Source organism: Strongylocentrotus purpuratus, unplaced genomic scaffold (genome assembly GCF_000002235.5).
Source record: "Strongylocentrotus purpuratus isolate Spur 01 unplaced genomic scaffold, Spur_5.0 spur5_scaffold_5, whole genome shotgun sequence".
NCBI classification, from domain to species: Eukaryota; Metazoa; Echinodermata; class Echinoidea; order Camarodonta; family Strongylocentrotidae; genus Strongylocentrotus; species Strongylocentrotus purpuratus.
The window spans coordinates 17,449,635-17,521,723 of record NW_022145611.1 but is presented as its reverse complement, the minus strand read 5'-3'; the positions used below and the strand labels follow the sequence as shown (position 1 = coordinate 17,521,723).

At 37.3% G+C, this 72,089-nt stretch overlaps 2 protein-coding genes across 3 annotated transcripts in view; both read right to left on the bottom strand.

The window, feature by feature from the left end:
- Positions 1-10,806, bottom strand: part of LOC105439052 — a 66,217-nt gene extending 55,411 nt beyond the window's left edge. Inside the window, exon 1 of the mRNA XM_030998676.1 lies at positions 10,793-10,806. Coding sequence (XP_030854536.1) covers positions 10,793-10,806 — 14 coding nt within the window. The remainder of the gene's footprint in view (positions 1-10,792) is intronic.
- A 7,082-nt stretch (positions 10,807-17,888) lies between these two features.
- On the bottom strand, positions 17,889-71,358 carry LOC588883 (poly [ADP-ribose] polymerase tankyrase). 2 transcript variants are annotated; one of them, XM_011673181.2, is made up of 50 exons: positions 71,077-71,358; positions 69,089-69,148; positions 67,091-67,286; positions 66,005-66,271; positions 65,517-65,720; positions 64,661-64,811; positions 64,254-64,434; positions 63,539-63,642; positions 62,861-62,945; positions 61,656-61,766; positions 60,614-60,733; positions 59,859-59,939; positions 57,810-57,973; positions 57,068-57,177; positions 56,095-56,171; positions 55,320-55,476; positions 54,495-54,703; positions 53,236-53,457; positions 52,416-52,448; positions 51,862-51,993; positions 51,121-51,276; positions 50,324-50,491; positions 49,781-49,819; positions 49,265-49,337; positions 48,623-48,801; positions 47,593-47,675; positions 46,381-46,490; positions 45,103-45,337; positions 44,133-44,292; positions 43,561-43,637; positions 42,402-42,702; positions 41,491-41,634; positions 40,452-40,566; positions 40,145-40,259; positions 38,652-38,922; positions 37,887-38,028; positions 34,556-34,819; positions 34,022-34,287; positions 33,396-33,583; positions 29,953-30,058; positions 29,375-29,544; positions 28,539-28,683; positions 27,704-27,825; positions 27,142-27,205; positions 26,272-26,449; positions 25,388-25,495; positions 24,636-24,835; positions 22,758-22,865; positions 21,440-21,557; positions 17,889-20,854 (listed from the first exon to the last, which is right to left on the bottom strand). In XM_011673181.2, the coding sequence occupies exons 1-50, from the start codon at positions 71,125-71,127 to the stop codon at positions 20,730-20,732; spliced, it is 7,245 nt and encodes a 2,414-aa protein (XP_011671483.2). In that variant the 5' UTR covers positions 71,128-71,358; the 3' UTR covers positions 17,889-20,729. The 2 variants fall into 2 exon arrangements, with proteins under 2 accessions (XP_011671483.2, XP_793640.4); XM_788547.5 differs by having other exon boundaries at positions 64,661-64,808.
- Positions 71,359-72,089: the final 731 nt, after the last annotated feature.

Genomic DNA, 72,089 nt, shown 5'->3' with positions numbered 1-72,089 from the left:
CCCTTACAATTTCGGCCCGAAAGTTGTGATAACTCAAATTTTTCAATATTTGCCACTACGCCCCTTTCAAAGGGATATGGGGGTCAGGAACCATCTAATGGCATGTATATACATTCATTATGGGGAAACTAGCCAATTAAAAAAAAAATTTTCCTCCAAAATGGTGAACCACCCCGGCCCTTACAATTTCGGCCCGAAAGTTGTGATAATTCAAATTTTTACAATATTTGCCACTACGCCCCTTTCAAAGGGATATGGGGGTCAGGATCCATCTAATGCATGTATATACATTCATTATTGGGAAACTAGCCAATTTAAAAAAAAATAATATTTTCCTCCAAAATGCTGAACCACCCCGGCCCTTACAACTTCGGCCCGAAAAGTTGTGATAATTCAAATTTTTACAATATTTGCCACTACGCCCCTTTCAAAGGGATATGGGGGTCAGGATCCATCTAATGGCATGTATATACATTCATTATGGGGAAACTAGCCAATTTAAAAAAAATAATATTTTCCTCCAAAATGCTGAACCACCCCGGCCCTTACCATTTCGGCCCGAAAGTTGTGATAACTCAAATTTTTCAATATTTGCCACTACGCCCCTTTCAAAGGGATATGGGGGTCAGGAACCATCTAATGGCATGTATATACATTCATTATGGGGAAACTAGCCAATTTAAAAAAAATAATATTTTCCTCCAAAATGCTGAACCACCCCGGCCCTTACAACTTCGGCCCGAAAGTTGTGATAATTCAAATTTTTCAATATTTGCCACTACGCTCCTTTCAAAGGGATATGGGGGTCAGGACCATCTAATGGCATGTATATACATTCATTATGGGGAAACTAGCCAATTTAAAAAAATAATATTTTCCTCCAAAATGCTGAACCACCCCGGCCCTTACAACTTCGGCCCGAAAAGTTGTGATAATTCAAATTTTTCAATATTTGCCACTACGCCCCTTTCAAAGGGATATTGGGGTCAGGATCCATCTAATGGCATGTATAACATTCATTATGGGAAACTAGCCAATTTAAAAAAAATAATATTTTCCTCCAAAATGCTGAACCACCCCGGCCCTTACCATTTCGGCCCGAAAGTTGTGATAACTCAAATTTTTCAATATTTGCCACTACGCCCCTTTCAAAGGGATATGGGGGTCAGGATCCATCTAATGGCATGTATATACATTCATTATGGGGAAACTAGCCAATTTAAAAAAAAATATTTTCCTCCAAAATGGTGAACCACCCCGGCCCTTACATTTCGGCCCGAAAGTTGTGATAACTCAAATTTTTCAATATTTGCCACTACGCCCCTTTCAAAGGGATATGGGGGTCAGGACCATCTAATGGCATGTATATACATTCATTATGGGGAAACTAGCCAATTTAAAAAAAAAATATTTTCCTCCAAAATGCTGAACCACCCCGGCCCTTACAACTTCGGCCCAAAAAGTTGTGATAATTCAAATTTTTTCAATATTTGCCACTACGCCCCTTTCAAAGGGATATGGGGGTCAGGATCCATCTAATGGCATGTATGTACATTCATTATGGGGAAACTAGCCAATTAAAAAAAATATATATTTTCCTCCAAAATGCTGAACCACCCCGGCCCTTACAACTTTCGGCCCGAAAGTTGTGATAACTCAAATTTTTCAATATTTGCCACTACGCCCCTTTCAAAGGGATATGGGGGTCAGGATCCATCTAATGGCATGTATATACATTCATTATGGGAAACTAGCCAATTTAAAAAAAATAATATTTTCCTCCAAAATGCTGAACCACCCCGGCCCTTACAACTTCGGCCCGAAAAGTTGTGATAATTCAAATTTTTACAATATTTGCCACTACGCCCCTTTCAAAGGGATATGGGGGTCAGGATCCATCTAATGGCATGTATATACATTCATTATTGGGAAACTAGCCAATTTAAAAAAAAATATTTTCCTCCAAAATGCTGAACCACCCCGGCCCTTACAACTTCGGCCCGAAAAGTTGTGATAATTCAAATTTTTACAATATTTGCCACTACGCCCCTTTCAAAGGGATATGGGGGTCAGGATCCATCTAATGGCATGTATGTACATTCATTATGGGAAACTAGCTAATTTAAAAAAAAAATATTTTCCTCCAAAATGCTGAACCACCCCGGCCCTTACCATTTCGGCCCGAAAGTTGTGATAACTCAAATTTTTACAATATTTGCCACTACGCCCCTTTCAAAGGGATATTGGGTCAGGAACCATCTAATGGCATGTATATACATTCATTATGGGAAATTAGCCAATTAAAAAAATAATATTTTCCTCCAAAATGGTGAACCACCCCGGCCCTTACCATTTCGGCCCGAAAGTTGTGATAACTCAAATTTTTCAATATTTGCCACTACGCCCCTTTCAAAGGGATATGGGGGTCAGGAACCATCTAATGGCATGTATATACATTCATTATGGGGAAACTAGCCAATTTAAAAAAAATAATATTTTCCTCCAAAATGGTGAACCACCCCGGCCCTTACCATTTCGACCCGAAAGTTGTGATAACTCAAATTTTTCAATATTTGCCACTACGCTCCTTTCAAAGGGATATGGGGGTCAGGATCCATCTAATGGCATGTATATACATTCATTATGGGGAAACTAGCCAATTTAAAAAAAAAATATTTTCCTCCAAAATGCTGAACCACCCCGGCCCTTACCATTTCGGCCCGAAAGTTGTGATAATTCAAATTTTTACAATATTTGCCACTACGCCCCTTTCAAAGGGATATGGGGGTCAGGATCCATCTAATGGCATGTATATACATTCATTATGGGGAAACTAGCCAATTTAAAAAAAAAAATATTTTCCTCCAAAATGCTGAACCACCCCGGCCCTTACAATTTCGCCCGAAAGTTGTGATAACTCAAATTTTTCAATATTTGCCACTACGCCCCTTTCAAAGGGATATGGGGGTCAGGATCCATCTAATGGCATGTATATACATTCATTATGGGAAACTAGCCAATTTAAAAAAAATAATATTTTCCTCCAAAATGCTGAACCACCCCGGCCCTTACCATTTCGGCCCGAAAGTTGTGATAATTCAAATTTTTACAATATTTGCCACTACGCCCCTTTCAAAGGGATATGGGGGTCAGGATCCATCTAATGGCATGTATATACATTCATTATTGGGAAACTAGCCAATTTAAAAAAAATAATATTTTCCTCCAAAATGCTGAACCACCCCGGCCCTTACAACTTCGGCCCGAAAAGTTGTGATAATTCAAATTTTTACAATATTTGCCACTACGCCCCTTTCAAAGGGATATGGGGGTCAGGATTCATCTAATGGCATGTATGTACATTCATTATGGGGAAACTAGCCAATTTAAAAAAAATAATATTTTCCTCCAAAATGCTGAACCACCCTGGCCCTTACAATTTCGGCCCGAAAGTTGTGATAACTCAAATTTTTCAATATTTGCCACTACGCCCCTTTCAAAGGGATATGGGGGTCAGGATCCATCTAATGGCATGTATATACATTCATTATGGGGAAACTAGCCAATTTAAAAAAAATAATATTTTCCTCCAAAATGCTGAACCACCCCGGCCCTTACAATTTCGGCCCGAAAGTTGTGATAACTCAAATTTTTCAATATTTGCCACTACGCCCCTTTCAAAGGGATATGGGGTCAGGAACCATCTAATGGCATGTATATACATTCATTATGGGGAAACTAGCCAATTTAAAAAAAAAAAATTTTCCTCCAAAATGGTGAACCACCCCGGCCCTTACCATTTCGGCCCGAAAGTTGTGATAATTCAAATTTTTCAATATTTGCCACTACGCCCCTTTCAAAGGGATATGGGGGTCAGGATCCATCTAATGGCATGTATATACATTCATTATTGGGAAACTAGCCAATTTAAAAAAATAATATTTTCCTCCAAAATGCTGAACCACCCCGGCCCTTACAACTTCGGCCCGAAAAGTTGTGATAATTCAAATTTTTACAATATTTGCCACTACGCCCCTTTCAAAGGGATATGGGGGTCAGGATCCATCTAATGGCATGTATATACATTCATTATGGGGAAACTAGCCAATTTAAAAAAAATATTTTTCCTCCAAAATGCTGAACCACCCCGGCCCTTACCATTTCGGCCCGAAAGTTGTGATAACTCAAATTTTTCAATATTTGCCACTACGCCCCTTTCAAAGGGATATGGGGGTCAGGAACCATCTAATGGCATGTATATACATTCATTATGGGGAAACTAGCCAATTTAAAAAAAATAATATTTTCCTCCAAAATGCTGAACCACCCCGGCCCTTACAACTTCGGCCCGAAGTTGTGATAACTCAAATTTTTCAATATTTGCCACTACGCTCCTTTCAAAGGGATATGGGGGTCAGGAACCATCTAATGGCATGTATATACATTCATTATGGGGAAACTAGCCAATTTAAAAAAAATAATATTTTCCTCCAAAATGCTGAACCACCCCGGCCCTTACAACTTCGGCCCGAAAAGTTGTGATAATTCAAATTTTTCAATATTTGCCACTACGCCCCTTTCAAAGGGATATTGGGGTCAGGATCCATCTAATGGCATGTATGACATTCATTATGGAGAAACTAGCCAATTTAAAAAAAAAATATTTTCCTCCAAAATGCTGAACCACCCCGGCCCTTACCATTTCGGCCCGAAAGTTGTGATAACTCAAATTTTTCAATATTTGCCACTACGCCCCTTTCAAAGGGATATGGGGGTCAGGATCCATCTAATGGCATGTATATACATTCATTATGGGGAAACTAGCCAATTTAAAAAAAAATATTTTTCTCCAAAATGCTGAACCACCCCGGCCTTACCATTTCGGCCCGAAAGTTGTGATAACTCAAATTTTTCAATATTTGCCACTACGCCCTTTCAAAGGGATATGGGGGTCAGGAACATCTAATGGCATGTATATACATTCATTATGGGGAAACTAGCCAATTTAAAAAAAAATAATATTTTCCTCCAAAATGCTGAACCACCCCGGCCCTTACAATTTCGGCCCGAAAGTTGTGATAATTCAAATTTTTACAATATTTGCCACTACGCCCCTTTCAAAGGGATATGGGGGTCAGGATCCATCTAATGGCATGTATATACATTCATTATTGGGAAACTAGCCAATTTAAAAAAAATAATATTTTCCTCCAAAATGCTGAACCACTCCGGCCCTTACAACTTCGGCCCGAAAGTTGTGATAATTCAAATTTTTACAATATTTGCCACTACGCCCCTTTCAAAGGGATATGGGGGTCAGGATCCATCTAATGGCATGTATATACATTCATTATGGGGAAACTAGCCAATTTAAAAAAAATAATATTTTCCTCCAAAATGCTGAACCACCCCGGCCCTTACATTTCGCCCGAAAGTTGTGATAACTCAAATTTTTCAATATTTGCCACTACGCCCCTTTCAAAGGGATATGGGGGTCAGGAACCATCTAATGGCATGTATATACATTCATTATGGGGAAACTAGCCAATTTAAAAAAATAATATTTTCCTCCAAAATGCTGAACCACCCCGGCCCTTACAACTTCGGCCCGAAGTTGTGATAACTCAAATTTTTCAATATTTGCCACTACGCCCCTTTCAAAGGGATATGGGGGTCAGGAACCATCTAATGGCATGTATATACATTCATTATGGGGAAACTAGCCAATTTAAAAAAAATAATATTTTCCTCCAAAATGCTGAACCACCCCGGCCCTTACACTTCGGCCCGAAAAGTTGTGATAATTCAAATTTTTCAATATTTGCCACTACGCCCCTTTCAAAGGGATATGGGGTCAGGATCCATCTAATGGCATGTATGAACATTCATTATGGGAAACTAGCCAATTAAAAAAAATAATATTTCCTCCAAAATGCTGAACCACCCCGGCCCTTACCATTTCGGCCCGAAAGTTGTGATAACTCAAATTTTTCAATATTTGCCACTACGCCCCTTTCAAAGGGATATGGGGGTCAGGATCCATCTAATGGCATGTATATACATTCATTATGGGAAACTAGCCAATTTAAAATAAAAATATTTTCCTCCAAAATGGTGAACCACCCCGGCCCTTACCATTTCGGCCCGAAAGTTGTGATAACTCAAATTTTTCAATATTTGCCACTACGCTCCTTTCAAAGGGATATGGGGGTCAGGAACCATCTAATGGCATGTATATACATTCATTATGGGGAAACTAGCCAATTTAAAAAAAATAATATTTTCCTCCAAAATGCTGAACCACCCCGGCCCTTACAACTTCGGCCCAAAAGTTGTGATAATTCAAATTTTTACAATATTTGCCACTACGCCCCTTTCAAAGGGATATGGGGGTCAGGATCCATCTAATGGCATGTATGTACATTCATTATGGGGAAACTAGCCAATTTAAAAAAAATAATATTTTCCTCCAAAATGCTGAACCACCCCGGCCCTTACAACTTCGGCCTGAAAAGTTGTGATAATTCAAATTTTTACAATATTTGCCACTAAGCCCCTTTCAAAGGGATATGGGGGTCAGGATCCATCTAATGGCATGTATGTACATTCATTATGGGGAAACTAGCCAATTTAAAAAAAATAATATTTTCCTCCAAAATGCTGAACCACCCCGGCCCTTACAACTTCGGCCCGAAAAGTTGTGATAATTCAAATTTTTACAATATTTGCCACTACGCCCCTTTCAAAGGGATATGGGGTCAGGATCCATCTAATGGCATGTATATACATTCATTATTGGGAAACTAGCCAATTTAAAAAAAAAATATTTTCCTCCAAAATGCTGAACCACCCCGGCCCTTACAACTTCGGCCCGAAAAGTTGTGATAATTCAAATTTTTACAATATTTGCCACTACGCCCCTTTCAAAGGGATATGGGGGTCAGGATCCATCTAATGGCATGTATGTACATTCATTATGGGAAACTAGCCAATTAAAAAAAAAATATATTTTCCTCCAAAATGCTGAACCACCCCGGCCCTTACCATTTCGGCCCGAAAGTTGTGATAACTCAAATTTTTACAATATTTGCCACTACGCCCCTTTCAAAGGGATATTGGGGTCAGGAACCATCTAATGGCATGTATATACATTCATTATGGGGAAACTAGCCAATTTAAAAAAATAATATTTTCCTCCAAAATGGTGAACCACCCCGGCCCTTACCATTTCGGCCCGAAAGTTGTGATAACTCAAATTTTTCAATATTTGCCACTACGCCCCTTTCAAAGGGATATGGGGGTCAGGAACCATCTAATGGCATGTATATACATTCATTATGGGGAAACTAGCCAATTTAAAAAAAATAATATTTTCCTCCAAAATGGTGAACCACCCCGGCCCTTACCATTTCGACCCGAAAGTTGTGATAACTCAAATTTTTCAATATTTGCCACTACGCTCCTTTCAAAGGGATATGGGGGTCAGGAACCATCTAATGGCATGTATATACATTCATTATGGGGAAACTAGCCAATTTAAAAAAAAAATATTTTCCTCCAAAATGCTGAACCACCCCGGCCCTTACCATTTCGGCCCGAAAGTTGTGATAATTCAAATTTTTACAATATTTGCCACTACGCCCCTTTCAAAGGGATATGGGGGTCAGGATCCATCTAATGGCATGTATATACATTCATTATTGGGAAACTAGCCAATTTAAAAAAAATAATATTTTCCTCCAAAATGCTGAACCACCCCGGCCCTTACAACTTCGGCCCGAAAGTTGTGATAATTCAAATTTTTACAATATTTGCCACTACGCCCCTTTCAAAGGGATATGGGGGTCAGGATCCATCTAATGGCATGTATATACATTCATTATGGGGAAACTAGCTAATTTAAAAAAAATAATATTTTCCTCCAAAATGCTGAACCACCCCGGCCCTTACAATTTCGGCCCGAAAGTTGTGATAACTCAAATTTTTCAATATTTGCCACTACGCCCCTTTCAAAGGGATATGGGGGTCAGGAACCATCTAATGGCATGTATATACATTCATTATGGGGAAACTAGCCAATTTAAAAAAAATAATTTTTCCTCCAAAATGGTGAACCACCCCGGCCCTTACCATTTCGGCCCGAAAAGTTGTGATAATTCAAATTTTTACAATATTTGCCACTACGCCCCTTTCAAAGGGATATGGGGGTCAGGATCCATCTAATGGCATGTATACATTCATTATTGGGAAACTAGCCAATTTAAAAAAAATAATATTTTCCTCCAAAATGCTGAACCACCCCGGCCCTTACAACTTCGGCCCGAAAAGTTGTGATAATTCAAATTTTTACAATATTTGCCACTACGCCCCTTTCAAAGGGATATGGGGGTCAGGATTCATCTAATGGCATGTATGTACATTCAATATGGGGAACTAGCCAATTTAAAAAAAAATATTTTCCTCCAAAATGCTAAACCACCCCTGGCCCTTACAATTTCGGCCCGAAAGTTGTGATAACTCAAATTTTTACAATATTTGCCACTACGCCCCTTTCAAAGGGATATTGGGGTCAGGAACCATCTAATGGCATGTATATACATTCATTATGGGGAAACTAGCCAATTTAAAAAAAATAATATTTTCCTCCAAAATGGTGAACCACCCCGGCCCTTACCATTTCGGACCCGAAAGTTGTGATAACTCAAATTTTTCAATATTTGCCACTACGCTCCTTTCAAAGGGATATGGGGGTCAGGAACCATCTAATGGCATGTATATACATTCATTATGGGGAAACTAGCCAATTTAAAAAAAAAATATTTTCCTCCAAAATGCTGAACCACCCCGGCCCTTACAACTTCGGCCCGAAAAGTTGTGATAATTCAAATTTTTACAATATTTGCCACTACGCCCCTTTCAAAGGGATATGGGTGTCAGGATCCATCTAATGGCATGTATGTACATTCATTATGGGGAAACTAGCCAATTTAAAAAAAATAATATTTTCCTCCAAAATGCTGAACCACCCCGGCCCTTACAATTTCGGCCCGAAAGTTGTGATAACTCAAATTTTTCAATATTTGCCACTACGCCCCTTTCAAAGGGATATGGGGGTCAGGAACCATCTAATGGCATGTATATATATTCATTATGGGGAAACTAGCCAATTTAAAAAAAATAATATTTTCCTCCAAAATGCTGAACCACCCCGGCCCTTACAATTTCGGCCCGAAAGTTGTGATAACTCAAATTTTTCAATATTTGCCACTACGCCCCTTTCAAAGGGATATGGGGTCAGGAACCATCTAATGGCATGTATATACATTCATTATGGGGAAACTAGCCAATTTAAAAAAAATAATATTTTCCTCCAAAATGCTGAACCACCCCGGCCCTTACAACTTCGGCCCGAAAGTTGTGATAACTCAAATTTTCAATATTTGCCACTATGCCCCTTTCAAAGGGATATGGGGGTCAGGAACCATCTAATGGCATGTATATACATTATTATTGGGAAACTAGCCAATTAAAAAAAAAAAATATTTTCCTCCAAAATGCTGAACCACCCCGGCCCTTACCATTTCGGCCCGAAAAGTTGTGATAATTCAAATTTTTCAATATTTGCCACTACGCCCCTTTCCAAGGGATATAGGGTTCAGGATCCATCTAATCGCATGTATGTACATTCATTATGGGGAAACTAGCCAATTTAAAAAAAATAATATTTTCCTCCAAAATGCTCTTACCATTTCGGCCCGAAAGTTGTGATAACTCAATTTTTCAATATTTGCCCCTACGCCCCTTTCAAAGGGATATGGGGGTCAGGATCCATCTAATGGCATGTATATAAATTCATTATGGGGAAACTAGCCAATTAAAAAAAAATATATTTTCCTCCAAAATGCTGAACCACCCCGGCCCTTACAATTTTAGACCCGAGAGTTGTGATAATTCAAATTTTTACAATATTTGCCCCTACCCCCCTGTCAAAGGGATATGGGGTCAGGATCCATCTAATGGCATGTATATACATTCATTGTGGGGAAACTAGCCTATTCAAAAAATACAAAATTTTCCTTTAAAATGCTGAACCAGCCCGGCCCTTACAACTTTTGCCCGAAAAGTAGTGATAATTCAAATTTTTACAATATTTGCCACTACGCCCCTTTAAAAGAGATATAGGCGTTAGAATCCATCTAATGGCATGTATGTACATTCATTATGGGGAAACTAGCCCATTCAAAAAATTAAATATTTTCCTCCAAAATGCTGAACCACCCCGGCCCTTACCATTTTGGCCCGAAAGTTGTGAAAATTCAAGTTTTTACAATATTTGCCACTACCCCCCTGTCAAAGGGATATGGGGGTCAGGATCCATCTAATGGCACGTTTATACATAGAAAGCCCCACATAGGGAAAAATGGGGGTAATGATCAACCTCACTACACACAGGGACATTCGTTTTGAGCAAATATTCAAAGATTTAAATATCCATTTTTTTCTCTCAAAAATAATGAACTACCTGTAACCCCTTGACATTTGAGAAACAAAGTGATGATTGTCAAAATGTTAAAATTTTTACCCTAACACCCCTCTCAGTTACAAATGGGGGTCTAAGTGACATATGGGGTTCATGATTAACATCACGACATAAAGGGACATTCATTGTGAGCAGATAAACAAAGATTAAATATTCAATTTTTTATTTTTTTTCTCTCAAAAAAGACCATCTTGGTCAAAAAGTGATAATTTTCAAACGCCCCTGAGGGGCTAAAAGGGGGTCATGACATACCTTATGACATTCATTGTGAGCGAATAAAACAAAATTAAATTTTCATTTAATTCGCAAGTAAGTAAGTAAATCACGTGTAAGATCTTTATCATCAGGTACACATGGAAGGTAAGCAAATCGCTATCCCTCAGGTATCAAATTTTCACATTTTTGTGAAATTCTTGACCAATTTCAAAGTGCCTGCATGTGAAGAAGAAAAAAAAGAGTCCACTAGCAAACTATAAAACCAGTGTGCAAGGTTTGTCGGGTTCGGGAAGGGGCGATTACGAACGCATTTGAAGTTTTGTTTACATCACTCTTCATGCAGGGGTGTGGGTGCCAAGTAAGGCCAGGTGATATCAATATCACATTTCATATTATCACCTAGTTCATGACCATGGAGTAAAAGGTATTAACGTGCAATTTCAGAATTTCTTCTTAATGTTCCGCTAATTGGAATAATAAGAATTCATGAACTTTTGCCATTTCTCTTGGTGTGTCTTATGTATAAAATTGCTATTATTTTTCAAAACAAATTTCTGCTACAAATGAGTTAAGACAGCAAATTGAAATATAACTCACAAGTCAGATGTCGAAACAGTAAGTGCAAGTTCGGGGCTGATGAAGGTTTCCCAATCTCGGTATGCAGTGCCTAAAACTTACTGCTGCATATAAATCACTATAGATGCCTGTGTATAACTTGTATTAACTTTCACCTTCTAATAGTGCATACCTATAATCCCCCTACCACTCTGCACACATGTGACTCTCTCAAGATATCTAAGAATAATTTGCCCCATTCTTAACTAAAACTCTGACTACACCCAATCTTTCTCTCCACAGCACGAAAGAAAACACCTGTCCAAAGAACTTGAGTTATTTGCCTTGATAGATTGGCAACAAAGTCATTCACTTTGTGGGCCTACCAAATTCCTTGTCTATTCAGCTAAAGGTTTAGAATGAAAAGCATGCAGTTACATGGTGACATGCATGCATATCCTAATGACATACCTTTGATGTCTACCCAAGAAGGCGAATAAACTTGTTAATGGCAGAAAAAAGCAGCTTCAAAATGTTAACATCTTTCTGTTGATAACTAGTAAATACCTATAAAATGTATCTTACCTTTTCTTTCCTTGTATATCAGGCAGTTTCTTTCTTGCTGCATTTATGATTCTCTGCCTTCCTTCAATCTCTCCATCGTGCTCCCTTCTCACGAGCAGCAGCGCCTCTTTCTGGGCCTGGAGATGGTGTTCTGTTTGTTTAACCTATGAATGATGAAACACAAAACCTGTACCAGTACATCATTTATTTCTCGCTTAAAACCCCACTGTCCTACTTGTAGCTACTTACGGTACTCCCTCTATACAGAAAACTTCCCCAATCGGTGCCTGTTGGTCCCCCATGATCCTCTATTTCTTATGTTATTTGAGAGCTGAGTTGATGAGATAGCCACCTGTCAGCGACCTCACTGTGTGGTCTAATCCCTCCTAGCCACACTAGTGTTGATAAGCTTTAAAGCATCTACCTAATTATCCAAACCAAATCACTAACCATTAAAGTCTGTCTGCACTAGTTTGGCCAGGAGGAATTAGACCTCCCTGCATGATCACTGACAGGTGGTTATCTCATCAAATCAGCTCTCACTTAACATAAGTAAAAGGAAATCATGGAGAACCAACGGGTACCACTTAAGCATCACAATGATTGTGATCATAATCTTACATCATTATCATCATCACCATCAATTCAATCATTATCCCTATAATCCCCCTCATCATCAACATCATCATCTTTAGACATTGTCTTCATAATCATTTCATAATTCAAGATCACCAGCATTATCGTTATTACCACCAGAATATTCATAATGCTCACCATCACCACCACCAACACCACCACTACCACTTTCATCATCATTATCATCACCACCATACCATCACCACCACCACCACCACCACCACCACCACCACCACCACCACCATCATCATCATCATCATCATCATCATCATCATCATCATCACCACCACCACCACCACCACCACCACCACCAACGTGTGTTATAGAATTAACACGGGTTTCAATGGGATAGTCAAGAAGTTTTATGACGGTTTCTAGGAACCCGCCCCAGGATACTAGTTAAACATCATCTCAGCTCAGCTCCCAAATGTGATTGACTATTGTCCCACATATTTCAATTCATGTGTTCCAAATTTGACGCTAGACAGCTATAGATCTAGTCATTAAAAATCTTTATTTTGCGTGAAATCATGAAATTGAAAGAAATTCCGTATTCTCACCATGTGTAATTCCTCTGCCGCTAATTCTTTACGTCGCTGAATTTCCTTTATATATTTAGAAACGTCAGGAACGTTGGTTAAATCTTTGGCATCCGATTGCATGATTAGTGATTACTGACACGCGCTTGTGCGGATACTCCACTCCAGCACCTGCATAGGCCCTGGGTAGCTTACTTGCAGCGCATGGCCTGGCTAGAGAGCGGCTGCTAGCGTGCGGAGCTGCGGATCTGCTTGCTGCATATATGTACTGTCCGTCGTCTGCTAGTTCACGCGATCGCGAGTGCGAGCAACTGCAACTGTACTGTACGTACCATGGAATATGCTGGGTGAATGTTAAGCATTCGACGCTATTTTCTCTAAGAAGTAATCTATTGATAATGCTAAGATGAATAAATTAGCATTTGTGAATCATTTTAGAAATGGTTTAATTCGTTCGTTTGGTCGAAAAAGTGTCCACATCTTAGAATACCAGTGCCATGGCCATGTCCGTGAACCTTTTCTGCAACGTTTTACTATCTACGCTTCAGGAGGCGACTCGAGCATCGCAGCAGTGTGGTGTCGGCGGTACTCAACTTCATGGATTGCACCCATTTCAGTGCACAGCAGCTATAGCTACACTTTTAGAACTGTCTCGTCTAGATTCACTACGTGTGATTTTGTATCTCATATTCAACAAAACAGGCCTATTTATGAGTCCTCACCAAAACATTTCTCGACTATTTGCTTTCCATGTCACACCCATCAACACCTCAAACTCGATGAACGGAAATTCTTTCCAGTAATATCAGCAAACTTTTGCGTTCATCGTTGGAATTCCAGTTCCAGACCCCCCTCGAATCCTGCCACAAGTTCATCATCAAGTCAACCAGCGGATGAGGACCAAAACCACAGTTCTGTTCTTCAAAACTTGGAGAAGTTGGAAAACTCATTTAGGTTTCATGGGTACTCTACCATTCGCATCGGAGTTGGAGTTTTTATTGCCACAGGTAACTACACAAAATAGCAACTGCATGCTCTCAAGAAAGAAAGCTATCAGTCATCTCTGTACACTTCATTAGAAAAAAATGCATATGACCAATGCAAAACCAAAAAACTCTATTTTGATATTAATAATAGGATTAGGAAGAATGAATTATAAGATTGATTAATGATCAGAAATATATGTATTTTTAGAATTTGTTTTTAATCCGATGGCAATGTATTCAAATTATAATTTTTCTTCCTCGTGCATGCAGCTTTGATGGTTTACCTATTACGGGACCCAATCAGAGAAAATGTTGCTGTAGAAGTCTCACAGGTAGCCTCACGATCTCTGGAACATGAACAAGTGGCCGTCAAGGCTGAGGAGTTTGCAAAGTCTCTCCTTCAGACGCTCCTTCACGATGAAAACATGCATCGACTTGCTGCACAATTCATCAAGCAGGTTTGTTTATTGTAGATTTTCAAGATCACTTTATCTAATGAGTTTTAATTGCCTGAAAGAGAGATATTGGTGTAACATTCAGTGTTTAGATCTAATTGGGAATGATATGGTGTGCTGTAAAGTATCATCCACAAATAAGAATTAAAATAGTGATTGTGCAAAAAGGACAGCTATGTTTTGATGATGACTATTTTGAACATGTACATGTACAGCACACTCTTTTATCTCTTTACAGGGAACAAAATCATTGTAAACCCAAATCTTGAAATGTGCAAATAGAATTACCTCCTTACCACTCCTCATTTCATCTTTACATGCATGCACAATGCCAGGTATTGAACAGTCCAGAGACCAGAAAAGCTGCCACAGACTACTTCTCCAGCATCCTGGAAGACCCCCAGAACAGGCAGCTCCTGGCCTCCACCATCAAACAGGTCCTGCTCCTGGCCATCCATGACCCGGACACCACGGCGGCGCTCAAGGCAGCGGTGGTGCTCATCCTGTCTGATCCAGAGTCTCAGGAGGCAGCGAGAGGTCTCATCACCGCTGTCTTCAAGCACGAGGATCTCAAGGCAGCAGCGGCTCTCTTCTTTGCCGATGTGCTTATGTCACAGGTTGTCATCACACAGGCAACCAAACTTGGTAAAACATTTTCAGATATTTCGTGAGCATTTTGGGAAAAGCTGTCTCCCACTCCCCCCCCCCCCCCCTTTTCAATTAGATTAGGAACAAATCACTGTATGATGGGCTATGTTTACATCTTATGAAGATGGATATCCCATAAGAACAATAAAGGCATTTAGCTAAGGACTTTTTGTGAGCATTTTTCATCTCAATGAGATGAAGTCATCAGTCTTGGTATAATATGGACTAAGGTCAAATGTCAAAGGTCTCAGAGGTGTATGTCCAACATGAAATTGATTACCTATTTTTGGTATCGTGAACAAGTCTTTGTTCACAGGCTGTCTTTGCACCTTGGAAACCAGACTTCATAGGAAATGTAGAGATTCCACATGGTGTTATATGCAGGAGATAAATTTGTCATATTCCTTTTTTTAATGAAATTAGGATTCACTTGATGATGAACCATGTTTACATCTAATGAAGATGATAATATGAGTTCTTAATTAGGAACAGACAGGAGAGTAATGAAATAGTGAAGACTTGGGTTCAGATCAGTATGCGATTTCTCTATAATTGTGTTTAGTAATCTGGATGTCTACATGAATGTTAAATCTATTGTTCTAAATTGTAACAAGATATTGGATTACGTTAAGTTATATATATTGAAGAGATAGAGATTAATAGGTTTCTCTCTAATATTCATATGTTAGGATATATCTCTTCACTATTCATGAATCTGTTTCAAAAATGTGAAATGAATAAGAGACTGTTAATACATATGTACAATTTAATTCTTCCATCTGTAGTTCTATTAAAAAAAATATGAGGGAAATATATGACAGGGCTTTGCTAAAAGGTATAAATCAGTTTTGGAACCCCCCCCCCCCCTCAAAAATTGAAATGGAAGCTCTTATTACCAATCATGTGAAAGATTATGTTTTGACTAATACGTGATGATACCAATTTTGCCGGAAAACCACCTACTAATTGATATATTTGGTAAATTATCATATCTATCCGGCCTGGATAGATATCACAGTCTCATATACATCTTTCTGTGTACAGTGCTTGTAACTTTACCAAGACTGGGTCAAATTTCTTATCATTTTGATGATTCCAGAACCTTGCAGTACACACCAATACTTATATGCTAGATGATCAACCTTTTCTGATCGATTCCACAACGTTTCATTCACAATGCAATCGCATGACCAGAACTGGTCTATACCTTTAAATTCATTTCAGCTTATGATTTTATTCTTGTTTTTCAAATTCAATTATTATCAGTATTTTTTTTTTTTTTTTAACTTCAGGGAAAGATGTGACCCTCAATATTATCACAGACCCTGATCTGAAAGAGGAGACAGGAAAGTCCTTTTGGGAGGCTGTCAAGTACTCAATAACCCCACGTTGGTTCTCAGGAGCCCCTTCAGAATCTTCATCTTCTCCATCTCCGTCCGAAGCACCCTCTGATTCCTCCAAGATGCCTCCATCACCTCCACCGTCGCTCTCAACATCACAGGAGCCTTCACCTCCATCATCTTTATCACAGTCCTCACCACAACCACCATCGTCTTCTTCTTCATCACCACCACCATCATCACCACCGTCATCATCATCACCATCACCACCACCATCATCTTCTTCATCACCATCATCGTCACTACCATCACCAATATCATCACTACCCTCGCCATCACCACCACCACCACCAACAACATCGCCACCATCATCATCATCACTACCATCGCCATCACTACCACCACCACCACCATCACTATCATCACTATCATCATCACCACCACAACCACCACCACCACCATCATCGCCAACCTCATCTGTGCTACCAGAGGTGATGACAGCTCCATCTGCCCTGACTGAAGAGGAAGTATTTGCAGAAGAAGAATTACTTGATGCTGACTCAAATATCCTTATCTAGAAATAGCTTTGCAGAATTCAATTCTTGCAAATGGGCCCTTTTTACGCATTGCAGCATGTGCTTTCAGCATTTTCGCTGACACGGTGACTTCTGGTTTTATATGTCTCAGTACAGTTGCAAGTGATGTTCATTTCAGATTTTGGCATAAAGATTCAGTTTTGCACAATGTTTGATGAAAGATGGTATTTCAAATATAAAAGCTCCAAAATTGATTTGACATTGACAATTTATGAGTTCAATTTATAATGTACCAAAGATTGTGTGCTGGTGGCCATCAAATTTTGGATAATCATGAATTACTGCATTGTGAAGACTTTTAGGCAGTTTTAATATTGAAACTTCTTCTTGTTCACTGGAAAAGGGAAGTCCTAAGCTCTCATTACTGTGTATAACAATATATGATTGTACAACTATAATAGCCCCAAGTTATTGTAAATTAGAAAAGCAGCCGTAGTTACGCATTAATGTGAATATCTTTCTGTAGGGATATGCAAAATTGAAAAGTGAAAGTGTTTTAGATGGCCAGGTTCCCTTAAAACTGTCAATATTGTTTCATGTTATTTTTTTGGCAATTATTGTGCTGAATATTTATGTTATTTTAAACCAATATTTCAAGCAATGCAAGAGTAGTGCGTGCAATTTATCAAGTTAATGAGTTGTTGAATTAAATGAAGAAAATCTAATTAAAAGTTGAAACATGTGTTCCTTTTTCTATCAAGTTTCGAAGTGTTACGGCGTTGCAAAATTAAGGTTATTGGATACAGAGACAGGTCGGTATGTACAAATAATATGCACACAATGCAAAATAAAGACATCTCAGAACATATGGAGTATTAATTCAAGCAATATAGTATATTGTTTGAGATTACAACAAAGACAACATTTGTATAAAAAAAGGTTCAGTGAAGGAACTGTGAAAACGTTGACTTCATACTATTGGCTATACAAGACATAACGTGAGAGGACTAAGAATACAGACAAGTGTTATTGAAGACAAAACAAAAATGGGTTTAAAAAAAATCATATTCACAGAATAATTACTATCTTACATGGATGATTGAGCACTGTTGATGCGGTAGACTTCAAAAAAAATTGTGGCCTCATGCTAGTATTTAGAGCCAGAACTTTTTGATGCTAGGCAAATCTTCCATAACTCAACATAATGGTAGGAACATCCTTTGTTCAGGTTTCAGACAAATTAAAACTTAATGGCAGACGAAAATCCATGTATGGATTGCAGAAACATTAAAACAACATTCAACTAATCATTTACAAAAGAATCTCTACATACAAACCCAAAGGGGGAAAGTATAAACTTATGAAGAAAGTCTTGGTTGTGTAACAATATCAATGCAACAGTGTTCTATAAGCCTAAGGCATACCTGTGATAATTAAATCGCCTCGTAATCCTTACTTTTCCCTCAATAAAGGCAATTATTTAACTTAATTGGCCAAGAGATCCTCATAATGTGCCTCGACAGCAAGCAAGATCTACAACTAAATGTGTTCAATATACAGAGGCATGATCTGTTGCGACCAAATGCACCCAGCAAGGTATTCCCCAAAACTGTTTACTACGTCACTGTTCCATTCAGAGTGTCACTTAGTTAATTTGTTAAGAAATCTCAAAATTGAAAAGTTAAACATGCAAAATTACAAACTGTTGTTCATATTGCATTCGTTTCATTTTCATTGAACCTACTAAAGAGACGCATTTAGAATGCATTGTTGAAATTACATTGGAAATTCAAATTTAAACAAGCATAATCACAATATGGGAGATGTTCCAATACATAAGCATTCTGACTAAATTATACACCTCATGATCATTTACATTGGCAGAGTTACTTTAAATTCACACAATCATGATTTACAACCTTAAATTTTGTTTAAATGGCAGGACATTTGAATAAAAAAACAAATCAATTAAAAAACATTTACCTAAGTATATACAAACATTTTTTTTAAAGATCAAATCAAATGCATGATTTTAAAATGTGAAAGTTTTATGTTCACATATCTGACCTAATCATGTACCAGAGAGTCTGAAATGCACTTGAAGGACTTATTACTGAAATTATGAAACATGATTTATCTACACATAAAAAGGGTTGCCAGCTAATAGGCATGTTCATCGCAGAATTCACAATGGTTTTGTTCTGTAGAGCGATAAGAGTTGTGTCAATGACTAATTGTGCTTGGGTAGAAGAGTTGCATTTCATTTTCAATACTTATAAAGTAACCATCTAGCTGACTATTTCACATGTGGTTCATATTCCAGGTTTTTTTTTCTTCAAAATGGGAGGTAAAATAGTACAGTTTAGTACAACACCAGTAGAGTTGAACATCAAAATGAAAATTTTCTCTTCACGCCGACTCGTTGCAATGATATGGAATAATGTTAAGCCTGAAACATGTACATAGTCCACTCAGAAAATTGTTCCAAGAAAAATATAACTATGTACAACCTTTTCTTCTTTCTTTAAAAAAAAAATTGACCTCCCAAAATCTGCAGTCTTCATTCTGATTTTAATGCAATTCTTCTTCCTCTAAACATGTACAAAAAGTGGATGATTCATTGGCAAAACTCAATAATCTACAACAAAACTCACTGCCTGGCTAAAAACAATACAAATTACTAAAAATTCATGCAAAGCTTATTTACATACATTATAAATCCAAATGCGAGACTCCTAAAGGCATTGAAAAATTGACCATTACATTAATTATGCCGCCTAATTTTAAAATTTCAATAAAATCCTATTGCAAAAACACTACTGCAAAAGTACTACAGCACCATACACTAAAACGCAAGCTATAAATAAGGTCACAACAAGTGAACAATGGCAATTGACTTGGGTAGTTACTTGCCCATGTCCTTGCCCACAGTAAATCTACAAGTTGAAAGCTGAAACAGATTTTTCTTCTTTTTCTTTTCTGTACCTAATACTGGAATCTACAAATTTACTCTAATAAACTTTCACATTACTGGCAAAATGTTGAAAGTTGATATATTGAACAAACCATAATTACACTGTACACGCAGTAAAAGTTACCACTGTTCCATACCTTCTACAGATCTACACGTGTCTTATTGTTTCAGATTGAGTCCTACATTTTCATTTCTTTAGAACTCTTGTCTATTTTGTTCATACTTTTGTAAAAGAAACAGAATGCGATCATTTATTTGATTCCTGTGCTGCTTCCATGTTTATTCTTTCATGTGCCTACTGATCTCCCAGCCTGGTGATTGATCAACAAAATACAATGAGATTTTTTTTTTTTTAACTCGAGGTTCCAAAAGTCCTAGCTCTGGTTTATTTCATATTTGTTCTCACCAAATAGCAGCTTGGTGTCGTCTTACAAATCTAAATATTTCAATTAATGCACATGATTCCATGTATGTTACCAAAAATATTTGTTAATACTTGTATTTCTTGAACAACCTACATTCCCTTCGTGTATGAACATGTTCCCAATTTCTACTGCAGACACAAATCAAGTCAGCTGTTTAAGGATCCTTCATTGCTACTCATCAGAAAAAACTACATTCAAAAGTATTATTTCACAAGTTTGAATACAGGCCCAGTTCAACTATGGGATCAGTTCCCCAAATCGACCTGAAGTAAAACATCCTTCGGTTGAGTAGATACAGTTCCATTGTAGCTTGGTCTAAGCCTTTATCTGGACCAGATATCGAAGACAGACCTGGTTCTCCTTGTAGACCACAAACTCGTTTAGACCCCACCCAGGGGACTTAGGGACGCGTTTTGGGGTCCCCAGAGGAAAAACGGCACCTAGGAATCAAGGTAACAATGAAATACACAAATTAAATTTATAAAAAAATATAAAATTCTACTCTCATGTGGTTTTTTGCTACTGGGATTTTTTTTCTTCATGTCAAGCGTTGGTGGTGTTGGGGGGGGGGGGGGGGGGGGGGGGGTACAGGACAATATTACTAGATTACTGGCATTTTTACCTATATTATTCTTGACAACTATGTATACTATCATGACATTTTTCGGTAAAAACATTGAACACAATAAAGCTACTCATGCAAACTCAATCACTCTCTTACATGCATACAACACTTCTTTTGAATCTTTTTCATTGTGGAAGTAGCAAACAAGAACTACCACATGTAAAATATCATGAAACTATATTAAATATCATGAAACCTTTCAGTAAAAAGATCATACACCAAAAAGCTACTTGTGCAAACACTCACTGTATTATGTGCATACAAAACTTTTTTTAAATATTTTTCATTGTGGTAGTAGCAAACAAGAACTCTGATTCAAAAGAATGTTAAAATCTTATTGGAAACATGCTTTGTGGCAATGTTGAGTGACACAAAATTGATATTCCTTCTCTTCTCCTACCTGTAGGAAGAAGAAGGTCTTGAGTCGCGTCTGGTTCTTCATTCCCAGCACTCTTGTAACTGTTAAATCCCTTCTTCAACGCAACCGTCTCCTCCTTCTGCATGTTACCCAGTGCAACCTGTAAACCACAGAGAGAGAGAGAGAGTGGGATAGAGAGAGAAGGAGTGAGAGAGAGAGAAAGAGAGAGTGTGGGATAGAGAGAGTGAGAGAGTGAGAGAAAAAAAAGGAGAGAGAGGGATAGAAAGAGAGAGAGAGGTTAAGTTTTCTCACATGTGATTTTGACTGTACTTTATATATACATATTTATGAGATTTGAATTAGAGTGGATTGATGGCCCATCAAAACAGAAATTCTCAGAAGAACTGTTCTAAGGACCATTTAACTTTCATTTTTAGAAACAACTGTAGGAGATACAAAATATATACACATTTTCAGCTTTCAGCCTTTGTCAAGTAATGACAATTTGAAAATTGACAGCACAGCAGTTGCTAAAACAGTGCAAAAAAAAACAAAGAGGAAGAGTCTGTTAGAAAAGATAACAAAAACTTTCTTTACCATACGTAAAATTTTAAATTGAATTCATTTGGCAATGTCAGTTATATTGCTATATGAAAGAGTGAGTGAACATTTGGTTCGAATCTGCAAGTATATGTTCCATTACTACCTGACATAAAGATGAACGTTCTACTAGAAACTAGATGGACCTTCTACCGCGCGCAGTAGAAAATGATGCCTCCGACATGGAGCAATTTTACAAACCAAAACAGAAGTGAGCTATTTTTGCATACTTAATGAGCCCTGTGACCTTTGACCTTGGATCTCGTGACCCCAAAATCTAATCAGTTCATTGGCTTTGCAAGATACATACATGACTCAAGTTTGGCGGGAATCCATCCATGGGTTCTTGAGATAACACGATTACGATCTATGTTTGCATACATTATGAGTCCTGTGACCTTTGACCTTGGGTCTTGCGACTCCAAAATCTACTCAGTTAATTGGCTCTGCAAGATACATACATGACCCAAGTTTGGGGGGAACCCATCCATGGGTTCTTGAGATAACGCAATCATGAGCTATTTTTGCATACATAATGAGCCCTGTGACCGTTGACCTTGGATCTCGTGACCCCAAAATCAAATCAGTTCATTGGCTCTGCAAGATACATACATGACCCAATTTTGGCGGGAATCCATCAATGGGTTCTTGAGATAACGCGAACACGAGAACGGGACATATGTACATACGGACGGACGGACAATCCGAAAACATAATGCCTCCGGCTACTTGTAGCAGAGGCATAAAAAGACAAACTTACCTCATCGACAAAGAGGAAATGACTTTTGAAGTCTTCACCATAGCCGTCACCATAATCATAATCAGCATAATCATAACTCTTGGTAAACATGTCAGCATGGTATATACCCTGAGAAGATAAGAAGAGAATGGATTCATACTCCACAGTCCAGATTAATACACACACGCACACACACATTCCACAGTCAGTACGCCGCTGCACGAAAACCGCCTGTGTTTATCGTAGTCGTATGCAAGCCCAGTGTTCAATATGAATACATAATGAGCACACAAGCTTGGGAACACAGACTTGTTTTTACCTAAGTATACAAAATGATGTCTTGTTAATCATTTTGCATTAATGACATGTCAAACTGAAGAGGAAAAAAAATGCTCTTTCATTAATCTGAATTAAAAATAAACTGGATTCATTACCTTATGAAATATTTTTCATCAAGTACAAGCTTACCTTTTCCCTATTTTCATCTAGTTTATGATGAAAGTGAATGCATACAAAAACGTATAAAACAATAAGGAAACTCATCACTCTTTATATTTTTGGAGAATTTAGACATCATTCTTTGTATGGTGTGAAGATCAGGTTATTTGGTGATTTGAACGATTTCCGATCACCTACGTAACAACCAATTGAAGGTGAACGAACTTATGACTTCAAGGTCCTGTTTTCTAGGCAAGAATAATGGCGTTATTTCAACATTTTAACCCCATTTCATGTAATTGTATTGGTATTTATCAATTAAAAAGATTGACCATGGACAGTGATATGTTTGAATTTGGAAATTTAGTGTTCGTTTCAAGAAATTACAAGTTGAAGAATAGTATGCGCCCACCAAAATCTATATGTGGGACAACACTATATGATCAGGTATGCACTACGCTGAAGCCCGCCCAAAGCTCTATCAAGGAGGAACCTTCACGTATTTTAGACCAGTGAAAACATGATTTTTATGTGAAGTTTGGAAACAGAGTTCACTAATTTCCTTTCGGGGAACCTCAAATTAGACAACTGATTCGGCAATTTCAGACATTGCTGAACACATATTGATATCAAAATATATTTTTCTTTTTTCGGGTCAGGATCACAGAAACAAAATTTAGGTGCAAAACTAGGAATGAAAACTTTTCAAAATGAGACTTCATTGCATTGTGCTGTAAAAACAAAAAAAATTGGAAATATATTGACATTTCAAATCGTTTGAAAGGGAATTTTCTAGTGATCAAATTACCCAAACATGGCTGCTCAAAAAAAGCGCGAGAAAATGAAATACATCATCCCTTGCAATATTCTCGCACGATATCCTAACTTCTCATCTGTGGATATTATTCCTCGAGCTGTTTGAGACGCACGATAACGCACTCTGGATATGCTTATTAGCGAGCATGCAGCCGTCCGACTGTTCATTCTACATTGCAAGTAGTGCAAGCACTTTGCACATTTCCAAATGGATTTAACCCAAAGTACAGTGTATAAAAAATGCTCTTTAAAAGGTTAAAGGAGAGGATAGATGAGGTTTAAAAGAGGTTACATGAGAGGGGAGTGTGAGAGAAAGAGAGTGAAATACAAGAGAGAAAGTGAGATACAGGGAGAGGATAAAGAGCTGGAAGAATCATGGAAGAGATAGCCATGGAAAGAAAGAGAGATGGATTCAAAAGGATGGGTAAAATTCACATAAAGTGATTTATTTAAAAAGAGCAATAAGGAAGAGGAGAGACGAGCAATAAGGGGAGAAGTAAGAGTGAGTGAGAGAGAAAGAGAGAGACAAACAGATAAACACAGAGAGGGGAGAGGATCAAATACATATAGTGAGATGGAAAAAGAGGCGGAGACAAGGAGAGACTCAAGTACAGATACAAGACACTGCAAATCTAAGTTGCTTACATTTCCATATCGCTGGCCTGTTATAGGTACTCCGATAGGTGTCACCAGCAAGCCTCGCCTGAGAATACTGAGGATGTTGAAGGGCTTAGTCCCATGCCATAGCAATTTATGGTTGTCAAGCTTACATGATGCTAGGGCATCTTCGTCCCCTTTCCTCCTCACTCTGTAGATCCTCTGCACATTCACATCATGATATTCCTCTGAAATAGCACAACACATTTTAAGTAAGCAAGTAAACTTCTCGTCCTTTTAAACACCCATTTTTTATATCAGAATTCTTCCTATTCTTTCTCCAGTCTTTCCTATCTTTTGACAACATGTGAACGAAAATCAGACACACCAGTACAGAATCGCTTGACCTTTCGTGACCTTGAGTCTGAAAATTGAAATTTTGCGATGTTTTGTTTTGTGTGTATGTGTGTGTGTGTGTGTGTGTATAATATGGAAACAAACAATAACATACACATAAAATATAGTAGAAATGAAGCTGATTTCAAAGATAGTTCTCTATTATATCATACTAATAATGGAACAAGTTGTACTGATCAGGAAATATTAATATTATACATACAGGCTAATGTTACTACCCAACCCTCCGATATTAAGTCTTGATGAAAATTTAATTTCAGAAGTTTTGCATAACTGGACTGGATCTCTTCAGTGATTTTTAACGTCATATTCCGAAAGGAGCTTTAATCGAATAGACTTTTATGAACAAGTAAAACAAGATCTTCAAGATGAGAACCACTCACTTGTCTTGTGAATCTGCTGTAGAATAAGCTGGGCCATGACATCATCCTCGGCCAGAGGCTCGATCTCACAGTCCAAGCAGCGATAGATGTAGTCCAATGGGTTCACATCTGTAACAATTAAGGCAACATGATTTCACTTAAATGGATAAGAAAAATATGCAGACAATGACAATTACTTGAGCTGAATCTTGGCCTTGAATTTTTACTTTCTATACATTGGATAACACAATACCCTGGAAAGAAAGACAGACAGACACAAGTAAGAGATATAACCAGTCAACCTCAATATATATGTCTCCTTAACACCCACATGGCACAGACGTATATCAATTCAGCTGATAAAAACTAGTTTTATCATGGGGTCATGAATTTGGTTCAAATGAACATATTGGAAGCATATGCAATCCTACAATATTCAGTGATCGTTGTCGAGGTTAAAATCAAGTCTAAAGTTATGAAATTGTAAATAATAAACTCTTTATGTTGTATATAGCTCCCTCTCAAGGTCAAGATATTAATTAAGCTATAAAACAACATTTCTTGATTAAAATTGACAGATTAGCTATTTCTGTTTAGAAATTATATATTAAAACTACATAATATTCTGAGATTTTCATGGTCGCAGCTACCATTGTCCAGTCGTAGGCGCTATTTAAATTTATCAAAATTAATCTCAAATACATATATATATATATATATATATATATATATAATATAAACATACACAATGCACATCAATAGTCAAACAGATTATATCAAATGAAGAAACATTAACGAGAAATATGAATCTTTAAAATGGAGTACATTTTTTACAAGAATACATCCAATGCATCCTGTATCAATTCTTTTAGTCTTCAAATGACCTTTGGCAGCAATAAACTGACCTGAGACCCTATGCTGTGCACCGAGCATGAAGTTGCCGGTCAGCTCCAAGTCTGCCATATCAGCTAGATTCTGCATCAAGGTTTGTACAGTGTCTGCATCATTGATAGGCTCCATGCCCTGGTGGGTGAAGGAGTCGTTGGGTACCAGCATGTAGAAGTCGGAACTCAATGAAGCCATCTGAAAATTAGACGAAACAAAAAGATGTAGATGATAGTAGAACCCATGGCCATCGATACAAGATCGCTAAGAAGCAAGTCTACTCAAAGCTTAGACATGGCTCCTTTTTTCAGAGATGTACCAATGAATGGAACAATATCTCCTCTGTAGTTGTGAAGAGCACATCAATTAATAGCTTTAAATCCAATTTTTCAACATTTTGGTCCTCAGGAAAAGATCAAATTGACCCAGAAGAGTCATTTGTTTGTCAATGTTCCTCAACTGCTGTACAGCACCACTAAACACATGTCCCAATATGGATTCTTCATCTTAATGTCAAACAGAGGCAAATAATTTTTTAACATTAAATATCCAAGGTAAATATATATATATATATATAGAGAGAGAGAGAGAGAGAGAGAGAGAGAGAGAGAGAGAGAGAGAGAGATAGAAAGGAGCTGACAATAATTTGAGAGGCAGATAGAAGAAGTGACATTTCCTTCCTCTCTCGAACCATCAATCTTTACAGGTAAATAGGCCAACAATCAAATTTTCAATTCATCAAATCAAGATTTGCATAGATTTATTTATTACTACTTGACCGATTCCACTCAAACATTCACAAAACAAATCCTCAAATTGTTCTGCTTGCAAACAACTCGACTTGTTTCACAAATTGAATTGCCCTTCAATGATAACTTGATCATATTTACCTTGTCATATATTTCAATCTTTTGATTAACAGCTGCAGTCTTCTCTAACTTCTTGATGAGTTCCCTAGAGATATGAACAAGAACAGACAAGAGCAAAAATTAAAGAGATAACATATAGGACAAGATTTCATCATGATTGCCAAAACATTTAATCTCCCTCCCCTTTCTCAAAAAAAAATATCTGAAAGCTCAGCTTTTACATTCATTAAATTGAATTTCCTTATCAATCTTAATTTTATGGCAATTTTTCCTTTTGCTATTTCAAGTACAAGTATATGGAATACCATGTAATTCTAATTACAGATTAAAATGTTGTAATTCTAATTACAGATTAAAATGTTGTAATTCTAATTACAGATTAAAATGTTGTAATTCTAATTACAGATTAAAATGTTGTAATTCTAATTACAGATTAAAATGTTGTGCATTTGATTTTCATGTTTTCAGTCATGGAGTTTAGAAAAGGGAGAGATTTCATATCATACATTTTCATATATTTTGTATTAATCTATTATGTATGCATTAATAAGATTTAAATTAAAATACAACTAGTCCCACTCACTGAATTGCTTGTAGTTTTTTAGATGCTTGGTCTAAGACATCCCTTTGTAAGTGGCCAAAGGGAAGGAATTTCTCTGATGCTCCGCAGTCCTTCATTGCATGTTTCAACATGCCTGGTGAAGTCTACAACACAAGAATGAAAGTACAAGGCATTAATGTTCATATCTGGTATCTGAGCTTTGCATTTCAGTATACATATTTTGCCTACTCTCTCAATGACAGCAGGGGGGCGTTTCACAAAGCCTTTTTTCAATGACAAATGACAAAAATCAGTGACAAATCTGCTGATAACCAATCAGAAGCAAGGATTTCAGTAGCTTATAACAAAACCTGTCATCTGTCACTGATGACAAGTTTTGTGAAATGCCCACCATGTGGTAGTCTGCCACGTACTCCTCCTTCAAGACAAAACCTTGGATTTTTCTAAGGATGCTGTGTAAAATGGCCTGACAAATATTCATGATATATTGTCCTATCTCACACACATGCAGTGCAAATTGGGAACACATACAAATACACAAACGTGTAAACAGAAAATGGTAATGTGCAAAACAAGCATTAATAGTAATAATAATAATTTAAGATTTGTATAGGGCACATATCTGCCTATAATGGCACTCAAGGTGCACAAAAAGATTCACTACTAACATTTCAAATACAAACAATAAACAAATTAAAGTTAACAAACTAATAATAAACCGTATAACAGATTATAATTGCTCAGATCAGATACTTGGGGGTGAATTGATATTACATCTCCTAAAGATATTCAAATTAGATTTTGGGTGATTGGTTCCTGTAAAAACCCCTCCACATAGAAAGCAGACTGTACTCACGAGTGTTTGAAGTAACTGCTGTGTCCCTGGGTGCAGTTTGGATGGTTTCTCTGACTTGAGGTTAAACTCTACATTCTTCACGGTTCTCCTATCAAAGTAGGGGTCTGTTCTGACCAGGTTGTACTTCCCAGGATGCTTGGAGAACCTGCGCACAAAGACAAAGATCTCTTGAATTATTACCACTTAGAATCATATGAAATGTAAAACAAGATACAGATTCACCATCTGTAGCACCCATGCTTATATCGAGTCTTAATTACTACCACTTTGTTACTGTAAATGGGAGTATTTCTTGTAGTGATTTTAATGCATTGCATCATTCTGACTCCAGAAATCTTTTTTTCTTCTCAGTTTACCAGAACTCTTTTCAAATTTCAAGAGCTCAATCACTCTCTGCTCCTACAAGTGTCCTATCTATGTATTTTTTGACTGCATACTACCAAACAGTCTTCAAAAGTATAGTAGTTCAGGTAATTACTGTGTCAAGTACTGTCAAAAGAATGTTGGAAATGGGAATTGTTTGAGGATCTGTGAGAGATTTGAAAAGGAATCTATGGGTAACCTCAAGATAAATTATTGAAGCCTTTTTTCCCAGTTCCAGTGCACCTATTCCAATCATTCCAGGTTCTTATCAATTGCTATCCATGACATCCGCCATCTCAATTACAAGTACCTGTGATTCTGAAACAAAATCCTGGATTTAGCTCATACTGCAATCATATTTTTTTTAGGGCTTCAATATTACACCATGTCACAGACACTGATAACACATAGGGCCATGCATCTCAGATTTAACATTTTTAAACGATGCCTTTAAAGACCAAACAGATACTCACTCTTTGACCTGGGACCATGCATTGCCACTCTTCGCCTTGAAGATCTTGCAGAACTCTGTCACGGCATCCTCTTTGGTGCCGAAGGGGGTTCGTTGGAACTGGCCCGAGTCCCCGATACGCCCCCATCTCGTCAGCAATATGTACATGTCTTTCCCTTTGGCAAAGATAACCTAGAAAAAGAAATATGGTTGATTCAGCAGTTTGTTTAATTAAATCATACAATACAGGCAATCACAGCAAATTACTTAAAGCTGCAACAATTTTGGTAAATACTGCTAGCACCACAATCCCAAATCTATCTTTCAAAGGTGCATGAAAAGGGATGCATACATTTAGAAAACTGTTACAGTGGATACACATCATGATAATCCACTCCAACTACACTACCCGTCTTTATGACCATCATAAGAACACCAACACAAGTCAAATGCACCTCTGATATCTTTGAGAAATACGGCCTTGATCATCATACACGAATATCATCAACCCTATCGGTACCAAAGATAGATACAGGAAGTAGGAAGTTAACTTTACTTTGAATTGGCATTTACAAGAGGGCGAGTAGGAGACAAACGAACCTGCATCTTGTAGAAGTTATTCATGCCGTACTGGCCGTATCGAATATCAGTTTTGGTCATCAATAGATCATATGGAATGTCTTGTTCTGTATCCATCAACACCTCACTGTAAAGAAGGAGAAAAAGCATGATTGTTATGATCATTAAATTATTATTTTATTCACCATTAAGTTAGATACTGCTTGTAAGTGTCGGCTTGCATTGTGATGTAGATATACAGTAGGCTTGCGGGTGCACCATGTGTGAGAGAGAGAGAGAGGATTGAGGAGTCCTGAAAAGGACTCTGACTCTGTAATCTTTCTTGGGGTGTGTAGTCCTGAAAAAAATAACAAACAGTCCTTTTCAGGACTACACACCCCCAAGAAAGATTACCGAGTCAGAGTCCTTTTCAGGACTCCTCAATCCTCTCTCTCTCTCTCTCTCTCTCTCTCTCTCTCACATGGTGCACCCGCAAGCCTACTGTATAAGTTAGATACATTTTAGCTTTTTCAGAAGGGATAAATATACAAAGTTTTTCATTTACTAAGTCACCAGAATATTCCAACCACACTGATTACCCAAGTTGTGCACATTAACATTACTATAATAAAGGCATCAAAAACATTCACTAGGAGGTCAAAGACATCACTGAACGAGAGAGGTATAATGTGCTAGTATAATGTATACTGGATTCTTGTACGTGCTCCATCATGTACCTGCAAACAGCAAGGGATTCCAGTACTACTGACATCGGCTACACTACCATTTCAGTGCTTATACTATTTCCAGGGGACCCCGTCCTACCAGGTACCATTTTACAATGTTCTGAATCAAGAGAGACAATGCACTTTGTCAGTATACAAATAGTGAATGGTCATGAGGGCAATGGTACAAGATTTTGCACGAGGTGAAAGATAAGAGACGCTATATTCAATGAGGCGCAGCCGAGTTGAATGGAGTGTCTCATCTTTCACCGAATGCAAAATATTGTTCCATTGCACGAATAAAGACCATTCACTATTTGTTTTATACAACACCTCGGACGTTAACGGGCTTAAAACAGTTTTCCTAGGCCTAAATCTCAGCGATTTTTGTTTGTTTTCAATTTATGAAGCAAACCATGCGCGTACCATGCGCCGCGCGTACAAACCTTTATGTTTATTGTTACGCGGAGTGCAATTTCGTTTGATCCTTTCGCACCATTGCACTCTGACGTCACTTAGCTCACCATATACTTTGTACATCGTTAGTGACGTCAGAGTGCAATGGTGCGAAAGCATCAAACGAAATTGCACTCCGCGTCAATGATGCCGTTCAATGGTACTTTTAGCGCATGTCATGTGATCAAGAATTGACGATCAAGAATTGACCAATGAGGTTGCAAGAATCTTAGTAGGCATTGTATAAAAAGGGAATATTGTATCCAAGGATTCAAGCGTTATACATGTATGTCTTGGATTGGAAAGCAGTTGCTCTGGTGATGATGCTCCAAGGTCAATCTCCTGCACTAACCACATTGCTGGCTTTAACCCTGGACCCGACACTTCACCTGACCCTAACTATAAGTCTAAATCCAACATAAAACACATTTCCAATCTTAACTCTAACCCTGTATTACTAACAAAATAAAGCCTGGAGCAATCGTCGGTAAAACAAATGTTGGATCCGTAGAAATCATCACGAGAATATATTCTTACCTCTCTACCACTTCACCTCGCATAAAATAAATCTTTTCATAAAGTTATCATGATGATCTTTTACCACAGTAAATACTAAATACAACTTACCAAGACATCTAACCATTCTACCATTCTTATGTCCTTAAGCAAGCATCTTATCTACATTGCTTCTCTCCACCCGGGTGTTAAATGGATACCCATTAGGATTCAAAATAATGCAGTAGAAAGTTCCTCAGGGAGTGGTGAATGTGCATAGAATGTATGCGGGCAAGCCTGAATCTGATGACCAGGGTAATAATATACATGCCAAGCGCTTAGAGATATCATTAATGTATTAAATGCTATATAAACCCAGAATATAATTAGGTGGTCTGTTATCAACAGACCACCTATTGTTTTCGTCAGAATTTTCTTTCTTTATTTATTATTATTATTATTATTTATTTTTATTTATTTCTCCCCCCTTTTTTGTTCAGAGGATAACTCAAGATCAGTTTAGTCAAAGTCGTTCAATTTCGGCACAGTCATAGGTCATTGTCATAAGACGTGACAGGAACATTTTCAAGGTCATCAAATCATCGTGACGTCATCCAGGCGCCATTTTGTGAAATCCCATTATCCATCATATCTTCATGATGCATAAGCAAAGGTCATTCATATTCATATCACATATACTTCAGGTCAAGGGTCAACAAGTCATTTCATCAAAGGTCACATAAAGGTCATGACGCGCACGTACGCGCGCGTCAAAATTTTAAAATGCTCAAAATCACTTAACTATTAAAGAAGAGTACGAATCAAGTCATTTTAAGCATTTCAAAATATTCCGTCCGTACGTGTCTCCGCGCGCGTTGCGCGGAAAAGGTCAAATTCAAATTTTTTACATGATTTAGATTCCTCTTACTGTAAATGACAATTTACATTAATTTCAGTCACCCTTGACCTTTCATAAGGCCGTGAGCGCGCGTCAAAGTTCAAAATCCGCGCGTACTGCTATGGGCAATATAATGCAAATTTGATCAAAAACATGCCATTTTAAAAATCGAAATAGCTCTTCAGATAGTCCATCGACCTCCAATTTTTATATCGTGGTTGGAGAAAGCATGAGTTGGAGATATGATTTCATACCACCCTGACTCGTACAAAGTGAAACAAAGTCATCATATTGGCATCTAAACTCAAACAAATGTATTTTGTTGATGACGTCATTTTTGTCTTTGTTTAATTGATATTATCTCACTTATCGATGATCGATTTTCTCCCAGATTTGGATATGTTGTAGCTGAGATAATTCTCTATTAAAATTATGCCATTTATTTTTCATTTGGATGACGTCATCATAGTTTAATATTCGATTAAAGGCGACAATGCATAATTTGTCATATGTGCGTGTTATGTCTATGGGAGGTCACTTTTTTCAAAACATGAATCTGCATGACAATGTGTTTTGACCAGTATCTCGGTTGTTATTCAACAGTTTTCTCCCAAATTTGAGTATGTTGTCGCTGACACTATATGTTATCTAAATCACCCCTCATTTTTCCGATAAGATGTCAGAATCACGCTCATGTTCATTATCATAATGATGATAATCATCCTCATCATAATCACTACTATCAAGATCATCATCATAATCATCATTGTTTACATGTCTATATAACTTCTCCCTTTTTCAATATAGTAAATATTATAATCTATTATAAGACTTGAAGACAGACCACCTTATTCGTCTTCGTGACGAATTAAATTTCTAGTTATTATTATTATTATTATCAAATTACATACCCGGCTTCCTTGACCTGACTATCTTCGTCAACCTTTGGTTTGGGGTACTTTGGCAGGTCCTCTAGGTTCTTCTCATTCTCCTCTTTGACTTTGGTGAGCAGTGCCTTGGCATCGTCCCTGAAGTAGACGGGCTCCCGTGCCCAGTTATAGCCGTCTGTCCAAGTACTCTTCTTCAAGGTAGGAGTTTGCTGTATAGAAAATGCAGTATTATTTTTTAATATCGGTATTAAAACTTTGAGAAACAATGATTGAAACTATTGCCCCAAGGTAATGTTGGAAGTATGGCATGATGAGATGAAGTCAAGGAGCTAATACAGCATCAAGATCAATTAGAGCTATAATTTCAACCATGACCTGAAGCAAGCAATCAGGATTTATTCTACATACCACATACAGTCTGTGAATCTTGAACAGGGCAATGTTGGTAAAAGTATGCCAGTCAAAATGCATTTTGTTGTACAAATATTCCTTTTCCAATCAAAGAGTTTGCACAGTGCATGTGTCTTAGCCGTGTATTTAATGCTATCTTCGCACACATTTCAACTGAAAAAGAGTGAAACAGAGAGGTGTACGGGCCTGTGAATTGGCATCCCTTGCAATACACTGAGTACATAACATGAGCATACCATCTGAGGTTTCTTGATGCCCTGCAAACTCTGTAACAGCTCTGCCATGATGTATGAGCCCGCTTCCAAAGCATAGTCCAGTGGGGACTTCCCTTCGCTGTCCTTGGTATCAAGGGGAACCCCCAACTCATGGAACAGCTTCAGCATGGCCTCGTTCTGGTAAGTGCCATAGTCACAAGTACGCATCATGTGATGGATGACAGTGCGCCCTCTAGAGTCCTTTGCTGACAGGTCGACATTACTGGTCTTGTTGAATGGCTCCACCTCTGATATGGAAAAGACGAGAATGGATGATTGTTTAAAAACATGATTTAAAACACATTTGAAACATATTGTTAAAGGTTGTTTTAAATACTGAGTATTGAGGGCTCACTTCACAACATATATTCAGCATTAAATTGAAAATTTAAGTTTGGTTTGTGTTTATTTTGAGTGTGATCGCCAGATTAACTCTGTATGGAGAAACAGTGTGCTCCTGTGTTACATTAATTAAGCAGCTGTCTCCAACCATGCAAATGGCTCAATCATCCTTACTTGCTGGTTCATCTTTCTTTGCTTTGTCATCTTTTGTGACTTCTCCATTCTCCTGGCTTCCATCATGATCCATGTCCTCCTCCTCCTCATCATCATCCTCTCCATCACCGTTCTCATCCATGTCTGCATCTTCATCCATGTCTGCATCTTCATCCTCATCTTCGTTCTCCTCATCATCTTCGTTCTCCTCATCATCCTCATCCTCGTCCCCATCCTCGTCCTCCATATCGCTGTCATCTCCATTGGTGAGAGCATTACCTCCAGCTGGGGTTAAAGGTCAAAGATGAGGTTAAGTACTGGTCACGCAATTGCATCAAGAAAGACACCATCTAAAAGCTATTCTGATCGATTGATCTTATATCAAATAGGCATCATTGGTTGCTGTGAGGTATAGGCCCCATCTTAGAAAGAGTTGATAATAATTGCAACTTATTTGCGAACGATATCAGTCACAAATATTTAAATAAGAGATGCCAGACTGCAAACTTGCGATTGTTGGGAGGACTTGCAATTAATTTGGATCAATCGCAACTCTTCAAAAGAAATGTTAAACTAGATGGAATTTTGACTGCGTGCAGTCGAAAATGATGCCTCCGCCATAGAGCAATTTAAACAAGTTTGGAGTTTAAATCTCCAGTGGTTCTTGAGATATCATGATAACAATCTCAATGTATGGAATTTCATAAGTTGACCTCTGTGACCCTTGACCTTTGACCTACGTGCTCCAAAATCTAATCAGATTGTCTTCCTATGGTGATACACACTATCATTAAGTTTGAAGTTTAAATCTCCAGTGGTTCTTGAGATATTATGATATGGTGATACATACTATCATTAAGTTTGAAGTGAAAATTCTCCAGTGGTTCTTGAGATATCGCGATAACGATCTCAATGTATGGAATTTCATAAGTTGACCTCTGTGACCCTTGACCTTTGACCTACGTGCTCCAAAATCTAATCAGATTGTCTTCCTATGGTGATGCACACTATCATTAAGTTTGAAGTTTAAATCTCCAGTGGTTCTTGAGATATTATGATAACAATCTCAATGTATGGAATTTCATAAGTTGACCTCTGTGACCCTTGACCTTTGACCTACGTGCTCCAAAATCTAATCAGATCGTCTTCCTATGGTGATACATACTATCCTTAAGTTTGAAGTTTTTACATCTCCAGTGGTTCTTGAGATATCATGATAACAATCTCAATGTATGGAATTTCATAAGTTGACCTCTATGACCCTTGACCTTTGACCTACGTGCTCCAAAATGTAATAAGATTGTTTTCCTATAGTGATACACACTATCACTAAGTTTGAAGTTTAAATCTCCAGTGGTTCTTGAGATATCATGATAACAATCTCAATGTATGGAATTTCATAAGTTGACCTCTGTGACCCTTGACCTTTGACATACGTGCTCCAAAATCTAATCAGATCGTCTTCCTATGGTGATACATACTATCCTTAAGTTTGAAGTTTAAATCTCAAATGGTTCTTGAGATATCGCGCTAACAAACTCAATACAAGGAATTTCATAAGTTGACCTCTGTGACCTGTGACCTTTGACCTACGTACTCCAAAATCTAATCAGATTGTCTTCCTATGGTGATGCACACTATCATTAAGTTTGAAGTTTAAATCTCCAGTGGTTCTTGAGATATTATGATAACAATCTCAATGTATGGAATTTCATAAGTTGACCTCTGTGACCCTTGACCTTTGACCTACGTGCTCCAAAATCTAATCAGATCGTCTTCCTATGGTGATACATACTATCCTTAAGTTTGAAGTTTTTACATCTCCAGTGGTTCTTGAGATATCATGATAACAATCTCAATGTATGGAATTTCATAAGTTGACCTCTATGACCCTTGACCTTTGACCTACGTGCTCCAAAATGTAATAAGACTGTTTTCCTATAGTGATACACACTATCACTAAGTTTGAAGTTTAAATCTCCAGTGGTTCTTGAGATATCATGATAACAATCTCAATGTATGGAATTTCATAAGTTGACCTCTGTGACCCTTGACCTTTGACATACGTGCTCCAAAATCTAATCAGATCGTCTTCCTATGGTGATACATACTATCCTTAAGTTTGAAGTTTAAATCTCAAATGGTTCTTGAGATATCGCGCTAACAAACTCAATACAAGGAATTTCATAAGTTGACCTCTGTGACCTGTGACCTTTGACCTACGTACTCCAAAATCTAATCAGATTGTCTTCCTATGGTGATGCACACTATCATTAAGTTTGAAGTTTAAATCTCCAGTGGTTCTTGAGATATTATGATAACAATCTCAATGTATGGAATTTCATAAGTTGACCTCTGTGACCCTTGACCTTTGACCTACGTGCTCCAAAATCTAATCAGATCTCCTTCCTATGGTGATACATACTATCCTTAAGTTTGAAGTTTTTACATCTCCAGTGGTTCTTGAGATATCATGATAACAATCTCAATGTATGGAATTTCATAAGTTGACCTCTATGACCCTTGACCTTTGACCTACGTGCTCCAAAATGTAATAAGATTGTTTTCCTATAGTGATACACACTATCACTAAGTTTGAAGTTTAAATCTCCAGTGGTTCTTGAGATATCATGATAACAATCTCAATGTATGGAATTTCATAAGTTGACCTATGTGACCCTTGACCTTTGACATACGTGCTCCAAAATCTAATCAGATCGTCTTCCTATGGTGATACATACTATCCTTAAGTTTGAAGTTTAAATCTCAAATGGTTCTTGAGATATCGCGCTAACAAACTCAATACAAGGAATTTCATAAGTTGACCTCTGTGACCTGTGACCTTTGACCTACGTACTCCAAAATCTAATCAGATCGTCTTCCTATGGTGATAAATACTATTCCCGAGTCTTAAGTTTAAATCTTAAATGGTTCTTGAGATATTGCGATAACGGTCAAACGGGACGTACGGACGGACGGACGTACGGACGGACGGACGGACGGACAACCCGAAAACATGATGCCTCCGGCACCACCTTTGGTGGCGGAGGCATAAAAATGACTGAAAATGACACACAATGGAAAGCACTGGACACTGATGTGGGTAAAAAGGCCCATATGAACATGTGGCATCAAAATTTTGTCCAAGGTCTAAAAACAAGTGTCTAGCCATATCTGAAATACGAGAGACACTTGTTACTGTGCTGTTCTTTCACTTGGGAAAAAAATGAGAGAGCTCACAAATAAGTAATGAACATTGATATCGGACCTTGCCCGCTTACAACACAACTTATAAATGAGACAATAATTTGATGAAAAAATAAACTGAGTACAGAGAAATTTGAATGCTTACATTTCCACTGCTTGACCCCGAAGGAACCAAGTGACTTAAAGCCAGTACCTGCGGTAGTCTTCTTAGCCGATGGGCCCGAGGTGTTATCAGTGGCAGGGTTATAGTCATAGTTCAGAAGAAGCTTCACAAGTTTGATTTTGTTCTGAAAGCAATGGAATAAATAAAATACAACAAATTGGTCAGAATGACAAATCGTCATGGAAACATGCATGAAGATGATCTATGTGTAGATGGGATTCTGAATAGATGAGGTGGAATGATGGCTCGATGATAGACCACTGTTTCATGACTTGAAAGCCCCCTATTCAAAACAAAGTTGATGTGCGACATGGATTGCCCTCGGTTGAGGTATTAATCCTCATTTCTATGTCCCTAGGATTCAAAGCACATGTGAGTGCTTATATTTGCTTTCTTTACATTCCGGGGGTGTTTCACAACGATCCTAAGTCTAACTTTACCCTAAGATGGACTTAAAACTTATGGAGAGCCATTTGTAGCCTTAACATAAATATATTCAAAAGCGAAAATTGAAATATTTTAGACTCTTTATACATTCCACGTCAAGAACATGAAATCTCCTTGATAATAGAAAATATGAATGATTTGAATCAACATTTTATGCCTTTTAAAATAAATTCTACAAAATATTTTCATGGACGTTAACAGCTTAATTGTTAAATCCAACTTAGAGATAAGTTCAACTTATCATTAATTGATCAATCAGATAAAAAAAAAAAAATTGCAAAAAGGTTGCACTAAACTTACCCTCCTGACAGCACACATGAGAGGTGTGAGCGTGTCCTTTCCAGGGAAGTTAAGGTCTGCTCCTTTGGTGAGCAGGAACTTCACCTGAACAAAGTCTCCCACTCTCAGAGCAGCCAGGAGAGGGGTGAGGTGGCCCACAGGGTGGTCGTCACGGTGATGGAACCACTCCTCTAGCTTGTCGGCATCGATGCTTTCCGCCCCCGCCCCCTCAAGCTCCCACAGGGGAACGGGGAAGGAAACGTTGAGGGAGGCCCCAATCTCCACTAGCCAGCTGTACACGGGAAGAATATAGTGTAAAAGCCACAGTTAATGCAGGCAGATAATTACTATAGTTGCGGTGATTGAGGTGTGGTTTTTCGTAACCAGGGCATCGTTTTACGATAAGTACAAGTTCAGTAACATCTCATTGAAACACGTGTTAAGTTAAATATTCTCCTTTTACTGGTATGTTGGCAAACTTGTACTTGTATCATGAACCACTGACATGAAGAACCTCTGTTCAATACCAAGTCAATGTGACACTGTGCCAGTGCCTGTTGGTAAGGCATTTTACAGACCTGCCAACCTCTGGAGTTCAAAAACTGTATTCTTTAGTGCCAAAAGTTGTATTTTACTGACAAAAGTTGTATTCTTGAAAATAAACACGGATTGTTATGCGGATCAATGCCTCTTAGCAGTTTCTACCTACAAGAATATTTTTTTTTATTGATCATTGGTTGAATATGCATTATTTCGTCACGACAGGTGTGTTTGATGAACCAATAAACATCCCCAAATTGCCGATGTGAGATGCTTGTAGGATACTTTACAGGACAGAATGGACATTTTGCCATTGAAAATGGCGGACGCACACACAAAATATTAATAGAAAAAAAAAAAAAAAAAAAAAAAAAAAAAAAAAAAAAAAAAAAATCATTTTTTTTTTTTTTGAAAATCGTATTTTATTAAGGAAAATTGTACTGTCGTATTTGCTTCTAAAAATCGTACTAAATACGACTAGATCGTACTGGTTGGCAGGTCTGATTTTATCAACCACTTATGGAATCACCTTCTGATACGATTTGAAAGCCTTAGGTCAACTACTTGCTTATCTATAGAAGATACTTGCTATCACAGTAGGGAGATAAAATAAACCATCAGTCCCAGTTTTATAGAACAAATCATTCTTACTCTAATAATCTTCAAATATGCAGAATCAAGTCTTAGAATATTTCTTGAAGCATTCATAAGAATAACCACTTCTCCATTTTGTCTTGGCGAACCTAGTAATAACGTCTCTAAGCACTTGAACAGATATTCCTAACCGAATGGTCTGGATTCATTTCTGCAGACAATGTGCATCATCTCTCCTCCCTGGAGAGTACTCCAACGACATGAGGGCACAAGGTAATAACATTATACAATAATAAGGCTTCATACATAAAACCAGGTCCCCATTCTATCCAGGATACCTATCTATGTTATCGCTGCGGAATTACTATTCCCTAACTCACCCGACTAGATCTGTGTCAAACTTATCACGCCTCCAGAAAGCTGTAGCTAGCAGGCTTCGGCCCTTCACATCAGTACTGGTCAGCGCCTGTTTGCTGTCTTGTGGCTTCATATGATCTACAAAACAAACATTGAAAGAAAAAAAAATATTCATAATTTAGCAGTTGTACTTCTACAAAAGTTTTTGCTGGTTTCTCAATGGCTTGCGATCACACAATTGGTCTACAAAAAAAATGGCAAGATTCAATTGGTATGCATCAAAGAAAGTTGCTGTTCTTGGAATAAAATATTTATTCTAAAGAAACTTACCCCACAAGAGCTTTGCAACCCCAAGGTTTTCGGAAAGGACGGCATATGTTAGAGGTGTGCATTTGAACTGGTCGTAGCTTAGACTTACTCCCTTTGAAAGGAGCTTCTCTGCAACCTGGTGTAAAGACGAATATGAATAAATTTCTGGGATTATATGACAAGATAAGGCATAGAATTGATTATAAATGAAATCATAAAGAGGGAGTTCTATTTGCAAATTAGCATATTATGTACAATCAGATTTTACATTAGTGTGAAAATATGTTTGAAATTTGTCATCAAAAAGCTGATGTCAATCTGCACTGATCATATTGTTAATATTCCTAAAGCTAATCTTCAACCTCTAGCAACAAGCCAGTTCACAGATACAATCTGCGCATGGGCAGATGAAGGTCATTTGTACCAAAATGGTAAACCCCACAGAGATGAATACTGGATATGCGCTCATGAAAGTTATGTAACATCATTCATTTATGCACCAACAGTACATTATATGATACGCAGGTGGAAGTATTCTTTTCAAGAGGTCAAACAAAAGATATTCATGAAGCACATCTAGGACTTTGGCAGTTATTATTTTAAGATGCTCAAAGTGGAACTTCTCCATGTGTAAAAGATCTGTGGATATTTGGGGTCATTTGTACCATGTGCTATCTGTAAACTCCCTTATAAGACTGAATTTCAAAAGAAAGTGCTTGTAATTAATTTTAAAGTTTTATTGTACAGTTAAATTGATGAAAATATATGGAGAAAAATTGCACAAACAAATACATATGTGGAAAACTGGGCGTAATTTAGGTAACTAATTGACTCAAATTCTTCAACTTGCTTTGCTTATTAATCAGGAAATTAGCATTCCCTATCCACGAAAGGACGAAACCAAAAGAATACCTCTCTCACTCTCTTTCTTTCTCTATCCCCTTTCAAATCCAAACTTTGGAGGACTACCAATCTGGTGAACACACCAACATGCCAACACTAACCATCAAAGATCAACTACCTTTCCATCATTACCCGAATTTCCGACCTTATCTCTTACCTTGGTACAAAGCTTATCCGTACGCTGCATGGCCAGGATGTGGAGGAGGTTCTGTTGCTTAGCAGCCAAACCATCGACTTTGTGTCCCCTAGACTTGGAGATCAGGTTCAGTGCCATCTGAAACCTGTGCTCCTCAATTGCTGCCTAAAATCAAAGAAAAACAGAAAGCATAAGCTTAATTTGCCTTAATTAATACGATGACTTGCAGTTTTCATTCAAATACTACAATGATCTGGGCACTGTCTTACAAACAACTGCGGTAAAATCAAATCAATAGAAACTCGAAACTAATTTCAACTCTGTACTAAAGAGACATGAGTTTGTAGGTTTAAAAATGATTGCGGGACTTACGAGCGATCCGGACCAATCGCAGATCTTTGTAAGACAGGACCATGGAGCCTGTCTTGCAAAAGGTTCATATCAACAGCAATATCACAATGTCTTACATATAGGTACAGTATGATGATTGATATCAATTGGAATCAATAAAAGTGCCCTGAATGGTTCCCCACTTCTTTTAACTGATTGTGTTCAACATCATAAATGCACGGTACATTTTTGTTTATATATAACAAACAATCACTGGAGATCTAACCTAGAGGTAATCAACTGAATATGAAAGTGTAAAACTCATGATGTAAACAGGGAAGGTCAGACCGACCTCGCAATGATTAGGAGGAATGGGTGTAATAATAATAATAATACTACAGCATTTGTAATGCGCCATCGATCTAGTAAACTATTCTGAGGCTCAGAGGGAGATTATTACCCTGGCTTTAGCACGGCTGCCATTACGGCGCTGTAGCATTTCAAGGAATTAATTCCTGCCAGGTACCCATTTACATCACCCGGGTTGAGTGTGGCAAATGTAGATCAATGTCTTGTACAGACATGGAGGAGTGTTGGCCTACCTTGATAGGTGTGATGTAAGGGACCTTGAACTTCTCCAGTCTGCCCATGAGCAGGAAGAGAATCCCCTGCCATCCATTCTTCACCACCCTCCTGAAGAGGGTCTCTGCGATGGTTGGCATCTCCTTCTTGCCCTTCCTCTTATCTTGGAGTGGCTTCCACACCCAGAAGTGCTCCTTCTTCTTCTCCTCCTCTTCCTCCTTCTTCTTCCTGGCCTTCTCCACCTCTTCGTCTTTGTGGGGCTCTAGGGGGGTCACGGTGGCTGAGATGTTGGCTCCTTGTTGCAGGAGGAAGATCACAACACTGCACGAGGGAAAGTGAGACAAAATCAGTAGTGTTCAAAAAGTAAAAATAATAATAAATTCTATTCCGAGGCGCACTAATTATTGCCCCGGCTTTAGCCTAGCTGCCATTACAGCGCTACTGTAACAGCATTTCAAGGAATTAATTTCTGCCAGATACCCCAATTACCTCACCTTGGTCGAGTGTGGCAAATGAATATTAATGCCTTGCCAAAGGACATTAGTGACGTGTCGGGGATCGAACCACGACCTTTGAATTTCAAGTCAAGTGCTTAAACCACTCGACTACCACACACAATGGAGCAATACATGGAGAGTTCAAGGTAATATATGTCGTTGCTATTAAAATAAGTTCATACTAAATTTAGTGCATGACACCTTTAGAAGATAATGAAATGTTCACAATAACCCATAACATAAATGGTATATATCACATTACAATACATAGAGATGTGTACTTTTTGTACTGCACGCAGCTGATCCTGCAGGCTAAAATATGTTTGGACAAAGAATGGCATTCTCTTTCTGAACAGCAAAGCAGAGTCAAGTTAGGACATAATGCAAAGTCTGAGTACATAGATATTTTTATCTAGTAACAAACAGATCATTTCAGGGCAATAAAAGATACATACAATATCAATCTCAGAATATTGACTCTGGAAAACAGTTTTGTGAGGGCTTTTGTTTTGTATTGAATTGATTGAATTGGTTAACATGACATGCGGATATTGTCTGTTTTAAAGATCAATCAGATATTTACATTATAATACAAACATCAAAATGCGAAAGCAATATAACAATGGTAACATCACACACCACTAAGAAGCAGAAAAGGAGTTAAAGAAGAGATGTATCTCACCTGATGTGCTCTCCCATACATGCCATGGAGAGTGGAGTGTTTCCGACAGAGTCTTTCATATCCGTGCTGCTTACACACTGCAAACAAACAGAGATGAGATGATCTTAGCAGCTGCCATTGCATAACAAGTGAAATCAGGTTAACATTCCAAAGTTATAATTCCACGAATGACATATCAATGCCTTCTACATTTCATGTTAGTCAGATTCTTTGATCAACAACCATTTGAAAGTTTGACAAAAGATGTTTATACCTTGAAATACAGATTTATTTACCCGTAACTAATCATAAGGATCAAGAGTGACTTTAAGGTTTCTCATGAAATACAAATGCACCACCTAAGTAACCCTTCATTCCTTGTGATCTACAATCCTTTTTTTTTTCCAAAGAAAATTTATTCAATCATTCTTTAGCAGAAACAAAACAATACATTTGAACAAAGTACATGTTGTGACATATCGGTAAAACAAACATTGTTGCAACAGTTGCACATGTCTCCATTTATCAAGTAATACAACAAATGTATTGAGTTTGATAGAAAGATCTACAATCCTACTGGCAGTATGACTTACCTCAGCAAGGTCCATGAGTGAGATGATAGCCCCTCTGAGTGCTGCAGCATGGATAGGTGTCTGACCTTGCTTGTCTGGGTGTCCTATCTTCTGTTTCCTCATTGAATCTTTCAGCAGACTCACCGCCTGAATAGGATCAATTTCTGAATTGTCGTTGGCACTGGAAAAAGAAATGATGGCTAGTAATCAATTTTTATAAACACCGATTCACACCGTTCCATATTTGAAGGGTACTTCTGATCAAAGATTGATTGTATGAATGAATGCATTGGTTGATTATTGTACATTGTATATTTACGTTTGCAGTATGGCTACTTGCCACAGATGTACGAACGAAACCTACATTTTCCACTATTAAATTACAGTACAAATATATCCAACCAATTAGTTTGCTTTGAAAGAGAGCAAAACTAAATAGAAACGAGACTGCTACTAAAAGAAAGTTTGGGTCCTGGTAAGGGTTTTAAAAAAGAGTAAAGCTCAGCGTTGTTTCAATTTTATCATATATAAGACAGACTTTCCATTTGAAGCATTTCTTGTGTTTGGCTTACCACGAGGCAATCTATATTTCACACAACAAATAATTAACATCTGTAATTCCAGAAATCAGGGTTTTAAGTTAGGAAAAGAGTAGAGATTTAGGTTACATAAAATGTTATTTCTAGGATTAAAGTTGTGAATGCAACTGGAACTATTAATTTACAGTGGAGCAATTGTTGTCTGGACCTGTGTTGTACAACCCTTTAAAGCCTCACTGTACTACTTGTAGCTACTTGCTCCCTCTATAAAGAAAACAATGCCTAAGTGGTGCCCGTTGGTCCCCCATGATCCTCTTTTTCTTATGTTAATTGAGAGCTGAGTTGACGAGATAGCCACCTGTCAGTGACCACACTGGGTGGTCTAATCCCTCCTGGCCAAATTAGTACAGACAGGCTTTAAATATACAGCTATCAATGATCAGTATACGTACTTATCCAGATTGAAGAAGAGGTAGTGTAGTGGCAGTCTTCCTTCCTTGTCTTCTGCAAAGACATCAGCCTTGTTGTCTAGGAGGAGCTCCAGGGCATCGGTGCTTGGATCCCTGTCATCGATGTAGGTCTTGCATGCATAGTGCAGGGGTGTCCTACCCTTCCAGTCTCTGGCCTGGATCTTAGCTCCCTTGTCCAGCAGCTTCTTCATGACCTGACAGATCACCAGGCTATTATCTGCACGAGGGGTAGTAGGAAGAGTGTGACAAAGTGTTCTTTTAAAGCCCCACTGCACTACTTATAGCTACTTGCGCCCTCTCTATATAGCAAACAATGCCTAATCCATACATGCCAACATTTGAAAATCAGAAATCTGTACAAATTATGCTATTTTAAAAAAAAAGAGGAACAATCCTAACTCTCCTATTCAATACTACAGACAAATTTGTACAGGAAGAGGAACACCTGCATTAAAATGATAATTATCTTCTCCCAAAAAGAGGAATGTTCCTCTTTAATCTGAACAGTTGGCATGTATGCTAATCGGTGACCATTGGTCCCCCATGGTCCCCCTTTTCCTGATGTTAATTGAGAGCTGCTTGTCGGTGACCAGTGACCATGCAGGGAGGTCTAATCCCTCCTGGCCAAACTAGTGCAGTGGTGCTTTAACACTTTTTGTTGGGGATAAGGTCTCTTATGAATGTAGTATTTGAATTAGATTCATGCCTGTAACACATCATATTTGTTTATTAGAAGGAGAAAAAATTGCATTCCGTTAATTAACTGAGAAGCAGTCATACTTGACAAGTCTGGGTAGGAGACCATATATAATTCCGCCAACCGTAAAACTTGTATCGCTGAATAATACAGTCAAACCTGTCTATAGTGACCACCCAAGGGAAACACAAAAAGTGGCCATTGTAGACAGGTGGTCTTTGTAGACAGGTTCCTTTAGTACATGTTTCAATTAAAAACCATTTTCAAGGGAAACAAAATATGTGGTCTTTGTAGGCAGGTGGTCTTTGTAGACAGGTGGTCACTAAAGAAGGTTTGACTGTAATTCAACCATGAGCAGATAAACCCACATTTTACTGATCTATTTTGTCATTCAACAAATAATTCATTTCCTTTGAGTAGTCTTCTTGAATTCATGCTTTTTAATTTCTGTTCTCCTCCCTCTCCTTTGAAAAGACAAACAATCTATAATCAGAATCATCAGATCATCTTTATCATTTACGCACAATACTAAACCAATGAGGGTGTACAAAATGGCTACTTACTGTGATGTGACATGGCAGCATAGTGAAGAGGTGTGAGCTTGTTGGGTTCATTGGGAGTATTCACAGTGGATGCGTTGGCTAGGATATCTACCAAATCAAAATGACCGTCCCTGCAAAGACAGATATAGTTTAATTGAATTTGAAATTTTTGAAACCATATAAAAGCAAAACATACAAAAGAAAAATAGATTCATAAAACATATAAAATATGAAGCAAATATATGACCAGGGCTTCGAAACAACAAATTGCCTGTAATAAAATTTAAAGTGCCTTAATGTAACAGGAATCCTAAAATCGCTTACAAAAAGACATACATTTATCGTACGCATATTCTTTAGGCATACAATATGAGAAAGCTAGATACATATAGCGGACAGGGTGTATTAGTATGAAATACTTGGTTGAAGTGTTCCTCCCTTTTCTTGTCTTTGTTTGAATGCACACGCAGTGTAAATAATATCCAATGAGAGGGGTGTAGAACCAAAATTTGATAGCTCAGCTCAAAAATTTTCGGATCACCAAGAAAAGGTCCTCAGAATTTCAAATCAGCCAGACATTTCGCTCAAATAGCTGCCAAGTTTAATTACTTTTAAATATCACTTGAAACATAAACTTCTACTTCAGTATGAAAATGCTTAAGGTCATCATGATTAGAGACCATCGGTATTATCAACACTTGTTGGCTGGCTGCACCACACACCCGTTTTTGTTCTTTTGTTTTGTTTTTTGTCTTATATATTATGTAAAAAACGTATTATGTAAAGGGAACCTTAATTACAAGCATAATGCTTCCAAGGTTTCCTCCTCATTACTGCAGATTATTGTTAGCATCATTTGTATTTAATGACTTGCCATCAAATCGTTTTTATTACTGCTGTATCTATCAAATATTATGTATATGTTTTGTTGTCTTGTATATGCCTTACTTTGTAAATTCTTTTCATATGCAGTTAATGTGGAAATGAAACCTAAATAAAAATTTAAAAATTAAAATTAAAAAAAAGAGATTCAATAGCAATAACAAATCCCATCTAAAGCCCAGACCCTGATTGGCTATGAGTATGTGAAATATCTTGATTATAACTTGTAATTAATGTCTCAAACTAATCACATGGTTGTATTTAGGCATTCTAGGTACATGTACATGCATGTATCATGGGCATGAGAAACATTCCACCTGTTAATTACATCATGTATGTATACATCCTTACCTCATGGCAAGATTCAGGGGCGTGGCCAGCTTGTCATTATCCTTCTCCTGGGATTTCAGATTAACATCAGCTCCTTCTTTCACCTGGCATAAACAAATACAACAAATATATCAACAATATTAAACAGTTAAAAAGGGGATTCACATCATATGCCAAATTAAGATTATGATGTCTATGTGCCTAGGTATAAACATCTTGTGACCTTCATAGCAGTATAAACACTTAACTTTACTGCCTTTTAGCACTTACTTAGTTGAGTGATTATGATACTATGTCATATAATTAATGCAAAATCCATCATGTGACTTTAGCACTAACTCTTAATGTTTCGGCTGACTTTGTGCAATGTTTGGTAACAACCCTTAACACATATATGTCTTAAAGTCATTTGTTGTATTGAAAGAAGATTAATTTGATTCAGTGACCATTGGAGATATAACAGGTTTCTCCTCCCTGAATAAGTGAAACATAAATATATTAATGAATAATCTAAGCAGAGCTTTCAAATTTCTTCACCATGCAAAAAACGTCCAGTCTCCAAAACAAAAATTAATTTCATCAGATGACGCTAATACAGAGATGCCAACCTTCTTCAACAAAAAAAAGTATTCTAAAGAGCAAAAGACAGTATTTTGGGACAAAAGACAGTATTTTTGAAAAAATCTCTCACCTTAACATATCGCCCAACCGAGCAGCTTAAAAAAAACGGCAGTACCACGTATATTTACCCGGATCGGAGCGCGACGTGCATATATTACATGTGCGTTGTTCGCAATGTGTGCAGTTTGGGGCCCGTATCATCATCCTGCATCATCCTCCTCATCGTTTAAAGACGTAGGTGCATAATACACTTACGACACAAAGCCCATGATCAGAGATTAAGAAAAACGTCATTTAAAAAAAAAAAAAAAAAATTAAAAAAACGTAACAAAACATACAAAAAAAACGTACTGCCGTATTCATAGCGAAAAAACAGAACAAATACAGCAAAAACGGAACAGTTGGCATCTCTGCTAATACAAGGACTTACAAGTTTCTGTACAAGCTTGATTTTGCCAGCCTTTACAGCGTGGAGGAGAGGTGTATGTCCTTCTTTATTCCGTACGTTGATGTCAGGTTTGTAGGAAAGGATAATGTCTAGGGCCGGGAATGGGGTATCACCTGGCCTCTCCTTCATTTCACACAGCAGGAGAATCACAGTCTTCTCAGCTGTATATTATTTTGTAAAAATAGAAAGCGAGCTAATTTGTGACATTGTGTGATGAATATTGCCATTGGAGACATGCGACTACAAGCCATTGGTAAGTACAAAATGCGTGTTAAGTACTCCTAGAGCCTGTAACAGCTTGCAAACGATTTGTAGTCAAGTTCATAAACCATATCCTTTCAATTAAAAAAAACCTTAATGTAAAAATTAAACAAATTTCATGAAATAGGATTTAATTCTTATAGGCATGTTTACTGTCCTGTACATTATTACATATTGGGAATTTGCATTGGCTACAACGACAATTACACACATACAGATTGAAATCTTTACTTCAACCATTAGACACTTTCAACAAAATTTGAGTATGACATTTTTTTTAATGATAAGATGGAAGATTTAAAGCAGTGGTAATCTCCAGAACTTGTAGGAAAGATCATACTAGCTGCATTTACATGTACATACCATGAACATCCTTTCTGTTCTCTTTTGTTAGTATTCTGGCATTGATGTCTGAATCAGAGAGTTCAAGCAAAAGCTGCAAGGAACAAAAATATATGAAATCATTACAACCTAACCTCGTAAAATATTTAGAAAGTAAGATTGTTATTTGTGCTAAAATAAAAATATCCCCTTATTTCTTGCTTATTAGAAAGAGGTAAGTTTTTCAGTTTAAAAAAAAGGCAATTAATTTTTTTTTAATGAAATGAATAAATTATATGTAACTACTAATTTCCATTGTTTAGTCAACACATTAACATTCATTCTTTATATCCATAATAGTTGAAGAGTTACATTTATTCATCATTCCTCTGCTTTTGTTGATATATTTTTAATTATACATAACAATGTCGAATGTATGTTAAAACATGTACATAAAATAGCACTTTGCATCCCTTAAACAATGACATGGTGTTGTCTACATGGGATTTAAACAACCATGAAAAGAGAGAGTACTGCAGTTAGGAGTTTTTTTCTTACCTTTAAGAAGGCTCTGCCTCTTTCAAGTTGATCGTTATTCTGATAAATGAAGAATGTTAATAGTAGAAAATTGATTTAGTGGCTTCTTCTAAGGTGACATACAAACGTACATACAAACGTACAGACAAAGTCCATTTCCTCCAAATGACTGAATGAACAGCACATATAGCTACTGATGATATGATGTCCATGATACAAGCCTTTTCTTTCAATCATACTATTTGAAATGTAATGTAATTTTTTTCAAATTCTATAGAACACTTCCAAAGAAATTTATTATAAAATCTGGTGAATCTAGCAACTGATATCACTTTTCAACATCACTATTACCAAAATCATATTGTTGATCATCATTATCACCATCTTCATCATCACCATTACAATCACCATCATCCCCATCCCTATCACCATCATCATCATCCCCATCGCCAACACATTCACCATCGTCATCATTTTAACCATCACCATCAACAATTATAATAATAATTACAATCATAACCAAAATCTCATCATAATCAGTATTAATCGTTATTAATATCATACCCTAAATGCGTTGTAGTAAGTAACTGCCCATCTGAGGAGTGGAGTGTAACCTGCTGAGTCTCTGGCTTTGGCAAGCTGCTTGATGAAAGCATTGGACTGGGCTGCTGCTGGGGTCTGTGCATCAGTGTCATTTGCAAGTTTGTCATCAGTAGAAGACACATTTTTCATCTGGCAAAGTTAAGGGTATGCAAGCAAATGAATGAAAATGATTTAAACATTGATGTATTTGGGATGAAAGCATTGTGGAGAAAATTATTTAATTCACCACCCAGGATGTTAACCAGTTTTCAATAAGAGCAGCAGCATAATATTACATTTCAATGAGTCAAATCAAGATGAGTGAAACATAAAAAATAGTGTACTTTTTCATAAATGTGACTCTCTATTGAAACACATACATGTAGCCTCTAATCCCTATATTGCCATAACCTGCTAATCCCACCTGAAACATCAGTGGTGTATCGTATGTTGGACTTAAAATCTTGAAATCTTTTTTTTTTTTACTAAAACGGTAACATTTACATGTATTGTAGAGATGTTGTTTCCCCAGGAAGATATTCTATGCAAACAACAAATGAAACTCAACATTTAACTCTTGATAGATGATTTTGAGGGGTCAGTGACACAAAGACGTAACTCCATTTTGGCCAATTTTAGAGAAAGCGGTCACTGAGCACTTGGGCTTTAAGGTATCAAATACTCATTTTGGCAAAATATGGAGTTACGTCTTTGGGTCACTGAACCCTCGATTTATACGTTCATAACAACAGTGGCATGGTCCAAATTAAGGTACTTACGTTGTCCACCACAATCTTTAAGAGTTCAATCTGATCACTGCCGGTGCAGCGTTGGGCCATCAGATGAAGGAGGTTCTCATTCTTTTCATTGGTGAAATTGGTCAGCTTGCTGCCTTTCTCCAGCAAGAACTTCACCATCTCAGCATTGATTTGATTCTGAATGACAAATAAAAGGAATTCCAGAAATCAAGAAAAGTTGGGATACAGAATCTTTTTTTTTTACACTCAGCTCTGGGCCCAGTCTTAAAAAGAGTTGATATCAATCGCAACTTATTTACGATTGATGTGAATCGCAACTATGTACATAAGAGATAGGAGACTGCAAACTTGCGATTGATTGGAGGACTTTTAATTGATTTGGATCTATCGCAACTCATTGTAAGACGGGGCCCTGGACATGTTAAATCTAATAATAAAAACTTGGTGGTTATTAAAGATTTTAAAATATATATATATATATATATATATATATATATGCAGTTCCTTTGCAACAGCCAGTTTATAAATCTACAGAAATGTTCTTTCATTTTATAACATGGTTCATCAAAAATTCCTAGTAAACATTGTAAGTAAACAAACAAAACTTAATGAAAAGAAAACAACCACGACAACAACAACCAGAGTAACCAAAGATATATATCTTCTAACACCCATCCACAATCTTAATTTATCTTCATGTCTTATTTGATCCCCATCTCCTCCCTCCCCCCCCCCCCCCTTCTACTTGTCATTTCAATTTACCCTTTTGATTGCAATATCAAGGGCTGTTTCTCCATCAGCCGTCTTGGCATGGATATCACATCCTTTGGAGATGAGGAAGGTTGCCATGTCGATACTGATTTTCTTCCTCTCATCCCGCTTGGCAGCATTACCCTGGATGATGATAGACAGGTGGAAGGAAAAGAGTCAAAGAAATATTAGAGATCTTGTAGTCGACAGAGAGAGAGAAAACAAACAAACAATTTTTCTTCAGTAGAAATGAAGTTCTTTAATGCTCCTATTAATTTTCTCTTTACAGTTTTACCCTTGTTATTTAATTCTTAACTCTCTTTCTCTAACCCTTCACCTTCTCTCTCTCTCTCTCTCTCTCTCTCTCTCTCTCTCTTTGTCTCTGTCTCCCTCTCTCACTTTAACTTCATAATCTTAACTTTTCTATGCTTCAGAGGTAATCATACAGAAATATTTTGTGGTCACTTTCGTTTTCATTTACACAAAATACATCTCCGTAGAAGAAAAAAAAACTCATTTCTTGTCAATTATTCAAAATACATTGTTTTATAGGTGGTAATACTGACCTCGTGGAACTGTGCAGCAGCCAGATGATGAAGCTACAGGAAAAATAAAATGAGAAAATAGAAAAAAATGAACAGACATGTATTCAAGTCCCACTACTTTGTTGATTGTTCCATTTTTTAACTTTGATGTTTTTTTGCTTATCACATATGATACAATACAATTCAATTCATGCATTCAATTATACTTCAACATTATTTATAAATGATATTCCCCAATAAGTAATAAACATTAATCCTGACAAACTGAGGGTTATTCGTTTTCAAAACAGGTGACATAAAGGACTACATCAGATGTCCATAGACATAAATAAGAGTACCGGTAGATCAAGTTTTTAGTATTTTCAAATGCATTACAACAAATAACCACTCTCATGCATTCAACAAACAGTCATACCACCTGAAAATGAAATTGGAAAGCCTGACAGTGTCATTAATAATGATAATAATAATAATAGGCATTTCTATAGCGCCATCTATCTAGAAATTATATTCCGAGGCGCATTTATTATTACCCCGGCTTTAGCCTAGCTGGCATTACAGCGCTCTAGCATTTCAAGGAATTAATTCCTGCCAGGTACCCATTTACATCACCTGGGTTGAGTGTGGCAAATGTAGATCAATGTCTTGCCAAAGGACATTAGTGCCGCGACGGGACTCGAATCGCGGACCTTGTGATCGACAGTCCGGTGACGTATCCACTCGATCACGACACCTCTACATAAAAAAAAGGGAGAACTAAAAAAAAAATGGGGGAGAACTACACATGCCTATGATCAAGAAGGCCATTCCAGGGGGAAATAAAAAAAAAAGATATTCTTACAGCTGTCCAATCATTGGCATCCTTGAGGGTCACACTTGCGTTCTTCTCCTCCACCAGGTACTTGAGCTGCTCCCACATCTCTGGGGTCAGCTGGCTCACGGTCAGCATCACGATCGTCCAGCCGTCTGCATCGCGGAAGTTCACATCGGCATTGGAGTCTTCCAAGAGAAGATCAGCACATCCAACGTGACCCTTCATGAAGGCAATGGCCAGGGGTGGTACCTTCCAACAGGACGGACAAAGCGATTGTCAGATCAGTTTGGTTCAGTTCAGTTGCGTGTGGTACAATACAGGTCAAGTCAGGTCACTTTGGTTCAGTTCAGTTGCGTGTGGTACAATACAGGTCAAGTCAGGTCACTTTGGTCAGTTCAGTTGCGTGTGGTACAATACAGGTCAAGTCAGGTCACTTTGGTTCAGTTCAGTTGCGTATGGTACAATACAGGTCAAGTCAGGTCATAGATATTTCAAAGCATGGAATAAACAATTTATGATCAGCCGGAAATATATTTACTCAAACAGTGGAATGATTTGCTGTAATGAGTCTTCTTATAATTCACTACCTTCATTATTTCATATAAAAGTACACATTTTAATATTTGAAGGAAATTTGAAGAGGCAGTATGGCCTTGTGGATGGAGCAATCATCTAGGAAACAATCTAATCCAGGTTTGAAGGCATTCACATACCTGCCAACATTTGAAAATAAGAAATCTGTACCCTTATCAGACCATAGCACGGCCTTACCATGGCCATGTACGCAGTTGCAGCGTAACTGACAATACATGGTAAATCTGTACTAAAAAGTGAATACAAATTCGCTGCTCGATAGTACAGCCATTCAACGCACGCAATACACAAATCTCAAATCTCATATCGCAGCACATGGTTAAACAAACCAAATTTGGCTTTAAAAAAAGATTTAAACAAAAATTTAAAACAAAATTGGTCATTCAGAATTTTGAAAAATCAGAATATTCCAAAATTTTAGGTCCTTAAAATTCAGAAAATCAGAATATTCTGATTAAATCGGGACAGTTGGCAGGTTCAGTGTGTCAAAGCTCAGCGTGTCAAAGCTTTGGTGTGTCAAAGCTTAAAAAGCTTATACCCTATATCCTCCCATTTCCTTGAAAGAGTTAAATCTCCTGAAGCATACTTCCAGCAAAACCCTTTTTTTTCCCCCTTCAATAACATGCTTACCATGAACAATCCATCACTCAATTAATCAAGTGAATGGCTCAAGTTTATTTGACTGAACTCACTTTCCAATCGTTGAGTGCGTTAGGGTCTGCATTGGCGGAGAGGAGCAGCCTGAGTACAAACCACCAGCCATAGGCAGAGGCGTAGTGGAGAGGGGTATTCCCAGACGAGTCACTGGCATTGGGGTCACATCCTTTACGGAGCAGGAATGCAGCGACGGGGACGTGCCCATTCATGGCAGCCAGCATCAGAGCTGTCCGCTTCAGCTTATCTGAAAAGTGTATCAGAAAGAACAAAATATTTGGTAAATAATCATATCGATCCGGCATGGATAGATGTCGCGAATGCACTTCAACATTGAACATTTGGGCATACATTTCTCCTTTATTTGCAAATTTAGGTTGAAGTATTGCCATCTAAACCTCTGAAGGAAATATTTCAACAATATTGAATGGATATTTTGCACCCAAAACTCTTGAACCGCAATTTTACCACAACCGGTATATATCTTTAATGATGGTTTTGTTAATGTTGCCCGAGCAGCGTAATTGTATTTTTACTGAAACTGTTTAAAAGTCTCGCTGAATGGTACATTGTGATGTTCAACTTGAATAATTGTGTACTGTGCGTTACGACCATCAGAATATCCCATTTTATACAAAAAAAACTACTGAAACATATACATTTTGGACTAAACAAACAAGTGACAAAGTTTCTCAGCACAAATCAACACAGGCTATTATTAGTTACATTTGAAAATATAACAGCTCTCTACTTCGATGTATTCTCACATGGAAACTCTCTGTTCTCACTGTATGTAATACTATTTTACAAGCATACTGTAGGTAAAATACATTTGCAATGTTTGCAGATTATAAATGACTTACCCCTCTGGTCAAGTATGGCCCCATGGTCAGCCATGATCTTAACGGTCTGGATGTGACCTCGTTCACACGCTACCATGAATGGGGTGAGTTTGTTCTTGCCAGCTGATAAGGGTGCTTGGAGGTTTGCGCCATGCTTGAGGAGTGCCCGTACGGCATCCTAACAACCAAACAGATGAAAGATGAAAATCAAGAGTGAACATCATGGAAGTCAAAGCCACTAATGCCCTTCTACACATTCTTTATTGCTCATAAAGATTTTGAAGGTTTCATATTTCTTTCTTTCTCTTTTTAATGATTAAAAGACAACAATCAAATGATAATAATAGAATCAAGAAAGAATGCGAGAATAAAAGTTTGTTAAATAAATAGAAAAAAATTCAGCATTAAACATGGATAAATATGAAAAGTAGGCAGTTTTAAATATCCATTAAAAGGCGTAAAAAAAATTAATGATGACACAGTAGACTGGCTTTCAACCAGCATCTCTGTAAAGTTGGCTGCCACACATACGAACGATAGCGAGCCAATAAGTGGCTCGTTTATTTTGTCACAGTTCTGCCTGAAATTTATTCAGCATTCCACAGTTTTGTATGTTGGTACCATTTTGTAGACCATGGATATATGGATTCAACATCAGCTTTTCATCTATTTTCACCAATATAGTGTATTTACATTTGTGACTCCATATCTCCTACGATTTGTTCATAGGAATAGGACCCCACCACAGAGATATTTTCTAAGCTAGCATTTGCACAATTTACCCATACATACTCACATTATGTCCCTTCTCTGCAGCATAATGAAGGGGAGTCTGACCAAATGTGTTTCTACGGAATACTCCACCCTTTTCATCTGAATAAAAAGGATAATTATATAAGTTGATAGTTCAAAGGTGAAGCTATGAATATAGTAATAACAAATCAGCTTTTAAGGCACCAAATCCACATAAAATCTTGAGGTGCACTTAAAGGAGCTACACAAAGAAAATTCACTAACAACTGATAATTAGAACAAATTACATATGGATGGAAAGATTTTCTCTTGAAAAACACGAATGATTTGCTGAGAAATCATATATATATATCATGGAAAGGCGTAAAATGCAATTTTTTCAAGACCCTTCTTAGACCCCCAAGCGCCTCCGAACGTAAGCCAAACACACAAGCGTAGTGAGCTCTGAATAGTGACGTCACACACTGGACAAACAGCTCAGTGACGGCCACATACCGGAGTCGCGCGTGTATTAGTCTGCAGCTAGCCAGCCGTGTCTCGTGTGTGAAGTCACGAATGTTGACGCTCTACAAAGGACCGCTGAAGGCAGAAAATCTGGATCTCAAAACTAACATTTTTGAGAGTTGATTACTGCGGGCCCCAAACATATTTTGAAGAGGAGAGTTGTTGTATTTGATCAGTAAGGCTTCCCCTTCGCAATGATATGAGTTTTGCATCAATTCAAAACACTTTTGATTCTTCGTGTGTTTACTTTAAGAAAAAAATAAAATGTATGCTAATCAAACAAATCAGTTTACAGCTATGAAGAGTGAGGGGAAGTATAGAGAATGGATGAGCAAATATAAAAGGGTTACAGCTTAAACCTTGGGATAATTAGTCCAAGAGTGAAAATATATCACAGGGTTGTTCATAAACGTTACATTCCAAGGCAACCAAGCATTATGAATCACAAAAGTCATTCACACTAACAGGCATATGATATGCATATGCTTGTGATAGCTAGAATTAACATCTACCTCCTTTGAGTTTCTTCATAAGGACCTCAATGTTCTGTGTTCTGTTGAGCGAAGCTGCAACCATAAGAGGTGTGTTCCCTTGGTTATCTGTATCGTCTGCAAACGCCGACCTGGTTGTGTTAGAACAAACAAAGAAGTACCAAGTGGTCTTACATTTGTAGAATAATGAGAGTGTCATTAGCAAAAGAGGTAATATTATAGCATTTGCTGTGGGAAATTTTGCCGTGGGCTTACAATGAGGGTTGCAATTGGGTTTTAGATTAGGTTTAGGGGTAAAATAAGGGCTAGGTATAGTGTTTGGTCCATGAGAGTAGTTTGGGATTCACAGTCCCTGGTTGCGTTACTCCAAAACAATGCTGGGTGTTTCAACATGTTAGTTTTAATAGATGTTAAACATCCAATCAATGAGAAAAGAACTAAAATCTTTAAATAGCCCAGTCCCTTAAGATTGAAAAGAGACACATAACAACAATGAAAAAACATGACAGCATAGAATAGGTATCAATACGCAATACATGAACTCTAAAATCGTGGAACATGATAAAACAAGTCTAATTGGGCTTTAGCAAAAAAACAGTATTTTGACAAATCTGAATATTCCAAATTTTTAGGTCCTAAATTTTTTTTCTCCAGAAAATCAGAATATTCTGGATTATTCAGAAGGGTTGGCAGGTATGATATCCCCATCCCCTAAAAACTATAAAGCGACAAAAGACTACGAATTTGTCAATATATTACTAACCTCTGAATGAGAAGTTCTAGAGGTCCAGACCCTGTACAGGCAGCAGCGTAGTGGATGATCTTCCTACCCTTGTAATCAGCAAGGTTCAACTCTGGCACAGCATTAAGCAGCTTCTCCAGCATCTTAGGGTTAGGGTTGATGGCAGCGCAATGGATTGGCATAATCTGTAGGGGCAGAGAAATATAAGAAATCATCGCATATTATTATCATGTATTTGGCATCACCTGTGCCAAAAAGTGAACTGAATCACTGTAACCCTTGGGTCTGTCCTTCCGGTATAACTGATTGGGGTGTGCAGGGGGACCACTACACCGGGGTTTCTACCTACACTTATACGAATAGTGCAGTGGGTTCTTAACATGCAAAGGTGGTGACTCTCCTCTACACGGAGTCTCCATTTAACATCCTATCCGAGGGAATTTGCTTGCTTTCCTCAAACCAAGCATATAGTAAGCTTTTGATAGACAGAAAAGTCATTACGTAGGCCATGCCACACAAACCAATATTCTAGTACACTCGTATTGTATTATTTAGCTTCATGTTTTTATGTTGTTATATGGCTTCCTAAGGCCTTTCATGTTTACATTTATAATTTGAATGAACATGAATAATTAAAAAGAAAAGAATAATGAGCTACAACTAAAGACCAAAAGAGGATCATAGTAATAATAATAGTCGTCATTTATACTGCGCTATACATTACGAAGTACCATAGTGCTTACAATCTAAATAAACATTAGAAAAAGACAAAAATAGCTCTGTGGAATCAGGGGGCCGTTTCTCGAAACCGTCATAACTACAAGATCAACGACATCTCGCCACTGTCACGCAACTTGTCAGCAAAGTGTTTCAGGAAGCCGTCTTTGCCAAGATGAGTGACAACTTCCGCGACAATGAGTTGTCACTGCTCCGAACCCGTCATATCTTTTTAATTGCTGTAAAGTGCCATCACAAGTCAGTTTGTTGCTATTCTATGGGCCGCAAAATGTACGATTAGTTTCACTATCATTTTGAGAAAAATATAGACGAGTTCGGTACGTAATTCTCTGGGATGTGAAATGCAAATGTAAAAAAGTGATAAAACAAATTATACAGAAATACAGAATTATACAGAAAAAAGCAGAATATAAACATTAAATCACAAATCATTAAACTATAATATATAAATAAGAGAGATAAGAATGTTACACACCGTTTTCCATAGTGGATCCATAGTCCTTTCTTACGATACCATCATACCTTTGGGGCCTAAGTGCATTATTATTCCCTCTCTAATTACTTCTTCCAAATTATATTTTCAATATCAAATCAATTATATAAAGAGTATTTATGAGACTCTAGAATAAAAACTGGCTGAGAAAAGGTATTTTGCCTAAAATTCCTCATCACAATAAACAAAAAAGTACGTATTGATAAACTACGGTATCCTCCAACTAACTTTTCATTCGACGATCAAAAAAAAAACACTCACTGGTTTTTCTTCAATTTAAGAATCTTTACAAAAATATGAAAATCGTTTGATGATCTACATTTGATAATGACACAATTTATTATTTATTTTAGGAGAATTTTTATGTATATATTTCTTTTTGAACAATTTTAGCCCCAAAACTTGTTTTGGGTTATTCTTGATAAATCAAATGGATCGTGACAAAGATGTTCTTTAGCTGCTAGTATCGTGATATATCGATATCATGTCTGTCATGGCTTTGTGAAACGGTTTATCCACTTCATGACATCTCCGTAGATCGCCGACAAAGATATGACTGTCATGGAGTTGGTTTCGAGAAACGGCCCCTAGGTCTTCAGTTTTCTTAATTTTAATTTGGATAGATTGTAGTCTCTTCTCCATAATCACAGCCTCCTAAATTTCTTTGGTATATTTCATTTTTCGGGTACGACATCGGTAGGGAATATCATCACATGAGCTTCAAAAATGAAGGTCAAGGGCCTTCGGTCATGGGTCAAGAGCCTTAGGCCATGGGTCAAGAGCCTAAGGTCATGGGTCAAAGGTCTGAGGTCATGGGTCAAGTTTCATTTTCATCTTACCCTGTCACAATTATGTGGTTTTTTCTTGACAGAGACTGCCTTGAATGGTGTGAGCTCTTCTGGTTTGTCACACAGCAACACCTACACATAAGAATAAAATTAAGTCAAGAAGAAAAACATGTTGAAGAAGCAGAGGAGCAGTATTAAAGGGGATGTAACATGGGAAATATTGGTTAACGCCATCTACGTCTTCTTTTGGACAACTGCACGTAAAAGAATACACTTGATTAACTGGGCCAGCGCGCTAGTGTTCACGAAACAGACCGAAGTTCTCCTCACGCTTCTGTTTCGCGTATATTGCACCCATGTGAATACTTGGCCTAGACGCATAGTCTCGTCATGCTACAGCCCCTTTAAGTTCATCATATTCATTTAGTGAGAAGAGACTAATGCATTTTAAATATCTAATCTTGATGTGTCTTACAATGAAACATATCAACACTGTATTATGTACCTACATAATTCCAATCATACACTTCTGACTTTTACATGGGTCACAATTACTTGGCATATATTGCATTACTCTGTTTTTATGAACAGAGCCTACACACCCTAGCTAAAATAAGGTCCAGGGCCTCTCTCTTGGAGAGGCCCTAAAGTTGTCACTCCTCTGGTTGCTTACTTACAAGCATTTATGCTTTCTTAGCGGTTAGGTAAAAGAACCACTACTACTACAAGAGGGGAATTGACTAAGCTTTGTGTTAGTCTTCAATATGAAGCATCATCAACCAGAATATTGTGCAACATCTTCTCACCTCTGAATGCATTCTATTGAAGCCGCATCCACCTTCTTCTTCACCTCGTTTGAAGAGTTCCCCGGCAACCTTCCTGTTTCCTCTTCCAACCAGCTTCATCAGTTGACCCGCTATAACATTCTGTGGTTTCAAAAATGAGGGTGAAATGGTTAAAAACATCACATTAATCGTAATTAACCAAATCTATAAGAAATATTTAAAAAACAAGCAAACAAACCTGCAGCTACACTTGTTTTTGCAAATGAAACCAATCAGTCAAGATATAATAATTAAGGTGATATAGTAGACACTTAAAGGGATAGTTGAGTTCTTGTTTCAGACCGCAAATGCCTTCAAATTGCATGGTTATTGCACTTATTCTTATTTATGACATTTCAAGTGCCCTTTTAAAACCTAAAATTGCTATAAAGGTCATTTTAGACCCCAAAATGTGTGAAATTTAGCCATTACGATCATACCAATTCAGCTCTACTTTGCAAAAATATGGTGACCGTTAATTGATTAATATTAACAATACATGGGCCGGCTGGTTGTGCGTATTATAACCAACACAAAAAAGCCAACAAAAAGCCAATATCGGCATTGGCTCGAATAAAAACGTGTAAGGAGATATTTCGTTTTTTCAATCGCTGGTTCAAATTATCTAATATTTGTGGTGGTACACAAATATTAGAAATGGTTATATTTATAGATATTTCACTGATTTTGATCAAACATAGATGACTTTGTCATATAAATTGTATGTTCTTTCAAGTTGGACACCCCGTTTTTCATTATCTCACAAAAAAAATTATTTTGTGTAGCGCCCTCTGTAACAGAACTCAACTATCCCTTTAAAGATATAGTTGAGTTCTGGTCATGCAATTGCATCGTGCAAAAGATGTAATACGTACATGATACATTTATACAAAGTGTAATAGGAAAGGTACAGACACGAAAGGTTATGGCAATCAATTATAAGCTAAATTAAACAGATATATAGACATAATACAGAAATATATAGTGCTGTAAAAATAAAATGAAGATCTCCATGACTACTTACCTTCACACCCCGCCTCTCTTTACATATAAGATCCATTGTGGCGAGAGTGACATCGCAATCAACCAGTTTATGAGCAATGCTTGAATCGCTTTCATTTCTGGCTAAGCTGTCCTGTAATGTATAAGAGCAAGTGACAGAGAGAGAGAGAGAGAGGGGGAGAGAGAGAGGGGGAGAGAGAGAGGGAGAGAGAGAGAGGAGGGAAAGATAGTGACAGAGAAAGAGAGAGAGAGAGAGAGGGAGAAAGAGAATCAGAATAATGATAATGATTAAGTAGGAACAATATCATGTTCAGTAAATGTTATTGTTTGCCTGGTGGAGTAAAAATGGATGTACACTGCAATAGAAATGCATTCCATTCAAAGCTTTGTTATTTTTCTACCTTAATTTAACCCAACTAAATTTAGTCGTACATCATTCAATTCATTAAGAGCAGCATTCAAAACAAAACAGTTACAAAATCTGAAGAAAAAAAAATGTGTTCTTTTGCAGCCTGCTGCTGGTCACACTGACATTTCAGTGTTTGAAATATGAGATCACTACAACTATGTGAATTTTCAAATTGCAATTTTGTCAGTGAATTGTGACTCAGTGACGGACAACTCTCCTATTTATCGTGTAAAAATTATCACTTATACCTCTTTTTCCCCCCAGTTCTTTCACCCCTGCAGCACTACTCAAACTATATCATTACAGGTCCACTAAAACAAAAAACCATCCTGAGACATGCATATTTTTGTTAAATATGACATGTTAGTCATTTAGTATGTTGGAACAAATACGAAAATTTTTCCAACACTCACCACAGTGACATTACCGATTCGACCAATTTGAAGTTCCCATACGCAAAGTGATTACAACTTTCAAATGTCATAACTTTCATACTTTTGTCAGATTTCAGTCAAGCTTTCATGGTCTGCTTCTCTTGCTTTTTTAGAGTTGCTGTTTGCTATCAAGGTTACATTTCCCTTTAAAGCCCCACTGCACTACTTATAGCTACTTGCGCCCTCTATATAGCAAACAATGCCTAATCGGTGCATGTCGGTCCCCCATGATCCTCTTTTTCTGATGTTAATTGACAGCTGATTTGATGAGATAACCACCTGCCAATGACCTTGCAGGGAGGTCTAATCCCCCTGACCAAACTAGTGCAGGCAGGCTTTAAGGGTCAAATGAAGATTAGATGATAGTATATTTGGAGTATTTACCTTGAGGAATGCATCCTGTCCCTCTCGTCCTCCTCGTGATACATTGATGGCCCGTACGGCATGCCCAAGACTCATGTAGTTGTAACTAGTAGAGAGAAAAAAGGGGGAGAGAGAGGACAAAATTCAGAATATCTGATATGCTGCAACAATAAATGAAACTATATCTTGCATATATCCTGTGCATCAATATATAGATGTGAAAATGAGCAATTGACTTCCTTCCAATTAAAGCAGGAACAAATGATAATACAATTTTAATAAGAAGGTAAACTTACAAACCTAGATGAAGAATGAATTGTAACTAAGATGCTTTGGCCTTCTTGTGTATTTACATGAATGGCTTCGAATGGAAATGGGAAGGAGTTCTCCACCACAGTATATTCAAAGAATTCATTGCATGATGTAAATGTTTATGATGTAAACGTTTAAGTCAGTTGCACATTTTCAAATCTACAGAATCTTAAGGTGATCTAACATCTGCAATTGTGTTGGTATACAGCTGAATTTAGAAATTAAGTTAACGTAGGAAACTGAACCAGAGAAATTGTGACCAAAACATGTGTAACACAACCATTGTAAATGGACATTTACCTTTTATCACTTTATTCAGGTCCAAACAGATAATCAAACTTTTATTTCATTTATCCTGATCTTTGACTGCTCTATCTACAAACTCACCTGCCAGTGTTTTCCTTTCGAAGACTGTGAACAGGCATCTCACAACGGCTTGGATTATTCTTCAGCTCAGTCAGGAATGCCCGAATGAATGGATGACTGTTAGCCTGCAGAGGAATGACAATTTTTTTATTTTAAACAATAAGCGGGATAGTTGTTCCATAAAAGGCATTACAATCTTAGAATATATTTTCAAAAGTAAAATTGGCACGGCTATGTTTCTTTAAATCTGCACAGGATATTGATAAATCTCAAAACATGACACAGCTAATGCAATACACTACGTAATGAACTTTACATGGAATAGAGCACTTGAATATTCTTTAAAATTCAATCAATGGAAATTACAAAATAATCAGAAATCTAAACTAAGAGCTGCATCAAAGATGTTTGGGACTGATCCTCACAAGACCGTGTCCTTGGCAGAATTCAGTCGTGCCTTTTAATTACCTGAAGCTGCAACAATAACCACATACAAGAAAATGCTACATGATAGACAATTAAATGAATTCTACAGCAGCTTGGGGACATAGAAAAGCAGCAGACACAAGAAGAACTAACAACCAGGGGCCCGTTTCATGAAACTTGTTATCTCTAACAAATGCTAAATTTCTATGACAAATTTGCTCTCAGCCAATCAGACGCCATGATTTCAGTAGCTTATAACAGTAGCTTGTAACTTTATTGATATCAAGTTTTATGAAACAGGGTCCATTACCTTGATGGCATATCCTAGAGCAGTCTCCTGCACAGCAACACTTCTCTGAAGGAAGACCGAAGGCACTCGCTTGGTGTCTGTCAGGAGCTGTTTGAGGAGTTGCATGTCGTTGGTGATGACAGCTCGGATGGCTCGCTTGCACTGGACCACCTTGGACACTTCAGGCATGCTGTTCTCATTTCTGTGCAAAATAAACGAGTGTTAAGAATGTCAAGGATTACATGAAACTTAAGACTTTGCACACGTTTGACTTTATTTTTATGTTCTAAAGTCTGAATTGATGCATGTTGATCAAGGTCATGGATATAGTCCAAATAAAGGATTCTAGTTGTCATTACATAAGTCCTGCACCAAAAAAATAATTTTGATTCTTTTAAATTCAGACTAGACTTCTAATGTATACTTACTTGACCTCAAACATGGGATCTTTGTTGACCAGTTCTATCTTTGTGTTAGGGACAAGTTTCCTGTTGGGGTCTAACTTGACCCGTCCTTTGCTGACCTTTTCCTCCTTTTTCTTCGCAGCTCTGCCCTTGGGGACGGCTTTTTTCTTTGCTGCTGGAGGATGAATAGTTTAAAAGAGAAATCATTAACAAAATCACAAACATTTGAAAGTTTTTAAAAATTTGAATAATAACCATGATAAAAACGATGCTTATAAAGCAGTTACCACCAAATTCTCTATGTGCTAAAACAAACAAAATACAATGATACATAATTACATATCAAACAAAACAAAAAGAAATGCAAATAAAACTACAAATTACAATGCATATGAAATATACATCAATGTGAACAGAGCAAGTTAATCCAATCAACAAACACTTGTAAATCATTAATGCAAACTCTGTAGCTATAATACCTCAGTCATACTGCCAAACTGACTCTGCATCAAAATTTTCATGGCCATTTGGGGGAATGTAAATTTTGATGTGACTGGGGTATTACACAATACATTTTTGTCAATCATCAAATATTGTATGTATCTATGTAACATTGTAAAGCATCAAGAGTATGATATTAATGATAATTTTTTTTTTACATCAATGTTGTTCTTCCTGAGAGCTGGGCAATTATTATTAACCCAGCGACTGCCAGATATCCATTTACACCTGGGTGGAAAGTGGCAATTCAGGATTAAAGCCTCGCCAAAAGACGTTAGTGTCGGGCTGGTGTTCAAACCCACGACTCTTGGACTGAGAGTCAAGTGCACAAACCACTATACCACAACCCCTCCATAATCATCCATAAAGAAAACGTTACCTTTTGTAGCAGCCTTCTTCCTCCCAGAAGATCTATCCCTGGCACTCTTGAGAATCTTGGAAGCAATTGTTCTTGTCTTGGTTGGAACCTTCCTCCTGCGGTTGGGGGTCTGTTTGGGTCTGGTTGGGGTGGTGGTCACATCTTTTTTCTTCCTCCCTTTAGAGTTAGCAATCTGCTCCGAGAGTTCATCTAGAGAGGCACGACCTGAAAGGGTGCAATGGTTTCATATTAGTGTTAGCATATCTGGGCTATCATGTCTCATTTGTTGTTAAATTTGATCAATAAAGGGACATTAGAAAATATTTACAAAAATTATAAAAGAATCACTAGTAATCCTACATTTAAATGTAGCAGTTTTTATTCATATAATCATATGCAAGCAAAAATGCCTACCACAAGGAGTTTATAGAGAAAATAATCAGCAACATATCTAATCTATAATAATATCTAGTAAAAACTAGGAGAAAAAAAATCAAAAGATGACCTACCGTCGGCTTCAGTGAGTTGTCCTTTTTCTTTCTTGACCGAGATATTGACGATCTCATCGATCCTGGTGATCTCAGCGTCTGGCAGCTTCTTGAGTCCCTTCTCTCCGGCCGGCCTGAGCTGGACCTGGGTCAGGACGCTGTCTCGGTCCACAAAGTCAAGGAAGGACATCTTGTAGATGCCCGGCTTGGTCTCCTCAAGCCATTGGATGGCCAGCTTGCGGCTGACATCGTAGACAATCTTCAAGGATTGGCACAAGAAGTAACCACCTGTGTGTGGACATGGAGATGTCATATTAAGGGCATTTATAATGTAGTTTAACATTTTCTAAATTTGTTCATTTCTTTAGTACATGACCATTATATTACTGCATGATTTTAGGAAACAATGGAGGCATGACCCTCGACCTTCTTATCCCAAAATCTAATCATATCATCTCACTATGGTCATGCTTGCAATACTAAGTTTGAAGTTAATGGCTTGAAAATTTCTTGAGATATCGCAATAATAGGGCTGTAATCCTGAAATTTCATGGAAATCAATCTTTACGACCTCTGACCTTTGACCTACTAACCCCAAAATATACTCAGACTGTCTTCTTATGGTGATACATACTTGCCCAAAGTTTAAAGTTCATATCTCAAGTAGTTCCTGACATATCGCAATAACAAGGCTACAAACCTATAATTTCAGAAAGAGAAATCTATGACCTTTGACCTACTAACTCCAAAATCTACTCAGATCATCTTCCTATGGTGATGTATACTATCACCAAGTTTGAAGTTTATACCTCAAATGTTCTTGAGATAACGAGAAGGTGGGACAGATGTATGGACAGACGGGACAACCCGATACATAATGACTCTCGCTCCACCTTCTGTGAGCGGAGGCATAAAAAACATGTTTTCTTTATTTCATCAGATTCTACCCCCATTCTTTTAATTCCTTCACCATTTGTTCTACATCAAACTTCAGCTATCCTGTCAAGCAAAATACTTTTTACATGTATGCATATTAATGTAATTGAAATGCCTTTGTAACGATTCCTGAAAGGTAAAAACTTGTTCTCTGACTGTTGACATACATACCTTCACTTCTGACAGCCAGATAGGCGCCCTTTCCAAAGTAGACCTCCTTCTTGGCCGATGCAGGGGTCCTCGTCTTGATGGGCTTGGAGAAGGCCTCCACCACATCGGACTGGTAGCGGTCCGCTTGCGTGCGCTTACGCTTCACATTGGGGCTGCTGCGCTGCGGACTATCGGACTTGGCCGGGGAGGAGCGCTTCTGGTGATCACAAAAGAAGAATTGAGAAAAAGATGTGAGAAATGTAAGGATACTCAAAAAGTTACATGCACACTGCACATGTCTTGAAGCCCGTCTGTATTAGTTTGGCCAGGGGGGATTACATGTAGCTCTCCCTGCATGGTAACTGACAGGTGGTTATCTCATCAAATCAGCTCTCGATTAACATAAGAAAAAGAGGATCATGGGGGACCAACAGGCACCGATTAGGCATTGTTTGCTATATAAGTAGTGCAGTGGGGCTTTAAGTCTTTGAATTTGACCTTTGATAATAGTGTACATGTAATTGAAAATGGCCCAATAAAAACAAGCAACTCTGAGAAGTGCAGCCATAATTAATGTATTTGAATAGATTGAAACTGATCCTTCAATATTCTACTTCTGATTTATCTTCTTTTATAATAAATCTGTTTTAAAAAAGTCAATGTCCACATTCACCAATAGCACAAAGTGCAATATTTAGCTTTGTGAACAAATATACACTACAGGTAGAAACATACAAAACTTCGGACTCAAAGTCTTTGTAGAAACAGACCTTAAGTGAATAACATAAATAGCTCATGTAGAACTGAATCCAAATTTCTTTACTTTGATGCAAATTGTATACAGGACATAATTTATTTATTAGCATTATAAATCCAACATGATCATCATCATTTTGAGCTCCATGAAGTCTTAATTTTAATGATAGTCGACCCTGGCATGATGACATTGTGCAAACATGATCATGCATGGAACCCTTCTGTCCTGCTAGTAGACATGAGTGTTCTAAGTGCTCCATGCAGACTAATTAAAGTGCATACCAAATCAGATGAACATCAGCCACTCACTACATGATGGGTTAAGAAGACAAGGTCTCTCTAATTAGCCCCTTATCTTCTCTCCTCTTCTCTCAAACACTGCTTTTATACCTCTTTTTTCTTTTCTTTTCTTTTGTTTTTTTGGTCGAAAATAGAGTTGGAGGCACTAAGGTCTATTCATTACATGGACTTTTCTTCTGGGTTAGAATCGAGTTCAATTTGAAATGAAAAAAAGATGTAGACACATTTTTCTTCTTCAAATGTGTCAAACTCTCTTTATCATACTGTGGCATATAAATACACTTTTTTATATGGCAAATCAATTCAACATTTTGTGACTATTGCTCTTTTAACCAATATCAATATAAACATCAGGAAAAGTTCACGATGTGAAATTGGACAAAAATATAGAGTCTACTGAAAGCTATTGCAGCACATGGGCCTAAGTCCCAAACTTGTCATCTTTTCTGTTATTGATTGATGGGTAATTTAATTAACTAAATATGACATCAAAATCATTCTGACTTTGATGCTGATGACAAGAGACAAAAAGGTGTTAATTACAGCAAGCTCGGTCTCATAGATTCCTCATGGCATCTCCATACATGCCAACATTTGAAAATCAGAAATCTGTACAAATTATGCTTTTTTCAAAAAAAAGAGGAACAATCCTAACTCTCCTATTCAATACTACAGACAAATTTGTACAGGAAGAGGAACACCTGCATTAAAATGATAATTATCTTCTCCCAAAAAGAGGAATGTTCCTCTTTAATCTGAGCAGTTGGCATGTATGCATCTCTTGTTTCCTACATGAAAGTGTTGTCCTCTCTATACAAATGTACACCATCTGTTTCATGACCTTGTCAAATTTCCCATAGGTATGGATACAAAATATCATGGCTCAAACAATTTATACATGAACTTGTTTATTTTTTTTTAAAAAGCAAAAGATTGAAGATCTATATATTAAAAAGAAAATACCTTTGGAGGAGCAGCACTGCTAGTACTTGCTTCTTGGTCGTCAGCCATCTTCCTCCTCTTCTGCAAAAAGAAAGATATTTTTACTAGATTGATTTTTCTTTGAAGTGTAAGTTTGCAGCTCTATTTTTATACAGGTACATGTACACGCATGATAATAAAAGAGTTTACTTTGTACATGTACAATACCCACTCTCAGCTTTAAGCGAAACCAAAACCTGACATTTAAAAATCATGTTATTGTCCAACATCTCATATCTTCTATAAATACATTTATGATCAGCTGTGAATATTGATGTGGTTTCTACTTTCTAATCAATGATGACATAAATTATGGATCATAAAACGTCTTTCAGAATTTGCAGATTACACGTACATGTACGAACAACACAAGCAACTATAATAATAATAATAATGATTCAAGATTTTCAAGATTTCAAATTTATTCATGTTTCCAACAAAACATTACAAATCAATTATAAGCATTTAAAACAAATTTAAGAAATACATGTTGGAAACAGAGGGGTCCACTAAAAAGCAATGCTTGTACAAGTGTGAACACCTCAAATGAAACTTAGGAATAATGAGTAATTAAATTAAATAATCTGTAACAATAATAATGATAATAATACATGTAATAATAATACAAATATTAATAATCATAATGTATCATCATCGTTTATTATTACAACAATTGTAACAATTTCAAGGATAAATTAACGAATCGTAAAACAGCAGTTACACAAGCCTAAGATCATCGTTACTGAAAAAAACTTCAGCACAAATAAATAATCATAGTGAATATATATGTACATGTAGTTGTACTAGACGGATTATAACATGAACTTTTATGGCAAAGGTAAACATGTATAAATTTTGCAATGTCCAAATAGTAAACTGAGCATGTATCAATGTCTAGAATATGTTTACCCAGTATATCACGGTTAAACAGACTTTGCATACCCTTAGATATAATGCAATCATTAATTTGATAAAAAGATAAGTACCCTTGCATATAAGTACCTGTATAGTGTAAATGATCGTACGTGGTCTTAAACATGAGCAATGTACAATGTTTACGTACATAACATGTATACATACGTGCACCTAGAAAATTCCTTTTTTTTAAATAAATCTAACAGCGGAAACCTTTAATTCTATTTTTATAAACCTAGCATCAAACATGCAATGGATGTACATGTGTAAGTAACAAAGGGGATATAATTTTCCTTTCTTTTCTTTTCAATTGTGATGATCGAGCAAACACAAACAATCACACCTAAAATTGCATCGTATCCATACACTTGAATGATTTTTCACAAAGCACATACGGGGTATGCATCGTACTGACGGAAGTACTGCAATGTAAATATTGTATGCCCCTGAAAACTCTGTTCACGTGCACATTCCGTTTACATTTACAAATGCATTAGATATACAGTATCTCTAAAAACACTTGCTCAATTTTAGTGTAACATATTTGATTGTAACTATACATTCCTATGGGCTTTGTGCAGACCATTAAAGATTCAATCACAAAAAAAAAGTATTTGAAAATCCACGTCACAACTCGTGAAGAAGAAAAAAGTGAGAAAAAACACAAAGGTACCCTCCCACCTTAATTTATGAACATGAAACTGCAAATCCAGGCATAAAAACAAAAAGGACCCGACATACACAGACATGTATGAATCCTTTCTCTCTCCCTCTCTCTCTCTCTCTCTCTCTTTTGTGCTGAATTATTGGGGCATACTGTGTTTCCTGCTATTCTAATTTAACCAAAAAAATAATAATAACATATTGGAAGATTAAAGTAAATAACAAAATTGTACACTGGTAAAAAAAAAAATAGTTGTAATGTGGTATACATGTATGTAATTTTTCAAAGTGATATCTAGACCAAAGGTACCCACAACAAAAATGGTCAATTAAAACCACAAAAACATTTATTATCATATTAGACTAAATAAATGTACATCATCATCACATACCGGTACCCTGGCTCTGCTTGTAGAGCGGCGTAACCACATACCGCGAGTCATGGCGTATCAAATGTGGAAACTAATCTCACTGGGCATTGACAGAAACAATCCACGAATACAATCACTGAATCCCTTCTCCGTTCCTTCCAGAAAAGAGACAGAGAAATACCCCCAAAGCAAGAATTTTTCCTTCTGCGAATTGAAAGCTGTGAGCAGCCACAGAGACGAGCTCAAAGTCTGCTGCAGTGCATCTACGCCGCTAACAGCTTATGTTTAGAGTCCAACAACCCACCCGCTTTTATACACACATGCCCACATTGGAAATAACAAAGTTCAATATTTCAGAGGAGTCTCTCTCTTTCTCTCTCTCTGTGCCTGTCTGAACCTGACCGTCTGACGTAATGACTGGGTATAGTCTAACTACATGCATTGGCCTGGTGCCAATTTCAAGGCTGATGATTCTGTGTAGTGATTGAATGTTTGTTCCTCCATCGGAACTGACAAACATACATGCAATCATGTGAATAATATTGGAAAGTTGAGGAAGGTATCACACGTTACCGACAAAATATACGCAATAATGTAACTAAAAACAGAGACAGGGTATACAAGTCTGTAAAGGTTACAAAGATATTACAGAAATAAATCCCATTATTCTTAATCCAAAGTACAATCAAGTGATCCTTATTTATCAATCATAGATCATCAAATTGGACTCTATACTCCCAGGCACTTGCACGAACATGTCCTCAAACTGTTTGCACTGTGTAAGGCTTGCTGATATTACATGACACTTAATATTCTCACTTCTTCTCACTGGAACTTCCATTTTCATTCAGAAATTAAGAATGCTGGTACTACTACATGTACTAACATGTACATGTATACCAAACAAAAATTGTTTAATGTAACCATGATCTTTGATCTTTTTTTTCTTCTCTAATTAAATTCATTAAAGGTAGTAGTTTTTCAAGGCATTTGTGTTAATCATACAATGTATATAAAATGAGTAAATAATGACA

Coding starts and splice junctions, on each gene's coding strand:
- LOC588883 (XM_011673181.2), bottom strand. CDS start 71,127: ATGACTCGCGGTATGTGGTTACGCCGCTCTACAAGCAGAGCCAGGGTA. Junction 45,338..46,380: donor TGCTGCCATGTCACATCACA/GTAAGTAGCCAT, acceptor CCCCTCGTGCAG/ATAATAGCCTGGTGATCTGT. Junction 42,703..43,560: donor TGTATGGGAGAGCACATCAG/GTGAGATACATC, acceptor TCCCTCGTGCAG/TGTTGTGATCTTCCTCCTGC.